Source organism: Panulirus ornatus, chromosome 30, assembly GCF_036320965.1.
Source record: "Panulirus ornatus isolate Po-2019 chromosome 30, ASM3632096v1, whole genome shotgun sequence".
Taxonomy (NCBI): Eukaryota; Metazoa; Arthropoda; class Malacostraca; order Decapoda; family Palinuridae; genus Panulirus; species Panulirus ornatus.
The window spans coordinates 22266260-22332856 of record NC_092253.1 but is presented as its reverse complement, the minus strand read 5'-3'; the positions used below and the strand labels follow the sequence as shown (position 1 = coordinate 22332856).

At 40.8% G+C, this 66597-nt stretch overlaps 2 protein-coding genes across 4 annotated transcripts in view; both read left to right on the top strand.

Annotated features, from left to right (window-relative positions):
• The first annotated feature begins 10974 nt into the window (after positions 1-10974).
• Positions 10975-45958, top strand: LOC139758477 (CD63 antigen-like). The gene is made up of 5 exons (XM_071679950.1): positions 10975-11133; positions 34331-34519; positions 35426-35593; positions 39229-39477; positions 43703-45958. The coding sequence occupies exons 1-5, from the start codon at positions 11059-11061 to the stop codon at positions 43766-43768; spliced, it is 747 nt and encodes a 248-aa protein (XP_071536051.1). The 5' UTR covers positions 10975-11058; the 3' UTR covers positions 43769-45958.
• Positions 45959-56346: 10388 nt separating this feature from the next.
• The window catches only part of LOC139758474 (uncharacterized), a 38515-nt gene continuing 28264 nt past the window's right edge, over positions 56347-66597 (top strand). The window contains exon 1 of one of the 3 annotated variants that reach the window (XM_071679936.1): positions 56347-56466. The gene's annotated coding sequence lies outside the window, so the exon portion shown is untranslated. Of the gene's footprint in view, positions 56467-65943 lie in introns of those variants that run through there. The other 2 variants (XM_071679937.1, XM_071679935.1) reach the window with 2 other exon arrangements.

Sequence of the window (66597 nt, the reverse complement as noted above, 5' to 3'; positions counted from 1 at the left end):
ATAGGCTCCCAAGAATATAAAACTTTTCCATACACCACAAACAGGTAATCAAAACTTGATAATTGCACACACACACACATCCTCAACCCCAGCTTAGTCTGGTAATGTGAAACATGGAATCCCCCACTAATAAACAAGTTTCTTATTTTTTTTCATGTTGCCTACAAAGCGGATTCGTCAAGCGAGCCTAGTCACACCACCTACATACACAACATGCCTCCATTGCATCCCATCCCCAATTATTCTTGTAACTTATTCTGAAATATCCCTAGCCTCAACCACTTTCTGACGACATTCATCTCTTCCGGCAACGACCTCTTACCCTTGTGCCTTCTACTTTACCGATATATAACATCTTGATCAGCTGGTCATCTCGCAGACCTTCAACATGACCATATCATCCTAAATGACTTATCCTTGTTATTCTGTTAATGAAACCTTTACACCACATTTTCTCATCCTCATTCTTTGTAGTTTATGCTCCGAATTCCAAATATATTATACAAATTTACCCATTTCTACTTATTTTGTACCTGACTTACCTTAAAATGGAAGGGGGATAGGGCGAAAGGTCGCATCTAAATATCAGCTACTCCCTCATGCAAGCTTCTTTCGCAGTTTTCTTTTTTTTTTTTTAATCACAGATATCAACTTATCTTGTTTCTCTCCCCTACGGGATTCCACTTTCACCATCTTTCCCTTACTAAACTTTGGTTCTAAACATCTAAACATATTCACAGCTTCCCGTTCTTAACTATGCAGGATCATATAATACTCAACTTCACTTTCTTTAAAAAAAATATGAAGTATACATTCAGTCCCTCCATCATCCTACATACAACATACAACAACCGTATCAACTTCCAGCCTATTACTCCTAGATTAGCAAGCCAGTCATCCCACTTTAACCTCATCTCAGTGATTTCGTGTAATAGCCCATCCATAACACAAAATAACCACGATGACATCATCACACAGCTTTGACCCACTCTCGCATTTATTACAACCTGCTTCACTTATAACACCTATTCCCCTCAAACATGCAATACTATCCACTAAGAAAGCTCTTACCAGCATTCGGCATCCTTCCATGTACATCATAGACAACTTACCACACAATTTTTAATTCATCTCTATACTGCATGTACTGTCATATTTTCCAGAAATCTTCCCATACCATATATACCTAAAATGTGCAAAATATTGTATAGTAAGATACTGATGAAATAAATTTGGCACTCACCGTGGACGGAAGGACTGTCAGAAACGATTTAGTTTGTGATAGGCTTGTATAACCATACTGAAAGTCAGGCACGTTGGAAATTATCAATGACTGTCTAGATCCATCTTTCACCTTAATTTCACCCTTCTTCACATGACCATACAGAGTGATTGTTCCAAATGACTCTGAGATACTTATTTGTTTCGTAAGCAGACAAAACGTGAGTCGCTGTGGCAAAAATATAGTAATAATAGTTTAGGGATACTCTCCCTTCAACCCGGCGCAGACATGTCAAGATGGTAATACATAACCCAAACCAGTCCAAACATACCAACATAAATATACTAACCTAACTTGACGACCATACTGCAATGTTCCGTTGTCCGGTTTGGTTTCTTATCACGTTATATCAAATTTTTTTTCCAAGTAACATTCATCACCGAAGTTGTCAACTTAAATGCAGTCGTTGCTGGGGGGGGGAGGGGAGAATTTACCTGTATTTCGGTTCTTTTATGTAATGATCTCTTTTAACAAACTTAAGAAATAAAATATAACATTAATGCAGAAGAACAATTTCTTTGGAAAATAAGTAGAAAAATAGATTTCTGGAGATATACGGACCATGATCACGTTATATTAGGTAGATTAAGGGTATTGTCAGGGTAATCCACTCATTATGGCGGTTGTTTTCATTGTGTTGTGAGGTGGCAATTGCAAAGGTCTTGACGGTATGAGTTAGCTGCCGTTATGGTCACGGAAATGTGAGTTGGCTAATCTATGATCATGGTGTGAGGTGGCTGATGATATAATGCTAGTATAAAGTGGTTGCTGTAAAGGTCGTGTAATGTTAAGTGGTTCTTGATAAGGTCATCGTGTGGTATGTGGCTAATGTTATGATCATGGTTGTGTAAGATAGCTAATGCTATGATCAAGGTGGCGTGAAGTGGCTAATGGTATGGTCCTGGCTGTGTGAGGTAGTTAATGGTATGGTGGTAATGACGGGACAGTGTTGCAATATGATCATGGTAACTGCGTGGATATTATATCTAATCTTCCTGCTTCTTCAGAGACATCAGTTTCTGGCCGGATATCAGCCATGATTAGATATCTTATATAATGTCTATGATGATTAGTCAGGCTTGGCTTCTTAATCTTATTGTTGTTTTTTAGTTTATTTCAGTGATTTTAGTGATTTTGGGCGTGAACTTGTGATTTAGAGCCTCTTTGCTCTTAAATGTGAGTCTAGTATGCCATGATCTTATTTGAGCGGTAAAGAAAGGTTATAAATTCTCTAGGTGAAAATTACGTGTCACCATAGACTGCACTTCTCGTAGTAGGCTACTAGTTTCATTGTAAACCTATATAATTATTCCCCAATCATTCGTCACTTTATGACATTATTCTACCCTTGACAGTCCACCCTCCATGGGCCACATGCATAGTGAGACACACGTATGTGGTCTTAGAAGTATCTTTAACACCCAAAGGAGTTAAAGGTTTTTCGGTGGTGGATGTAACTTACGTTGATGGCCTTAATGACCGTGACATATTACGCATTACCAGATTGTCTCTCTCAAAATCCTCACAGAAATAAGCTGCAACTGTAAAATACTTCAAAACAAAGATTATTCTAAAAAAAAAGTATGAAAACTAAATAAAAATTATTGTCATATACAAAAGTTCCTGAACAGCTTTCCAGATACTATATATATAACCTACTATGGACGATATTGTCATTCGAATTCATTATCCAAATCTTATCCCATATTTGCTGTCAGATCTTCTGTTGTGTTCATGTTATGAACTACATCATCATCAGGAAAGGGGATAACTGGTAATGCAGTTCTAATGAGGTTCTTACAACCTTTTTACTTTTTTTCGTGTTCAGTAATTTTTTTCCCCAGATTATCTCGATAATGTGTCAAGATATGTTCTGTTACTCTTATCTGTTATAGATATGGTAATTAGTGAGTGAACATAGTCCCAGCTCACTCAAGTATAATAAATGCCAAAGTCTGGGTGAAATATTTAAGTCACCACATTGTGCTCCGTGTTCTACAGTGGTTGCACAGTACCTTCTTTGTCTGAAAACCAAAGGTGCGACTTAGTCATGGAAGAAACAAGTCACCTATATTTAGACTGCCACTCGAAGAAGCCTTGCGACTACTGTACTTAACCCACTGGATTCTGTGAGCTGCCGAGCATTTATGCCGCGGGTCGAACTTCTGAGGGATGTTCTCCCTTTAACATGGGAGGGCTCATAAGAACATGGTCCAGGATAGGCTGGCCAGAGCCTGGGACAAAAGGCAAGGTTCACAGAGAAGTTCCTGGTTGCCTCGTCTGCGCGATAGATGCCAAGTATTACCGAACAGGAAAACATTTTCTGAAAATCATTAGACGCGTCAGGAAGGTATTAGAAGTACAAAAATAAAAACCGTATTGTAAAGATTGTGTGTTGAGAATGCTTCTCATATGAAATCATGTTCCATAACATCAGACCAGTCACGACTATTGTCACACTGAATAAGAAATCTTGAGACGGAATAATTGTCAGCGTGTTTTAAAACATTCACATTAGGATACGCTTTGCTGAAAACATCAAGATGTAGCAACACCAAAAGTTGGAGATAAAGATAATATCGTATTACATTTGTTGGGCATGAGACACTTAGTACGGTAACGGGTGAGACGAGAACTGTTTTCACCTCAGCTTAATAAATACAAAACTGATAAGCTGAGGAATATCCGCCCAAACACCAGTGGGTAAAAAAGCCTTGAAAACACCGATGGTAATGTCCCAAAATCAGGAATCGAGGAACTCCATGACAAACTGTGATGCCTGTTAAGATAAAAACAACGTATTATAAACCAGTCAGATTGCATCGTGTTTCGATAGTTCTTCTAATAGATTTAGGCCATCATGTGATTAGTCCCGTGAACGCACGTAAGATATTCTCAAGAAATATTGCAACAGTGAGTTGTTGGTTGACTCAGTATCAGGAAAACAGCATTCTTAAGAAATAGCAGACTTGGGGAAAAAATAGTATTTTTACAAGAATATGTTGAGTCATCCGCTACAGCATGCGAATCGAGTTGACCACATCCATGACTGAAAACCTGAATGTGATTGCAAGTGATGGTGATTCAGGAATTATCATCATCAATATTCATGAGTGTTGCTGAAATTCGTTACTGGGGAGGAAAACATTGTGTCCAGCTCGTCCTTGCCATTATGATGGCGATGCATATATATTTTTTTCACTTTGTTAAAGTGTCACATTAGAATCGTATTTCTGTTTTATGTACTTGAAATATGTTCTCACATAGTGAGACTTTTCTAAAGAAAAAAAAATAAATAGCTGAATAGATAGAGAAATTAATCTACCCTCACCTGGGAAATGGCAGACAGTCGCGACAGAGGCGGACGGGTTCTTTAAACTGTCACTTCTGGTAGCGTCAGCCTTCCGAGAATCATTTGACCCTCCACGAACCACCTGCATTTGCGTCATCTTTCCACAGTGACGTGTGCTGACTTTCCCTGAGTGTGAATCAATGATGTGGATCTCTCACCTCCCTGGTTTGTAGTACACATTCCCCACAGGATATCTTATCGCTCTGCCGCTCCTCATACCGGATACTATTTACTCCACAGGATATCTTGCCTCTCTTCACACCTGCTTCTACTTATTCGACAGGATATCCCCGTCACCTTTCCGCAGTATTACAACAGAATATCCGGACCCATCTCCTGCTAACACAGACCGTTTCTTTCTTTCTTTCTTTTAAGAAATGAGCAAATTCCTTCGTGACGTCTTCCCTCCAGACACGGGCAGTTTTTTTTCTTATCCAAGTTCACGCTGAGGTCAGTCCTGCCCGGTGGCGGATGTTCTCCCAGTCACAGCTCTCTCTCTCTCTCTCTCTCTCTCTCTCTCTCTCTCTCTCTCTCTCTCTCTCTCTCCACTGGCAAACTGACCAAGTGGGAATAGTCTCTGACGAACCCCAGTTTTGGTCTATGCCGTACATCTCGCTGGGCAGTAAACATCTATCGTCCAGTGAACCTTCAGTTTGTCACGGTCAAAGGGTTAATCCCCCCCCCCCCATACCGATGGGAGCAGGAGCTACAGCCCCTCGCAGGCTGCTTCACCTACTCCTTCAGTGGGTCCTATGTGACATACCTTTATTTTATGCAGACGTGTATAATACCTTTGTATTCAAATATGTTACATCATCACCTCCGATTTAATCATCTCTTGTGGAAGCCTTTCCAAACTTCTTATATCTAGGATTATAATTTCGTTAAGTATTCCACAGACATCTTCAATTATGGTTAACTCCAGCCAAGAACGCAGGCGCGTTCGGAAGCACATGGAAGGGTGGGGGTCGGTGGGCTGTCCTTGGGTGACCATCTGACGTTTCTGGCGACATTTGGCAACGACCTCATGGCAGCGGGGCTGCTCAAAAGGGCAATCGTCGATGACTTTAAATTATCTTTTACCCGTCGCGAAACGCTGTGGCTAAAAGCTGTTTCCCTAACACGAGATTCTGAAAGTAATCCACAAAACTGGTGACAGGTTTTTCAGATCACCCGCAGTAATTTGAACGTGGTCATGGGAGCCTTCTGGAAGGAACATAGAAGAGCATGTTATATTGTTTAAATCTTTAGTTCGTCTAGAACCCTCCGTTTCATTGAATTGCATTGACATTATTCTGAAATAGAATGATAACTGCCATTAGTGTTGCTATACTTAATCATAACTAATTATATCAAGCCAGATCCTAAACATTTCCTTAAACCGGTGCTCAGCAATAGTGACAAAAATGTAAATCAGACAATAAAACTTACTCTGGAATTTGATTTTTTCGTCATGGTCTGTTTTCCAACCCATGTTTTCCTAGAGAACGCGGGGTCAGGTCGGAAAAAACCCTGAGGACGTCTAGTCCAAGTAGGTAACGTGATGCAACCGCAGAGGACCTGACATATGGCAATGGTGCATGCAGTCCAGCAATGTGGCACCACCGCATGAAGCCGCAGCGCTGAAAAAAAAAATGTGTGGCATTGCTCCCACCCCCCTGATTCTGGGTCCTCCTGGCGCTGACTATCCACGTGATTATATGTCCTTATCTTCCCCGGTATTGATATTAAACAAATACTGGCGACTGATAAAAAAAATAGCAATTTTTTCATTTACTTGCGTTAGATTATCCCGTATTACCGTGATGCATCTCTCTGCTACATTGATGCATATCACATGATCAAAAGTGATGTCATATACAGTATAAACAAGCCATCACTCAAAACCACAGGCACGCTACTGATACCAGTCCAATGATACCAGAGATCATTTCTACAGGGAAAATAAAAGTAATTGTCTCGATTAAGTCGTTGAGAAAGCATCCCAAGAATGTAATTAGAATAGTGAGATCCAGGATTGGCATGGGCACTTGCAATTTGACGGCTCGTTCTCTAATCACCGGGAATGAAGTTCTTTCATTGTGGAGCTTGTAGATAACCCTATACATTGGCCCAGGCCCGTCACGTGCGGCAAAACAAGGCGTTTACACAAGCATATTGATCAGCAAATGAGAAATTATATCTAAATCATGAGTCGTGACACTTGCGTATGGAAGGGAAGTGATATACCTAAAAAGTTTTTTTATAGTTTAAGTGTATAAGAAAATCTCGTGAGAATTGTCAGGAATTGTACCCTAAGAGAACACATCGCGCGGTGTTCTCGTTTTTTTTTTTTTTTCTTTTAAACCATTCGCCATTTCCCGCATTAGCGAGGTAGCGTTAAGAACAGAGGACTGGGCCTTTTTTGGAATATCCTCACCTGGCCCCCTCTGTTCCTTCTTTTGGAAAATTAAAAAAAAAAAAAAACGAGAGGGGAGGATTTCCAGCCCCCCACTCCCTCCCCTTTTAGTCGCCTTCTACAACACGCAGGGAATACGTGGGAAGTATTCTTAATCCCCTATCCCCAGGGTGTTCTCGTTACGTACAAATATACTGGGAAACGAAACTGTGGTATATAATAAGAGTATGGTCAAGGTTTACAGGGTCTGGATCCAAGGATATGCTGGAGACCTCACGCTTGCTTTTTATGCCTAACATGTATTAGCAATGCCTTGATGCTGTTATCTGTGCCTTTGCTTTTGTGGTGCAGCGATTGAGTACTTAGTTCACTTAAAGATTTGTCTTTCACCCCCCCCCCCCCATGCTTTTCTAAGACTACGGGCACTAAACCTGCTTCTCTGGCCTAGGATAGAAAACACATGGGTCGGACGAGGGGGGTATTTTCAGGTGATCCGAACACTCTAACCGAATAACATTGATAAGAATAATGACAATTATGTTTATTTTATCCCTGATGATAGTAGAGAAAGGGTTTGCGTATCTCCTACATGTCGTAAAGATTACTAAGGGATGGGGAGCAGGGGAGGGGGGGGCGGGAAATCCCTCCTGTTTTATACCTTCCCAACATAAGATTGTGGACTCGGGGAAATTTTCATCAAAGCTCATACCGTTTGCTCCTGGCGCTGCCTCGCTAAGGAGGGACATGGAGAGCATGAATGTACGATCCTGTAATATACGTACTGTGCAGTATTTGCATAATTTCACATTTCTATTTGTACGTTTCGTTACCATGATTTCACCTAGGAATCTGGCACTGGCCGACAAGAACAAGACGCCTTGAATAAGGAAATAAGAAAACCAACTGACGAACAGGATTGTTGAAAACGAAAAGAAAATAGATTGTTTTTCATCGTTTAACAAAAAGTTCGTTAAAGAAAACGTCCGTCTCGTAAAGGCCTTTATAACTACTTACTAACCAAACACTACCATCAGTGTCATCGTCTTACTGTTAGTATTCATTAAAAATACATAGCAGTGACTTAAATCAAGACATCCATATTGATTCTAGGTCATTTTATGTATACTGGCATTTATAATCAATGTAAATGATACAAAGAAAAATAATCATAGCCTAATCTAAAATGTTAAATGTTAGCATAGAGCAGTAAAATACAATCATTACTATCTTAGGGTTTCTCAATGTATGTAGTTATCATGTACCTCAGTTTTGTTTGTAGGAAATACAGTCTTGATATAATGAGATACTAACTGTCAAACTTTTCAAAAGATTTACAGTGATATCCTGATGGTGCAAGCTAGTCACCACCTTGAGTATTTAGCTAGAGTGGAACTCAAATAAACGTAGTCGCTTGGCGCTGACTTGCTGTACCAAATACTCTTATTCTGGCAGTGCCCCATAATCCAAGGACGAATTTAGATCGGAGATATACATGTCTAAACATTTTCCTTTGAAGTAAAGCTATTTTGTATTACATGCCCTGTGTTTCTGTGTATCGTAAAAGTATGAACATCATCATAAAGAGCTGATGGATCTGTAAGTTACTCTGAGTTCAGTGACTTCCCATATTATGGGAACTGCCACAAATATTTCCGTTGTCTTTTTTTGTATGTACTTTCATCTCTATGGTATTCCAGCATATATTCAAAGAAAATGGATGGTATACTTCCCCCTGTTCTTGCACACCCTACTTAAGTTTGGAATGTATGATGTTACTTGATAGGAGAGCACCCGTATGTCATGTATGTGAATGGTACTGGTCTGGTTCGAGGCCACCTGATCAGTGAAGATGATATCACTCCCAGTTTCCATTTCGATAATGATACCCGTCTCCAATCTCAACAAAGTACTCGTCTATAACTTGAATCTAACTCCACTAACCTCAAGATGCTTTATCAGCTAGTTCGTTGACGGCTTTCAGGAGGCCCAGTTGTTTACGTGCTTTGCTGCCTTACCATTAGAGAAAGTTTTCGTTTCTAGTGAGCAGTTAAAAATTAGCACGGTATTATTCCCAAGAAAAATTGTACGAAATTGAGAATGGTGTTATATACAACGTACAGATGAATTATTAAGTCCAGCACGAATGTGCTTCATGCACTCCATCCATAAATCTAAATCATGTAGACCACTTGTGGATGTACCCATCCATGGGTATGCTTTAAGCAGGTCAGGGTTTGCTTCATGCAGCCCCGTCCATAGACGAGTTCCACCTGTCTATCTCTGGCTTTGCTTCCTGAAGCCCATCCATGTGTAAGTTCCTTGTATAGGCACCCGACTATAGCGGTGTGGAAAGCGGCCATATTTTAAATAGGAGACATTCAGAGTCCAGGAGTATCAACACTAAAGAAAAATCACTTTATTTGTAATGAGGCGATGGAGTGACCACCTTTCGTCAGGTGTGACAGCTTCTATTCTTAGCGTCAAGCGATTCCAGTCAAACGGAGACAACCCTAAATGTTTCTTAACAAAAAAAAAAAACATCAAAAGATGGTTTATGATGATGTGGGTTTATGTTGGTGCGGGTTTATTATTCAGTGGGGTGATGATGCAGAGGGTTTTATGTGTTTAGGATAGTGGTTGTTGATGTGAGGTTGTGATGGTATGGGGTTATGTTGTGAGATTATGAAGGTATGGGGTGATGATTAGCATAATGATCACTAGTGTTTCCTTGCATATGAATAGTTTTAATTGCAATAACCATTTTTGCTAAATAACACATCAGGTTTGCACGAAATAATTTCAGTAGATATAGAATTGAATATGCTGACATTTTCTCTGATCAGTTTGATAATAGTTTCAATAATCGCATGTGTAGATGTGCAAATCAATATGTTCAGTGAATATTATATATATATATATATATATATATATATATATATATATATATATATATATATATATTATATATATATATATATATATATATATGCTATGCAAACACTGCGCTAGACTTGCCTTCTGTTAATGACCTGTCCAGGGTGATGCACTAAGGCTTAGAAGTTCTAAGGAGTTCTTTAGTTATGTAGTTATGCAGACTCTGTTGCCGTGGCTACCCTTTTGAGGGAGTTCCAATTGGAACAGGCGTTAGAGATATAGATTATTAGATAGAAAGATAGGCCTATCAACTGCCAGGGTCATTAAGTCAACGTAAGGTGCATCCACCGACCGAAAAATCTTTTACACCTTCAGCTGTTAAGAATATTTCTAAGACCATATACACTCAATATGTATGCGGCCCCTGAAGGATATGAATCATTGTCACAGTAACTATTAAGGACTGAAAACAAAGATACTTAAACAAATACTCGATGATATCCTTTTTTTATATGTTCGCAGAGATTGTTGATAATATTGCATATTCAAACGGCACGATAGAGAAGTCACTTAAAACATATATTGAAAGCCTAACATATTGAATTGTTCATGCAAATCAGCAGGAAATGCCAACATCAACACAGTGTACTTCACTAACGTAATGTTTACATTGTGTTTAGGCACCAGCCAGACATGAAGCTAGATTTTATAAACATTTTCATACCTGATTATGAAAATTCATACCAACCAAAATCGTTTATTCATATTCTTTAGCTAAAGTTGAAACTATGGTCCTAAGCCATGCAAAGTGTCATACAGAGAATTATCATGCTTTGGCAAGTTCTAGAATCATGTGACCATGATGCTGTCAAGAACCAACTTTGTCGGACGTACGATACCATAGTTTGAACTGACATAAGAGGTAGATTTTGTGAATTTATGCATTCCCTAATCTATAAATAATTAATTGTCTCAAATGATTAGAAGCTCTTCGTTTATGTATGGTTTAGGGATCTGTGGGGTGGTGTATGATAGTTTGAGTTTGGTGACGTCATACTCTACAGAAAGACGAAGACGGCGTAGTTACACTGTGACTGTTGGACTAGTAAGTGTAAGCGTCAAACAAGATACAATATCCGTAAATTTAGCAAGATGGCGGAGAATAACCTGGGCTGTGGCCCTCTCACCGTCAAGTACTTGGTGTTTCTCTTCAACCTTGTATTTTTCGTAAGTAATCACAGTGTTTTTCAGTTACGAGTTGGTATTTGAAGTCACTTGGCCTGGTTGTCTTGTCATGTTGCTTCTCTAGTTTGGGGCAGATCTCACCATTATTATGAACATGTATATGATAAACAAGGGTTTTGACTGCTTTGGATATCATAATGTACATGACTGTGATGGGGTTGGCAAATATAGGTACGACTGGGTTGCGTCACGTGAGCTGGTTAATAAGGGTTATGGCGGAGCTGGCTGCTATGACATTAGTTTCTCTGTCTTCCGGACATGGGCCTATTAAAGAACTGTAGAGTTGAAATTGTTACGTATTAATGATGGCAATAAAGTAAAAGAGAATTTACGATCGTAGAAATGGTTTGTTGTCTTATCCCGTGGGCCTACCTGGCCCCTTTCAAGGGTGGTGTAGTGGGTATACATTGAAGACTTTTGTCACCTCTGGACGGGCATGGCTTCTGCCTCCCGTACCAAGTTATGAAGTCTTCAGTGTGGGCGGAATTGCGGGTAGAAAGGTTGCAAAGATAATTTTCGGACTCGTTAAAAATTTTTGAAACTATACCACCTCTACTTGATACGCAATTGAATATAGGTTAGTTTCGGACACTTATCTATTTGCAAGTTGAAATTGTTAATCCTGTGTTTTTTGTTTGCTTAGCTCAACCTTTTTTGAGACATCCCTCCCTCTAACGATAAACGGGGATCCTCAATGGGAAAAGGGTTTAGGGTAGGGAAAACTCAAGAGTAGCTATTTGCATTACAAATTAAGGTCAGACACGTTCAAAAGACAGCCAGAAACCACCAGGAAAACAATTGTCACCCAAACCAAACCTAACACCTTTATTAAATTCGCTGGATGTCCGAAACTTCAGTAATACAATATTCAGTTCTTCAATTGAATTGAAAGTGTGGGATTTTTCAGTATTTTTACTCATAAATCTGTCTTTTGATCCTGAATGTACTTGGACTGCTAGGAAGGGTAGGTGAATTTTCTTACAGCACTTTATTCTTTACAAACTTGTGACCCAACCAACTGTACCTTAACCTCATTTTCTTTTATGCGCATTACACTGCTGTTATGTAAGCTACAAATCATTTTTGAAAGACAACACCAGCTTTGGAGAATATTTTTGGAGAATAAAATCATGCATCCAAGACTGATTATTACCCTCTGCTTTTGGGCTCTGCCCGCTTGGTAGAAGTGGGAATACTTTGTGTTTGTTATTCCTTGTAGATTATTTTAGTCTCTTGATACTGCACCATTTTTGTGTAATTATGGCCGGAAACGATGATGCAAGGCTAAAGTGATATAGTACAACATACATTTTGCATATTGATACTGTCTTCTGTAAATCATCTGTTGATTTCTCATTTGCCTCTGTACTCCCTATATTCTGTCCATCTTTCTTCAAATTGGGTAACCAAAGCAAAACGCAAAATTTTAGATAGAGATGCAGCAACTTCTTGTAAAAGGTGAGGATAGTTTTGAGAGACTTAACTTTGAATGCCTTATCAGCAAATCCAAGAATGTTGTTAGCCCTTTCCACTGTTTCTGTGCACTGCATATTTTTCTTTAGGTCACCAGAGATTATTGCATTCAATTATTCTTCCTGATATACCTATTATAGCCCAACAGAATTTATCTAGCAGCCTGATTTTTCATATTTACCACCGATGTATAAAACTTGACTTCATCAGTATTAAATTTCGTATACTACCTGTGAACCCAGTATACCAATTTATGTGAGTTTAAAGCTGCAGATGTTGAGTTTCTACAATAGATTTATTTTTCAAATTAGTTATCCACGACTTTCCATAGCTTACAATACAGCCCATTATCAGTATCATTTATATGTATGAGAAAGAAAATGTCACAAGACATTAATCACTACTCACCAATGACTGCCCACCAAGTACCCCATGTATACCATGTGACAACTGTTGCTGGTAACCTTTGATGTGGAGCTTTATTGAATTCCTTTTGTGAGTCTACATAAACATCACATGCTTTACTTTCATCATACATCTTGGTCATGTCATATGAGGAATTGGAAACATTTAGGAATGGTTTCATTGAAATCCATGCTGAGTCATTTTTTAATTGGATGACCTCTTGAATTGAAAACCATGTTGAGTCATTTTTTTAATTGGTTGACCTCTAAAATGATTTAGTTTTATCTCAAGTGGTGGCTTCAGTAAGTTCCCCATCTACATAAGCCTCTTTCTATCAATGGGTTTGTGTATACATGCATAGAATGTATGCCATTTTATCAACCATGGCATCAAATTTTGAGTATCCACTGTATTCCATAGTGCTATCAGCAATTTGTCCAAGCACTTCACAATAACATGTGGTCATGGGCTGGTTGTAGCCCAGCATGGTGTAGCAAGCACTTACATTGAGTGTCATAACCAAGTGGTGTTGATAGACCAAGTATTGAGGTACTTTTTCTGTAGCAAAACAGGCTGGCTGTGTTGTGGGAGCACTTAGGTGTGGCATCTGGGATAGCGGTCATCTTTTAAAGAAAATTTACATTATTTCTCTGTACTTCTATTGAAAAAGCATGTTCAAGATGTACCACATGCATTTTTCTTTAACCATGAAATGTTTATATGACTTTTCTCTCAACAGGTACTTCCCCTTTTCCAATAAGTCTTGCCGGTCAGGGGGTCATCCAGGAATGTAACCCCAGTTGTTGGAAGGGACTTCTTTATTTGTTTATGCTCACTTTGAGCTGTATAATTTGCTTATAACTGGCTGCTTTCTCATCTTCTGTATCGGTTCCATAGCAGATCCTAGGCAATACCTCCATTTACGATATATTGCAGAAGTGTCCTTGTTGACTGAGTAAATCCAGTCCTCGCTTATCAAGCCAGGGTGTTAGCTGAGGTGGCAATGCATGATAGTTTCTCCCTATGTTGTCATCCTCCACCTTTGCCATTGCAAGCACATTTTCACATTTTTTTTCTTTCTTTCATTAAGGAAAACTGAGTAGCTCTTATTTAGATTGAAAAACTAGGCTGAAGATTGTCCTGAATTACTTTACAATGTCATATGCATCATGTGGTTAGTGAATTTATTGACACGTACAGCATTGAAAATGGCTTAAGATCAATAGAGATCAGGCTGAAGAAGGTTTTCTAGCAAAAGTGTTTTTCTAAATATTTATCACTTGCATTCTTCAAAGCAAACACCTGATCCACACATCCTCTACCACTTCTGAAACCACACTGCTCTTCCCCAATCTGATGCTCTGTACATGCCTTCACCCCCTCAATCTTTACCCTCCCAAATAATTTCCCAGGAGTACTCAACAAATTTATACCTCTGTAATTTGAACACTTCACCTTTATCCCCTTTGCCTTTGTACAGTGACACTATGCATACATTCCACCAATCCTTAGGCACTTCACCATGAACCATACATACATTGAATATCCTTACCAACCGATCAACAACACGGTCACCCCCCTTTTTTTGAAAAATTCCACTGCAATACCATCTAAACTCGCCGCCTTGCTGGCTTTCATCTGCAAAGGTTTCATACTTCTTCTCTGTTTACGAAACCATTCTCTCTCTCTCTCTCTCTCTCTCTCTCTCTCTCTCTCTCTCTCTCTCCTGGGGTTGTGAGAGAAAGAATACTTCCCCTGCGTGTCATAAAATGGGAGGGAGCAGGGCTAGAAATCCTTCCCTCCAGTTTTTACTTTTCCAAAAGAAGGGACAGAGGAGGGGGCCAAGTGAGGATTTTCCCTCGAAGACTCAGTCCTCTGTTTTTAATGCTACCTTTCTAATGCGAGATATGGCGAATATGTATGATATATATATATATGGGAGGGTATTGATTGAGAGGGTGAAGGCTTGTACAGAGCATCAGATTGGGGAAGAGCAGTGTGGTTTCAGAAGTGGTAGAGGATGTGTGGATCAGGTGTTTGCTTTGAAGACTGTATGTGAGAAATACTTAGAAAAACAGATGGATTTGTTTGTAGCATTTATGGATCTGGAGAAGGCATATGATAAGAGTTAATAAAGGTGCTCTGTGGAAGGTATTAAGAGTATATGGTGTGGGAGGTAAGTTGCTAGAAGCAGTGAAAAGTTTTTATCAAGGATGTAAGGCTAATGTACAAGTAGGAAGAGAGGAAAGTGATTGGTTTCCAGTGAATGTTGGTTTGCGGCAAGGATGCGTGATGTCTCCATTGTTGTTTAATTTGTTTATGGATGGGATTGTTAGGGAGGTGAATGTGAGACTTTTAGAGAGAAGGGCAAGTATGCAGTCTGTCATAGATGAGAGGGCTTGGGAAGTGAGTCAGTTGTTCGCTGATGATACAGTGCTGGTGGCTGCTGATTCAGGTGAGAAATTGCAGAAGTTGGTGACTGGGTTTGATAAAGTGTGAAAGAAGAAAGCTGAGAGTAAATGTGAATAAGAGCAAGGTTATTAGGTTTAGTAGGTTTGAGGGACAAGTAAATTGGGAGGTGAGTTTAAATGGAGAAAAACTGGAGAAGTGGAGTGTTTTAGATGTTTGGGAGTGGATTTGGCAGCGGATGGAACCATGGAAGCAGAAGTGAGTCACAGGGTGGGGGAGGGGGCGAAGGTTCTAGGAGCATTGAAGAATGTGTGGAAGGCGAGAACGTTATCCCGGAGAGCAAAAATGGTATGTTTCAAAGAATAGTGGTTCCAAAAATGTCATATGGTTGTGAGGTATGAGCTATAGATAGGATTGTGTGGAGGAGTGTGGATATGTTGGAAATGAGATGTTTGAGGACAATATGTGGTGTAAAGTGGTTTAATCGAGTAAGTAATGAAAGAGAGGTGTGGTAATAAAAGAGTGTGGTCGAGAGAGCAGAAGAGGGTGTATTGAAATGGTTTGGTCACATGGAGAGAATGAGTGAGGAAAGATTGACAAAGAGGATATATGTGTCAGAGGTGGAGGGGACAAGGAGAAGTGGGAGACCAAATTGGAGGTAGAAGGATAAAGTGGAAAAGATTTTGAGCGATCGGGTCCTGAGCATACAGGAGGGTGAAAGGTGTGCAAGGAATAGATATATATATATATATATATATATATATATATATATATATATATATATATATATATATATATATATATTTTTTTTTTTTTTTTTTTTTTTTTTTCCCCCCCGCTGTCTCCCGCGTTTGCGAGGTAGCGCAAGGAAACAGACGAAAGAAATGGCCCAACCCACCCCCATACACATGTATATACATACGTCCACACACGCAAATATACATACCTACACAGCTTTCCATGGTTTACCCCAGACGCTTCACATGCCCTGATTCAATCCACTGACAGCACGTCAACCCCGGTATACCACATCGCTCCAATTCACTCTATTCCTTGCCCTCCTTTCACCCTCCTGCATGTTCAGGCCCCGATCACACAAAATCTTTTTCACTCCATCTTTCCACCTCCAATTTGGTCTCCCTCTTCTCCTCGTTCCCTCCACCTCCGACACATATATCCTCTTGGTCAATCTTTCCTCACTCATTCTCTCCATGTGCCCAAACCACTTCAAAACACCCTCTTCTGCTCTCTCAACCACGCTCTTTTTATTTCCACACATCTCTCTTACCCTTACGTTACTCACTCGATCAAACCACCTCACACCACACATTGTCCTCAAACATCTCATTTCCAGCACATCCATCCTCCTGCGCACAACTCTATCCATAGCCCACGCCTCGCAACCATACAACATTGTTGGAACCACTATTCCTTCAAACATACCCATTTTTGCTTTCCGAGATAATGTTCTCGACTTCCACACATTCTTCAAGGCCCCCAGAATTTTCGCCCCCTCCCCCACCCTATGATCCACTTCCGCTTCCATGGTTCCATCCGCTGCCAGATCCACTCCCAGATATCTAAAACACTTCACTTCCTCCAGTTTTTCTCCATTCAAACTTACCTCCCAATTGACTTGACCCTCAACCCTACTGTACCTAATAACCTTGCTCTTATTCACATTTACTCTTAACTTTCTTCTTCCACACACTTTACCAAACTCAGTCACCAGCTTCTGCAGTTTCTCACATGAATCAGCCACTAGCGCTGTATCATCAGCGAACAACAACTGACTCACTTCCCAAGCTCTCTCATCCCCAACAGACTTCATACTTGCCCCTCTTTCCAAAACTCTTGCATTTACCTCCCTAACAACCCCATCCATAAACAAATTAAACAACCATGGAGACATCACACACCCCTGCCGCAAACCTACATTCACTGAGAACCAATCACTTTCCTCTCTTCCTACACATACACATGCCTTACATCCTTATATATATATATATGCCTTATATATATATGCTTGTGGCATGAGAAGAGTGGGAGGTGGGTTGATTAGAAAGGGTAGTGAGTGGTGGGATGAAGAAGTAAGATTATTAGTGAAAGAGAAGAGAGAGGCATTTGGACGATTTTTTGCAGGGAAAAAATGCAATTGAGTGGGAGATGTATAAAAGAAAGAGAGAGGAGGTCAAGAGAAAGGTGCAAGAGGTGAAAAAGAGGGCAAATGAGAGTTGGGGTGAGAGAGTATCATTAAATTTTAGGGAGAATAAAAAGATGTTCTGGAAGGAGGTAAATAAAGTGCGTAAGACAAGGGAGCAAATGGGAACTTCAGTGAAGGGCGCAAATGGGGAGGTGATAACAAGTAGTGGTGATGTGAGGAGATGGAGTGAGTATTTTGAAGGTTTGTTGAATGTGTTTGATGATAGAGTGGCAGATATAGGGTGTTTTGGTCGAGGTGGTGTGCAAAGTGAGAGGGTTAGGGAAAATGATTTGGTAAACAGAGAAGAGGTAGTAAAAGCTTTGCGGAAGATGAAAGCCGGCAAGGCAGCAGGTTTGGATGGTATTGCAGTGGAATTTATTAAAAAAGGGGGTGACTGTATTATTACTTGTTGGTAAGGTTATTTAATGCATGTATGACTCATGGTGAGGTGCCTGAGGATTGGCGGAATGCGTGCATAGTGCCATTGTACAAAGGCAAAGGGGATAAGAATGAGTGCTCAAATTACAGAGGTATAAATTTGTTGAGTATTCCTGGTAAATTATATGGGAGGGTATTGATTGAGAGGGTGAAGGCATCAGATTGGGGAAGAGCAGTGTGGTTTCAGAAGTGGTAGAGGATGTGTGGATCAGGTGTTTGCTTTGAAGAATGTATGTGAGAAATACTTAGAAAAGCAAATGGATTTGTATGTAGCATTTATGGATCTGGAGAAGGCATATGATAGAGTTGATAGAGATGCTCTGTGGAAGGTATTAAGAATATATGGTGTGGGAGGCAAGTTGTTAGAAGCAGTGAAAAGTTTTTATCGAGGATGTAAGGCATGTGTACGTGTAGGAAGAGATGAAAGTGATTGGTTCTCAGTGAATGTAGGTTTGCGGCAGGGGTGTGTGATGTCTCCATGGTTGTTTAATTTGTTTATGGATGGGGTTGTCAGGGAGGTAAATGCAAGAGTTTTGGAAAGAGGGATAAGTATGAAGTCTGTTGGGGATGAGAGAGCATGGGAAGTGAGTCAGTTGTTGTTCGCTGATGATACAGCACTGGTGGCTGATTCATGTGAGAAACTGCAGAAGCTGGTGACTGAGTTTGGTAAAGTGTGTGGAAGAAGAAAGTTAAGAGTAAATGTGAATAAGATCAAGGTTATTAGGTACAGTAGGGTTGAGGGTCAAGTCAATTGGGAGGTGAGTTTGAATGGAGAAAAACTGGAGGAAGTGAAGTGTTTTAGATATCTGGGAGTGGATCTGTCAGCGGATGGAACCATGGAAGCGGAAGTGGATCATAGGGTGGGGGAGGGGGCGAAAATTTTGGGAGCCTTGAAAAATGTGTGGAAGTCGAGAACATTATCTCGGAAAGCAAAAATGGGTATGTTTGAAGGAATAGTGGTTCCAACAATGTTGTATGGTTGCGAGGCGTGGGCTATGGATAGAGTTGTGCGCAGGAGGATGGATGTGCTGGAAATGAGATGTTTGAGGACAATGTGTGGTGTGAGGTGGTTTGATCGAGTAAGTAACGTAAGGGTAAGAGAGATGTGTGGAAACAAAAAGAGCGTGGTTGAGAGAGCAGAAGAGGGTGTTTTGAAATGGTTTGGGCACATGGAGAGAATGAGTGAGGAAAGATTGACCAAGAGGATATATGTGTCGGAGGTGGAGGGAACGAGGAGAAGAGGGAGACCAAATTGGAGGTGGAAAGATGGAGTGAAAAAGATTTTGTGTGATCGGGGCCTGAACATGCAGGAGGGTGAAAGGAGGGCAAGGAATAGAGTGAATTGGAGCGATGTGGTATACAGGGGTTGACGTGCTGTCAGTGGAGTGAATCAAGGCATGTGAAGCGTCTGGGGTAAACCATGGAAAGCTGTGTAGGTATGTATATTTGCGTGTGTGGACGTGTGTATGTACATGTGTATGGGGGGGGGGGTTGGGCCATTTCTTTCGTCTGTTTCCTTGCGCTACCTCGCAAACGCGGGAGACAGCGACAAAGTATAAAAGAAAAAAATATATATATATATATATATATATATATATATATATATATATATATATATATATATATATATATATATATATATATATGTTTCACATTTGTTTGTGATTGGCTAGCATTGTTTGCAGACTAAGGGATGGCATTTTATATAAAACCTCCAGAGGGTAATATCTCACTCTCAAGATTGTATGAAGATGCAGAAACAAGACTTCTCTTCCTGTGTGAGATTAGTGTGCCAGGAAAATGAGCATTTTCGAAAGTATTTTACTGAAGCAGAAACACACTTATTTGATTATAGATTAAAATCAGGGGGAGAATCAACAATGGTACATTCTGTGTCAGATCTGAAGAGGCACTCAGGGTATGCTTTGAAGCACATGAAGCTAACATCTTCCCATCGAGAAGTTATGCTGCAAGTACAGAAAATGTCAAGTGAGATTCTATCATCAGGCATGGTGGAGTGTTCTATGAGAATCAGTTATCATATTATTAAAGGATTGCCCACCTTACACAAGCCTCGCTAAAGTGACGGCTCCACCACTTCACTTGCTGGAACCCTCATCGCATGACCGTCACTCACCACCACAACCCAGCAAAAAAATGGATGTGTGTGGATGTAACCAAGATGTGAAGACCCTTACTGAAAAAACAATCACTCTTGAAGTAGAACCTTCAGACACAATTGAAAATGTGAAGGAAAATAGTGAAATTGGAAAAAAATGTAGCTTAGACATTGAAGCTTATTGATACAGTGGTTAAATTGATGAGAACTGCTATTGACGTTTGTGTAAATAAATTAAACATTTCCTTTTTTCCATAGCCAGAGGTTGAACCATTATGTGACATTCATTTTTTTCCATTCATTTCAAGCTAGAAGTTTCAGTTTTCTAAATTGTTTCTTACATTTTTCATATGTATATATATGTATGTGTGTGTGTCTGTATATGTGCGTATGTATGTGTATGTGTATATGTATATATATATGTATATTATCCCTGGGGATAGGGGTGAAAGAATACTTCCCACGTATTCCTCGCGTGTCGTAGAAAGCGACTAGAGGGGACGGGAGCGGGGGGCCAGAAATCCTCCCCTCCTTGTATTAACTTTCTAAAATGGGAAACAGAAGGAGTCACGCGGGGAGTGCTCAGCCTCCACGAAGGCTCAGAGTGGGGTGCCTAAATGTGTGTGGATTTAACCAAGATGTGAAAAAAGGAGAGATAGGTAGTATGTTTGAGGAAAGGAACCTGGATGTTTTGGCTCTGAGTGAAACGAAGCTCAAGGGTAAAGGGGAAGAGTGGTTTGGGAATGTCTGGGGAGTAAAGTCAGGGGTTAGTGAGAGGACAAGAGCAAGGGAAGGAGTAGCAATACTCCTGAAACAGGAGTTGTGGGAGTATGTGATAGAGTGTAAGAAAGTAAATTCTCGATTAATATGGGTAAAACTGAAAGTTGATGGAGAGAGGTGGGTGATTATTGGTGCATATGCACCTAGGCATGAGAAGAAAGATCAAGAGAGGCAAGTGTTTTGGGAGCAGCTGAATGAGTGTGTTAGTGGTTTTGATGCACGAGACCGGGTTATAGTGATGGGTGATTTGAATGCAAAGGTGAGTAATGTGGCAGTTGAGGGAATAATTGGTATACATGGGGTGTTCAGTGTTGTAAATGGAAATGGTGAAGAGCTTGTAGATTTATGTGCTGAAAAAGGACTGATGATTGGGAATACCTGGTTTAAAAAGCGAGATATACATAAGTATACTTATGTAAGTAGGAGAGATGGCCAGAGAGCGTTATTGGATTACGTGTTAATTGACAGGCGTGCGAAAGAGAGACTTTTGGATGTTAATGTGCTGAGAGGTGCAACTGGAGGGATGTCTGATCATTATCTTGTGGAGGCTAAGGTGAAGATCTGTATGGGTTTTCAGAAAAGAAGAGTGAATGTTGGGGTGAAGAGGGTGGTGAGAGTAAGTGAGCTTGAGAAGGAGACCTGTGTGAGGAAGTACCAGGAGAGACTGAGTACAGAATGGAAAAAGGTGAGAACAATGGAAGCAAGGGGAGTGGGGGAGGAATGGGATGTATTTAGGGAATCAGTGATGGATTGCGCAAAAGATGCTTGTGGCATGAGAAGAGTGGGAGGTGGGTTGATTAGAAAGGGTAGTGAGTGGTGGGATGAAGAAGTAAGAGTATTAGTGAAAGAGAAGAGAGAGGCATTTGGACGATTTTTGCAGGGAAAAAATGCAATTGAGTGGGAGATGTATAAAAGAAAGAGACAGGAGGTCAAGAGAAAGGTGCAAGAGGTGAAAAAAAGGGCAAATGAGAGTTGGGGTGAGAGAGTATCATTAAATTTTAGGGAGAATAAAAAGATGTTCTGGAAGGAGGTAAATAAAGTGCGTAAGACAAGGGAGCAAATGGGAACTTCAGTGAAGGGCGCAAATGGGGAGGTGATAACAAGTAGTGGTGATGTGAGAAGGAGATGGAGTGAGTATTTTGAAGGTTTGTTGAATGTGTTTGATGATAGAGTGGCAGATATAGGGTGTTTTGGTCGAGGTGGTGTGCAAAGTGAGAGGGTTAGGGAAAATGATTTGGTAAACAGAGAAGAGGTAGTGAAAGCTTTGCGGAAGATGAAAGCCGGCAAGGCAGCAGGTTTGGATGGTATTGCAGTGGAATTTATTAAAAAAGGGGGTGACTGTATTGTTGACTGGTTGGTAAGGTTATTTAATGTATGTATGACTCATGGTGAGGTGCCTGAGGATTGGCGGAATGCATGCATAGTGCCATTGTACAAAGGCAAAGGGGATAAGAGTGAGTGCTCAAATTACAGAGGTATAAGTTTGTTGAGTATTCCTGGTAAATTATATGGGAGGGTATTGATTGAGAGAGTGAAGGCATGTACAGAGCATCAGATTGGGGAAGAGCAGTGTGGTTTCAGAAGTGGTAGAGGATGTGTGGATCAGGTGTTTGCTTTGAAGAATGTATGTGAGAAATACTTAGAAAAGCAAATGGATTTGTATGTAGCATTTATGGATCTGGAGAAGGCATATGATAGAGTTGATAGAGATGCTCTGTGGAAGGTATTAAGAATATATGGTGTGGGAGGAAAGTTGTTAGAAGCAGTGAAAAGTTTTTATCGAGGATGTAAGGCATGTGTACGTGTAGGAAGAGAGGAAAGTGATTGGTTCTCAGTGAATGTAGGTTTGCGGCAGGGGTGTGTGATGTCTCCATGGTTGTTTAATTTGTTTATGGATGGGGTTGTTAGGGAGGTAAATGCAAGAGTTTTGGAAAGAGGGGCAAGTATGAAGTCTGTTGGGGATGAGAGAGCTTGGGAAGTGAGTCAGTTGTTGTTCGCTGATGATACAGCGCTGGTGGCTGATTCATGTGAGAAACTGCAGAAACTGGTGACTGAGTTTGGTAAAGTGTGTGGAAGAAGAAAGTTAAGAGTAAATGTGAATAAGAGCAAGGTTATTAGGTACAGTAGGGTTGAGGGTCAAGTCAATTGGGAGGTGAGTTTGAATGGAGAAAAACTGGAGGAAGTGAAGTGTTTTAGATATCTGGGAGTGGATCTGGCAGCGGATGGAACCATGGAAGCGGAAGTGGATCATAGGGTGGGGGAGGGGGCGAAAATTTTGGGGGCCTTGAAGAATGTGTGGAAGTCGAGAACATTATCTCGGAAAGCAAAAATGGGTATGTTTGAAGGAATAGTGGTTCCAACAATGTTGTATGGTTGCGAGGCGTGGGCTATGGATAGAGTTGTGCGCAGGAGGATGGATGTGCTGGAAATGAGATGTTTGAGGACAATGTGTGGTGTGAGGTGGTTTGATCGAGTGAGTAACGTAAGGGTAAGAGAGATGTGTGGAAATAAAAAGACCGTGGTTGAGAGAGCAGAAGAGGGTGTTTTGAAGTGGTTTGGGCACATGGAGAGAATGAGTGAGGAAAGATTGACCAAGAGGATATATGTGTCGGAGGTGGAGGGAACGAGGAGAAGAGGGAGACCAAATTGGAGGTGGAAAGATGGAGTGAAAAAGATTTTGTGTGATCGGGGCCTGAACATGCAGGAGGGTGAAAGGAGGGCAAGGAATAGAGGGAATTGGAGCGTTGTGGTATACCGGGGTTGACGTGCTGTCAGTGGATTGAATCAAGGCATGTGAAGCGTCTGGGGTAAACCATGGAAAGCTGTGTAGGTATGTATATTTGCGTGTGTGGACGTATGTATATACATGTGTATGGGGGTGGGTTGGGCCATTTCTTTCGTCTGTTTCCTTGCGCTACCTCGCAAACGCGGGAGACAGCGACAGAGTATAATAAGAATAAAAAATATATATATATATATTGTTGTATGGTTGCGAGGCGTGGACTATGGATAGAGTTGTGCGCAGGAGGATGGATGTGCTGGAAATGAGATGTTTGAGGACAATGTGTGGTGTGAGGTGGTTTGATCGAGTAAGTAACGTAAGGGTAAGAGAGATGTGTGGAAATAAAAAGAGCGTGGTTGAGAGAGCAGAAGAGGGTGTTTTGAAATGGTTTGGTCACATGGAGAGAATGAGTGAGGAAAGATTGACCAAGAGGATATATGTGTCGGAGGTGGAGGGAACGGGTAGAAGAGGGAGACCAAATTGGAGGTGGAAAGATGGAGTGAAAAAGATTTTGTGTGATCGGGGCCTGAACATGCAGGAGGGTGAAAGGAGGGCAAAGAATAGAGTGAATTGGAGCGATGTGGTATACCGGGGTTGACGTGCTGTCAGTGGATTGAATCAAGGCATGTGAAGCGTCTGGGGTAAACCATGGAAAGCTGTGTAGGTATGTATATTTGCGTGTGTGGACGTATGTATATACATGTGTATGGGGGTGTGTTGGGCCATTTCTTTTGTCTGTTCCTTGCGCTACCTCGCAAACGCGGGAGACAGCAAAAAAAAATATATATATATATATATATATATATATATATTATATGGGAGGGTACTGATTGAGAGGGTGAAGGCATGTACAGAGCATCAGATTGGGGAAGAGCAGTGTGGTTTCAGAAGTGGTAGAGGATGTGTGGATCAGGTGTTTGCTTTGAAGAATGTATGTGAGAAATACTTAGAAAAGCAAATGGATTTGTATGTAGCATTTATGGATCTGGAGAAGGCATATGATAGAGTTGATAGAGATGCTCTGTGGAAGGTATTAAGAATATATGGTGTGGGAGGAAAGTTGTTAGAAGCAGTGAAAAGTTTTTATCGAGGATGTAAGGCATGTGTACGTGTAGGAAGAGAGGAAAGTGATTGGTTCTCAGTGAATGTAGGTTTGCGGCAGGGGTGTGTGATGTCTCCATGGTTGTTTAATTTGTTTATGGATGGGGTTGTTAGGGAGGTAAATGCAAGGGTTTTGGAAAGAGGGGCAAGTATGAAGTCTGTTGGGGATGAGAGAGCTTGGGAAGTGAGTCAGTTGTTGTTCGCTGATGATACAGCGCTGGTGGCTGATTCATGTGAGAAACTGCAGAAGCTGGTGACTGAGTTTGAAAAGTGTGTGGAAGAAGAAAGTTAAGAGTAAATGTGAATAAGAGCAAGGTTATTAGGTACAGTAGGGTTGAGGGTCAAGTCAATTGGGAGGTGAGTTTGAATGGAGAAAAACTGGAGGAAGTGAAGTGTTTTAGATATCTGGGAGTGGATCTGGCAGCGGATGGAACCATGGAAGCGGAAGTGGATCATAGGGTGGGGGAGGGGGCGAAAATCCTGGGGGCCTTGAAGAATGTGTGGAAGTCGAGAACATTATCCTGGAAAGCAAAAATGGGTATGTTTGAAGGAATAGTGGTTCCAACAGTGTTGTATGGTTGCGAGGCATGGGCTATGGATAGAGTTGTGCGCAGGAGGATGGATGTGCTGGAAATGAGATGTTTGAGGACAATGTGTGGTGTGAGGTGGGTTTTTATCGAGTAAATAACGTAAGGGTAAGAGAGATGTGTGGAAAAAAAAGAGCTGGTTGAGAGAGCAAAGAGGGTGTTTTTAAATGGTTTTTGGGGCCTGGAGAGAATGAGTGAGGAAAGATTGACCCCAAAAGGATTAAGTGTCGGGGGGGGTGGAGGGAACGAGGAAAGAGGGAGACCAAATTGGAGGTGGAAAAAAATGGAGTGAAAAAAATTTTGTGTGATCGGGGCCTTTAAAAATGCAGGAGGGTGAAAGGAGGGCAAGGAATAGAGTGAATTGGAGCGATGTGGGATACCCGGGGGTTTACGTCTTCAGTGGATTAATCAAAGGGATGTTAAGCGTCTGGGGGAAACCATGGAAAGCGGTAGGTATGTATATTTTTTTTGTGGACGGTGTTTTTAAAAATGGTATGGGGGGGGGGGTTTGGGGCCCTTTCTTTCGTCTGTTTTCCCTTTCGCTACCTCGCAAACGCGGGAGACACAAAAAAGAAAAAAAAAAAAATATATATATAATTTTATATAATATAATTTTATATATATTAAAAAATATTATATATATTATATATATATATATATATATTTTTTATTTAAATTATATAATTTAAATTTTTTTTTTTTTTGGGGTTTGTGGTGTTGGTTTGCGAGGTAACGAAGGGAAAAAAGAAAAAATGGGGAAACCCCCCAAAAACTGGGTTAAAAAAATTTTTAAAAAATTTTAATAAAATATAAAAATTAAAAAATATATTTATAAAAAAAAAACCAAAAATAAAATATAAAAAATTTTTTATCCCTAAAAAGGGGGGTGGGGGAAGGGAAAGAATACTTCCCACGTATTCCTCGCGTGTCGTAGAAAGCGACTAAGGGGACGGGAGCGGGGGGCCAGAAATCCTCCCCTCCTTGTATTAACTTTCTAAAATGGGAAACAGAAGGAGTCACGCGGGAGTGCTCAGCCTCCACGAAGGCTCAGAGTGGGGTGCCTAAATGTGTGTGGATTTAACCAAGATGTGAAAAAAGGAGAGATAGGTAGTATGTTTGAGGAAAGGAACCTGGATGTTTTGGCTCTGAGTGAAACGAAGCTCAAGGGTAAAGGGGAAGAGTGGTTTGGGAATGTCTGGGGAGTAAAGTCAGGGGTTAGTGAGAGGACAAGAGCAAGGGAAGGAGTAGCAATACTCCTGAAACAGGAGTTGTGGGAGTATGTGATAGAGTGTAAGAAAGTAAATTCTCGATTAATATGGGTAAAACTGAAAGTTGATGGAGAGAGGTGGGTGATTATTGGTGCATATGCACCTAGGCATGAGAAGAAAGATCAAGAGAGGCAAGTGTTTTGGGAGCAGCTGAATGAGTGTGTTAGTGGTTTTGATGCACGAGACCGGGTTATAGTGATGGGTGATTTGAATGCAAAGGTGAGTAATGTGGCAGTTGAGGGAATAATTGGTATACATGGGGTGTTCAGTGTTGTAAATGGAAATGGTGAAGAGCTTGTAGATTTATGTGCTGAAAAAGGACTGATGATTGGGAATACCTGGTTTAAAAAGCGAGATATACATAAGTATACTTATGTAAGTAGGAGAGATGGCCAGAGAGCGTTATTGGATTACGTGTTAATTGACAGGCGTGCGAAAGAGAGACTTTTGGATGTTAATGTGCTGAGAGGTGCAACTGGAGGGATGTCTGATCATTATCTTGTGGAGGCTAAGGTGAAGATCTGTATGGGTTTTCAGAAAAGAAGAGTGAATGTTGGGGTGAAGAGGGTGGTGAGAGTAAGTGAGCTTGAGAAGGAGACCTGTGTGAGGAAGTACCAGGAGAGACTGAGTACAGAATGGAAAAAGGTGAGAACAATGGAAGCAAGGGGAGTGGGGGAGGAATGGGATGTATTTAGGGAATCAGTGATGGATTGCGCAAAAGATGCTTGTGGCATGAGAAGAGTGGGAGGTGGGTTGATTAGAAAGGGTAGTGAGTGGTGGGATGAAGAAGTAAGAGTATTAGTGAAAGAGAAGAGAGAGGCATTTGGACGATTTTTGCAGGGAAAAAATGCAATTGAGTGGGAGATGTATAAAAGAAAGAGACAGGAGGTCAAGAGAAAGGTGCAAGAGGTGAAAAAAAGGGCAAATGAGAGTTGGGGTGAGAGAGTATCATTAAATTTTAGGGAGAATAAAAAGATGTTCTGGAAGGAGGTAAATAAAGTGCGTAAGACAAGGGAGCAAATGGGAACTTCAGTGAAGGGCGCAAATGGGGAGGTGATAACAAGTAGTGGTGATGTGAGAAGGAGATGGAGTGAGTATTTTGAAGGTTTGTTGAATGTGTTTGATGATAGAGTGGCAGATATAGGGTGTTTTGGTCGAGGTGGTGTGCAAAGTGAGAGGGTTAGGGAAAATGATTTGGTAAACAGAGAAGAGGTAGTGAAAGCTTTGCGGAAGATGAAAGCCGGCAAGGCAGCAGGTTTGGATGGTATTGCAGTGGAATTTATTAAAAAAGGGGGTGACTGTATTGTTGACTGGTTGGTAAGGTTATTTAATGTATGTATGACTCATGGTGAGGTGCCTGAGGATTGGCGGAATGCATGCATAGTGCCATTGTACAAAGGCAAAGGGGATAAGAGTGAGTGCTCAAATTACAGAGGTATAAGTTTGTTGAGTATTCCTGGTAAATTATATGGGAGGGTATTGATTGAGAGAGTGAAGGCATGTACAGAGCATCAGATTGGGGAAGAGCAGTGTGGTTTCAGAAGTGGTAGAGGATGTGTGGATCAGGTGTTTGCTTTGAAGAATGTATGTGAGAAATACTTAGAAAAGCAAATGGATTTGTATGTAGCATTTATGGATCTGGAGAAGGCATATGATAGAGTTGATAGAGATGCTCTGTGGAAGGTATTAAGAATATATGGTGTGGGAGGAAAGTTGTTAGAAGCAGTGAAAAGTTTTTATCGAGGATGTAAGGCATGTGTACGTGTAGGAAGAGAGGAAAGTGATTGGTTCTCAGTGAATGTAGGTTTGCGGCAGGGGTGTGTGATGTCTCCATGGTTGTTTAATTTGTTTATGGATGGGGTTGTTAGGGAGGTAAATGCAAGAGTTTTGGAAAGAGGGGCAAGTATGAAGTCTGTTGGGGATGAGAGAGCTTGGGAAGTGAGTCAGTTGTTGTTCGCTGATGATACAGCGCTGGTGGCTGATTCATGTGAGAAACTGCAGAAACTGGTGACTGAGTTTGGTAAAGTGTGTGGAAGAAGAAAGTTAAGAGTAAATGTGAATAAGAGCAAGGTTATTAGGTACAGTAGGGTTGAGGGTCAAGTCAATTGGGAGGTGAGTTTGAATGGAGAAAAACTGGAGGAAGTGAAGTGTTTTAGATATCTGGGAGTGGATCTGGCAGCGGATGGAACCATGGAAGCGGAAGTGGATCATAGGGTGGGGGAGGGGGCGAAAATTTTGGGGGCCTTGAAGAATGTGTGGAAGTCGAGAACATTATCTCGGAAAGCAAAAATGGGTATGTTTGAAGGAATAGTGGTTCCAACAATGTTGTATGGTTGCGAGGCGTGGGCTATGGATAGAGTTGTGCGCAGGAGGATGGATGTGCTGGAAATGAGATGTTTGAGGACAATGTGTGGTGTGAGGTGGTTTGATCGAGTGAGTAACGTAAGGGTAAGAGAGATGTGTGGAAATAAAAAGACCGTGGTTGAGAGAGCAGAAGAGGGTGTTTTGAAGTGGTTTGGGCACATGGAGAGAATGAGTGAGGAAAGATTGACCAAGAGGATATATGTGTCGGAGGTGGAGGGAACGAGGAGAAGAGGGAGACCAAATTGGAGGTGGAAAGATGGAGTGAAAAAGATTTTGTGTGATCGGGGCCTGAACATGCAGGAGGGTGAAAGGAGGGCAAGGAATAGAGGGAATTGGAGCGTTGTGGTATACCGGGGTTGACGTGCTGTCAGTGGATTGAATCAAGGCATGTGAAGCGTCTGGGGTAAACCATGGAAAGCTGTGTAGGTATGTATATTTGCGTGTGTGGACGTATGTATATACATGTGTATGGGGGTGGGTTGGGCCATTTCTTTCGTCTGTTTCCTTGCGCTACCTCGCAAACGCGGGAGACAGCGACAGAGTATAATAAGAATAAAAAATATATATATATATATTGTTGTATGGTTGCGAGGCGTGGACTATGGATAGAGTTGTGCGCAGGAGGATGGATGTGCTGGAAATGAGATGTTTGAGGACAATGTGTGGTGTGAGGTGGTTTGATCGAGTAAGTAACGTAAGGGTAAGAGAGATGTGTGGAAATAAAAAGAGCGTGGTTGAGAGAGCAGAAGAGGGTGTTTTGAAATGGTTTGGTCACATGGAGAGAATGAGTGAGGAAAGATTGACCAAGAGGATATATGTGTCGGAGGTGGAGGGAACGGGTAGAAGAGGGAGACCAAATTGGAGGTGGAAAGATGGAGTGAAAAAGATTTTGTGTGATCGGGGCCTGAACATGCAGGAGGGTGAAAGGAGGGCAAAGAATAGAGTGAATTGGAGCGATGTGGTATACCGGGGTTGACGTGCTGTCAGTGGATTGAATCAAGGCATGTGAAGCGTCTGGGGTAAACCATGGAAAGCTGTGTAGGTATGTATATTTGCGTGTGTGGACGTATGTATATACATGTGTATGGGGGTGTGTTGGGCCATTTCTTTTGTCTGTTCCTTGCGCTACCTCGCAAACGCGGGAGACAGCAAAAAAAAAAATATATATATATATATATATATATATATATATATATATATTATATGGGAGGGTACTGATTGAGAGGGTGAAGGCATGTACAGAGCATCAGATTGGGGAAGAGCAGTGTGGTTTCAGAAGTGGTAGAGGATGTGTGGATCAGGTGTTTGCTTTGAAGAATGTATGTGAGAAATACTTAGAAAAGCAAATGGATTTGTATGTAGCATTTATGGATCTGGAGAAGGCATATGATAGAGTTGATAGAGATGCTCTGTGGAAGGTATTAAGAATATATGGTGTGGGAGGAAAGTTGTTAGAAGCAGTGAAAAGTTTTTATCGAGGATGTAAGGCATGTGTACGTGTAGGAAGAGAGGAAAGTGATTGGTTCTCAGTGAATGTAGGTTTGCGGCAGGGGTGTGTGATGTCTCCATGGTTGTTTAATTTGTTTATGGATGGGGTTGTTAGGGAGGTAAATGCAAGGGTTTTGGAAAGAGGGGCAAGTATGAAGTCTCTTGGGGATGAGAGGGCTTGGGAAGTGAGTCAGTTGTTGTTCGCTGATGATACAGCGCTGGTGGCTGATTCATGTGAGAAACTGCAGAAGCTGGTGACTGAGTTTAGAAAAGTGTGTGGAAGAAGAAAGTTAAGAGTAAATGTGAATAAGAGCAAGGTTATTAGGTACAGTAGGGTTGAGGGTCAAGTCAATTGGGAGGTGAGTTTGAATGGAGAAAAACTGGAGGAAGTGAAGTGTTTTAGATATCTGGGAGTGGATCTGGCAGCGGATGGAACCATGGAAGCGGAAGTGGATCATAGGGTGGGGGAGGGGGCGAAAATCCTGGGGGCCTTGAAGAATGTGTGGAAGTCGAGAACATTATCCTGGAAAGCAAAAATGGGTATGTTTGAAGGAATAGTGGTTCCAACAGTGTTGTATGGTTGCGAGGCATGGGCTATGGATAGAGTTGTGCGCAGGAGGATGGATGTGCTGGAAATGAGATGTTTGAGGACAATGTGTGGTGTGAGGTGGTTTGATCGAGTGAGTAACGTAAGGGTAAGAGAGATGTGTGGAAATAAAAAGAGCGTGGTTGAGAGAGCAGAAGAGGGTGTTTTGAAGTGGTTTGGGCACATGGAGAGGATGAGTGAGGAAAGATTGACCAAGAGGATATATGTGTCGGAGGTGGAGGGAACAAGGAGAAGAGGGAGACCAAATTGGAGGTGGAAAGATGGAGTGAAAAAGATTTTGTGTGATCGGGGCCTGAACATGCAGGAGGGTGAAAGGAGGGCAAGGAATAGAGTGAATTGGAGCGATGTGGTATACCGGGGTTGACGTGCTGTCAGTGGATTGAAGCAGGGCATGTGAAGCGTCTGGGGTAAACCATGGAAAGCTGTGTAGGTATGTATATTTGCGTGTGTGGACGTATGTATATACATGTGTAGGGGGGGGGGTTGGGCCATTTCTTTCGTCTGTTTCCTTGCGCTACCTCGCAAACGCGGGAGACAGCGACAAAGTATAATAAAAAGATATAATATATATATATATATATATATATATATATATATATATATATATATATATATATATATATATATATTATCCCTGGGGATAGGGGAGAAAGAATACTTCCCACGTATTCCCTGCGTGTCGTAGAAGGCGACTAAAAGGGGAGGGAGCGGGGGGCTGGAAATCCTCCCCTCTCATTTTTTTTTTTTTAATTTTCCAAAAGAAGGAACAGAGAATTCGGCCAGGTGAGGGTATTCCCTCAAAGGCCCAGTCCTCTGTTCTTAACGCTACCTCGCTAATGCGGGAAATGGCGAATAGTTTGAAAGAAAAGAAAGAAAAATATATATATATATATATATATATATATATATATATATATATATATATATATATATATATATATATATATATATAGCATTAATGGGGTGGCCATGATTAGGACCTCAGTTGCCCTTGCCATCTCAGGTAACATAAAAGTAATCAGATTTTTTGGTAAAGATATAATGAATAATAGGATATGCAGAATGACAGCTGACTTTAGGCTTGGGACTTACTCGTACTGTGTAGTTTTGTACTTAAACGACCATGAAACTTCAAACTTATGAGAACATGAGTAATAGGTGAAATATATTTATGAAGTGGTTGTTATTGTTAGATGAATATCTTTGAAACTGTAAGGTTATTTTTTTTTTTTTTTTTTTTTTTTTTTTTTTTTAATACTTTGTCGCTGTCTCCCGCGTTTGCGAGGTAGCGCAAGGAAACAGATGAAAGAAATGGCCCAACCCCTCCCATACACATGTACATACACACGTCCACACACGCAAATATACATACCTACACAGCTTTCCATGGTTTACCCCGGACGCTTCACATGCCTTGATTCAATCCACTGACAGCACGTCAACCCCTGTATACCACATCGCTCCAATTCACTCTATTCCTTGCCCTCCTTTCACCCTCCTGCATGTTCAGGCCCCGATCACACAAAATCCTTTTCACTCCATCTTTCCACCTCCAATTTGGTCTCCCTCTTCTCCTCGTTCCCTCCACCTCCGACACATATATCCTCTTGGTCAATCTTTCCTCACTCATTCTCTCCATGTGCCCAAACCACTTCAAAACACCCTCTTCTGCTCTCTCAACCACGCTCTTTTTATTTCCACACATCTCTCTTACCCTTACGTTACTTACTCGATCAAACCACCTCACACCACACATTGTCCTCAAACATCTCATTTCCAGCACATCCATCCTCCTGCGCACAACTCTATCCATAGCCCACGCCTCGCAACCATACAACATTGTTGGAACCACTATTCCTTCAAACATACCCATTTTTGCTTTCCGGGATAATGTTCTCGACTTCCACACATTTTTCAAGGCTCCCAAAATTTTCGCCCCCTCCCCCACCCTATGATCCACTTCCGCTTCCATGGTTCCATCCGCTGACAGATCCACTCCCAGATATCTAAAACACTTCACTTCCTCCAGTTTTTCTCCATTCAAACTCACCTCCCAATTGACTTGACCCTCAACCCTACTGTACCTAATAACCTTGCTCTTATTCACATTTACTCTTAACTTTCTTCTTCCACACACTTTACCAAACTCCGTCACCAGCTTCTGCAGTTTCTCACATGAATCCGCCACCAGCGCTGTATCATCAGCGAACAACAACTGACTCACTTCCCAAGCTCTCTCATCCCCAACAGACTTCATACTTGCCCCTCTTTCCAAGACTCTTGCATTTACCTCCCTAACAACCCCATCCATAAACAAATTAAACAACCATGGAGACATCACACACCCCTGCCGCAAACCTACATTCACTGAGAACCAATCACTTTCCTCTCTTCCTACACGTACACATGCCTTACATCCTCGATAAAAACTTTTCACTGCTTCTAACAACTTGCCTCCCACACCATATATTCTTAATACCTTCCACAGAGCATCTCTATCAACTCTATCATATGCCTTCTCCAGATCCATAAATGCTACATACAAATCCATTTGCTTTTCTAAGTATTTCTCACATACATTCTTCAAAGCAAACACCTGATCCACACATCCTCTACCACTTCTGAAGTTGTATTTTGAGGGTTAGAACTGAAAACCTGGTATAACGATTTTTTTGGTTGTATTGATTGGCTTTGAAAGATTGTTGCATCTACATTCGCTTCGATTTTGACTCGGAAAACATGTTATTGCTCACAGTATTATATGTGTAAGTGTGTTAATGTCATGAAAATACTCATCATTGGTGTTGTCACTCAGTTTTGTTTGCTGTTGGTAAATTTGCTTAACATAATTATTTGTGTTTCACTGTTCACTTGTGTTATGATGGTGTTTTTATGGTTGTTCTGTAAGTTTTCAATGCCATAGTAATCTACCATACTATAAGTTTTTACTTTGATTAGTGCACCCAACCTTGACACTTCCATATTTTAGAAATTATCCTGTAGACCATGTAGAAAGTTGTAATTAGATCTTGCACATCTTGTACAAGATGCTCTTACTTCTGTGCACAATTGCTCTCAATGACCTTGTATTGATAGCTCTTTGATATTTATTTTATGTATGATGTGCCATGCCTCACTATGAATTTTTTTTGCAGTTGTCTGGGCTGATCCTGATTGTGGTGGGGGCTATAGCTCAAGTTTTCTTCAGCTCATATATGGACTTCTTTGGTGAAAAATATGAAACCCCAGCAATTGGTGTCATCATCTTGGGATTTGTCATTCTAGTCATCTCCTTCTTTGGCTGCTGTGGAGCCAAGAAAGAAAATGTTGCCATGCTTAGGATAGTAAGTATAATCATTCTAGTCATCTCCTCTGGATGCTGTGGAGCCAAGAATGAAAATGTTGTCATTCTTAGGATAGTCGATTACAATCATTCTAGTCATCTCCTTTTGCTGCTGTGGAGCCAAGAATGAAAATGTTGTCATGCTTAGGGTGGTAAGTACATGTGCACATACCATATAAAATAGCTATAATTTAGTTGTGATTTGTAAAAAGATTTGTACATGTTAATGTAAGAATTTAATGAGGTGATTCTACACACTCTTTATGAGATTAAAACCTGTAGGATGTTAAGAGTTAATGCAAGATTGAAGATGTGTATATTACAAGCTATTTTGATCTTAAGTTCTATTGTGTTGCAGTGCAAATTTAGATCTGTTCCAATAAGTGGAATTGAATGGGTAAGAATAGTGAAATGCCATAAAAAAAGGCCCAAAGTAGTAGATAGTAGTTGCAAGTTGAAGAATTATTTAGACACATTAGGTAGTAGTACTCAGTAGGAATATTAGGTATTAGCCTAAAGTTGCCCTCTTCCTTTGGCTTGTTAAGAATGTGTCACTAAACGCTAAGAAGCAACACTGGAGTTTCTCCAGTTATGGATTCTCTCTTGCTATGGCCATTCCCCCAAAAGGAACAGGCATCAGAAATATAGATAGATGTATAGTGATACTTGGTTCAAGAGGTATTTGGAATGCATTGCAGTGTTTCTTTTCTGTAAATATTTGAATGACTGTTTCAGAGTTCATTAATAAGGAGTTTTTCATGGTAATATGTTGTTTTTGTGACTTGATTTGTAGTGAACTTTATTTTTGCTGGTATCATTGCCCTACTTTATGCTTGAATTGCATTGTAAAGTGTTATTGATAATGTTTTCCATACCTTGTTAACATTATATATTCCTTCCTTTACAGTTTGCTTGTTTGATGATTGCTGTCCTTCTTCTTGAATTTGCTGCTGCCATTACAGTTGCAGTTCTGCGACCAAATATTGAAGAATTAGTCACAAAGAATATGAATGAAACAATGTACCACTATAATACGACCCTTGTAGAAAAATCTTGGGATGATATGCAGAAGAATGTGAGTATATGTTTGTGATATTTTCTGTATTGTCATTTATGCTTTTTTTTTTTCTTTTTTTTTTTAACTTGTGTTACAAAAATGCTTAATTTTGTTGCATCATGTTTACATGAAAGTCTGTGATCTTTTTATCCTGCTGTAATGTATGCTTTTTTGTTTTTGTGTTTACTGATTTGTTTATACTTTTTCACTGGCTTCAGTACAGCCAAATACTGTTGCTTTTAGCCATGTCTCATCCTGTCTTGCATGCTTTCTACTTTGTTTTGCACTGCCTCTTGTGGTGTATGCAGTGCCCTTGCTCTTGTGCTTCACTTTTGCTTCATGTGTTCATCACCCCTTTTGCACTCTTTGCATATGACGTTTACCCTCTCAGCTTATCGTATTTCCTCACTTGATGCTTATCGCTTTTGCTCACTCTCATCGTGTATGCCAACTCTCAGCATATCACACATAACACTCTAATCATCATACTTATGCACTCTCTGCTCTTTGCTTTAGTTCCCTCTCTGTGCTCACTTTTGTTCACACTTTGCTACTCTGTTTTGTTCATTCTGCTTTTCATTTTTATGCTTGCTGCCTGCTTTTCACTTGCATGCCCACTCTTTACTTGTCATTTACATGTTCACACACTGCCTTTCATTTTCATGTTCTCTTTGCATATCTTTTGTTTGCTCACACAGTTTTATACTTTCATGTTTACTGTTTTTTCACTTTTGTGTTCGCCTTGGTTTTTGCCATTATGTTCATTGGCTTCTCTGCCATAGTTTTAGCACCTCCTGCTTTTTGCTTTGCTCACTCATTGCTCTTTCCTTTTCTTATCCTCTGTGCTTCCTTTTCTGATATTTACTTTCAAGCTAATTTATGATTCTTTATGCTCTCCTGCTTGCATATTGTTTATTTTCACTTTAATCCTCACCTTGTGCTAGTCTTTTCCCTTCAGCTCACTTTTAGTTTTGCCATCTTGTAAACACGATTTTTTTTAGGGCAATCTATTCTGCCTTTCTCACACTGCCTCGAATTTAGTTATCTTATTTCATTCATTCATGCTTTTGTCCATGAAGGCATGTTGAATAGATTGTCACTGTTGATGGATGGGGCTATGGAAACAGTGCTATATTTCTCAGCGCTGGCTTGCTGCTATTGGCTTTGTTTTTATTTTTTTGTTTTTTTTTTGTTTTTTGTTTTTTTGAGATAGCCATCTCTGTTTAGATATCTTTGTGTATAGCAAGTGTCTTCTGTTGATGCTCTTAATACCCCACAAAGAAAGGGGTGATCTAAGGAAAAAACAAGTTTAAGGGATGCATGTGCTTGCCAGTTGAGCTGATGCCATTCATCTGTCTATTTCTCATCAAAAATATGGTAAATCATATACACAGTGTCATATAGAGTAGCATTGTATACAGTACACATTCACAAATCATACCACGATATACTATCCTTGTCTTACCTGATTTATAGTAGAAATGCAGACAAAAAATTTATGTTTACATCTAGTAGTTTACATCTAGAAATCATAGCATGGTAGAAACTGACACCAAGATTTGTTTGATTCTGTCTCCTGCTAGCTCTGGCAAATTGCAGCATGTATTAGATTCATAGAAAGTTGTAGTTCATGATAGATGAGAGTAGACACTCAAGTTTAATGAAGCTCAGAGTGTGAGATTTAGACCATTAGACATAAATGGTTAGAAATAAGCACATATGTTATTTTCCATGTCTTGGGAACTTACTTTAGTGTCCTCTTGAGCAGTATTGTGATAGGCATAGCAAATGCCTTGGTGGAGAGACTTCATATGGCCATGTGCCTTATATGGCCTGATTTTTTATTTTTTCCAAGACTTGTACCCTCTTCCTTCTTTCTACCACTGTTGAAGTTTCATCCTCCACTTTGGAAATACTTTAAATTCATCATTTAGTTTCCCACATTTCATAGTCTTCAACAGTTCATCCTTTAAAGGCCCTTACTGTGATTAGTTGTTTTATAACAGATAGTTTGCTTCTGTGACTGTGGAAAGGCTATGGGTAGTTTTTTACCTTGTCCACAGAGCTCTTTACAATACATCTCTGCTCCTCCCTTCTCACCGTGCAGTATTCACTTCTTGCTTTCAAGTACCTTTGCAATGCTGGCTGGCTTCAGTGTTGCTTATGTAATTATTACCTATTTTTGTAGGGAATGGACTTGTACATTTACTCTAATTTGAATTTTTGTATGTAGTCAGCATATACCTCATCTTCATTCCTAAGTTTCTTTCATAATTGCTTGTCTGCTAGTTGTTTTATCCCCACGTCTCTCTCTGAACTTTCAATTTCTAGGTTACGATTATTTTGAAAACATGAAGGCTGTGATCAGGTAACCCTTCTCTCATCTGTCTTCCAAGGTAGGCATATTTAAGGCCTTTGATCCTTTTTTTTGTAACAGTTGTCTTAATTCTTCTACCATATGGTTCTCATAGTGAGCTGCTGTTTAAGCTCTTTGTGCTTCTTTAGTTATGACCGAACTTGAAAATAATTTTATTTTTGTTTCAATGGAAGACATGAAATAATGAATATTTCTTAGTCCACTATCTTCAATGATGTAATTCCAAAATTTGTTAGGCAGTGTCTCTCTTTAACTAGTATCTGAAGGTGGGACTCTGGTGACAGGGCAGGAACAGTGTTGTCTCCCAAATCTCTTTGGCAAATAGGTTCCTGCTCCTTATTTCTTGCGAGATGATGATCATATTGAGGCCTTCTTTGTTTTCACCCATCCTAATTACTTCACATTTACTTGGGTTGAACTTCATCAGCAAAGTATCAGACCAACTTTGAAGTCTGTCAAGGTCCCATTTTGAGTTGTTGCATTGCTCCATGATATTTCTTTAATGAACTATTCATCCTCTGGAAATATATTTAGTTTGAAGTCTGGTTCCTCTGGCAGATCATTCCCTTAGATCAAGAAAAGTTATTGTCTTTGGACAGCACCCAACGTAGACATTCATGTTTATGCACAAGTCCACACCTTGGTTGTTTTCCATGAAAGTTCATTTCTCAGCCACTCTTTGATGTTTATATAACTCAGCAGATACTTAATTTTGAGTATATCTGCATCCCACCAAAATTCAGTCAACCTGCATGTCATTCATTGAGAGGCACTTTCCTCCCCTGGGAATCCCTTTCATGGAACTCCCACAGTGTACAGGAAACTGGCTTCATCTTCAAGGTGGGACTGCAGGTTGAGAAGTGAGGTGATGTGTTTGTCTTTGTAAGAACACGTTTATATAAATGCTCTTTTACATTGTTAGAGCCCAATAGGAATATTGAAAGCCATTAATTGATAGCTTATGCTCCAAATTTTGTAAAGACATATAGAATCTTGAACTTTTGAAAGTATACTTACTTTAAGAATGCACAAGTTACAGAAAAGAAATTGAAGTGTTCCTCCTTATTTGTTAGAATCATTCCTATTTCTTGCTTTTGCTTATTTTTCACCTAGTATAGCCAAAGTATATGTTCAGCATATTGCATGGTTGTTGATAATATTTACTGTAAAAGTCAATGAGCAATTTTCCCATCTGAGCTATATAGCTCAGAATTAGATATTGTGCAATGATAACCTTATAACCTTGTTGCTACACAAATTTATTTACTTTTCTCAGTACAAGTGCTGTGGAACTGAAGATTACACTGACTGGAAGGACACTCCTTATGGTAGTGATGAAAGTGTCAATGGTGTACCTGACTCTTGTTGCAAGAAAATTGAAGAAGGTTGTGGTCATAATATCTGGAACGCCTCAGTAAGCACAAACAAAATCTACACTGAAGGCTGCTTCAAGGCTATATGTGACTCTGCTCGTGCCAACTTAGGGGCAATCATTGGAGGCATCATTGGGCTTGGTTTACTTCAGGTAAATTCATTTTATTGAATTTGATTTTATTATTGAAATTTTCCCATTTTGTTTGTGAAAGTTAACAAATTGGAATTTGAAGTGTTGTGGGACTCCACCTGCTTGAGGTTACACCTTCAGTGAAAAGTCATTAGTGGGAGTACAATTTTGGCAGAGAACTCTTTACTCCATCCTTGGGGTGCAGGAGCCTTATGAAAGAGCCTAGGTAATACCAGGACTTGGGTCATAGAAATTTGACCCAGGATGATTATAAGAAACATAATTTAAATTGAGTGCATTAGACAACAGGTAGTTATTGCTTGGTTTTAATTTTCCAAAAGAAGGAACAGAGAAGAGGGCCAGGTGAGGATATTTCCTCAAAGGCCCAGTCCTCTGTTCTTAACGCTACCTCGCTGTTGCGGGAAATGGCGAATAGTATGAAAAAAAAAAATGTGGTTTGATCGAGTAAGTAATGTAAGGGTAAGAGAGATGTGTGGAAATAAAAAGAGCGTGGTTGAGAGAGCAGAAGAGGGTGTTTTGAAATGGTTTGGGCACATGGAGAGAATGAGTGAGGAAAGATTGACCAAGAGGATATATGTGTCGGAGGTGGAGGGAACGAGGTGAAGTTGGAGACCAAATTGGAGGTGGAAAGATGGAGTGAAAAAGATTTTGAGTGATCGGGGCCTGAACATGCAGGAGGGTGAAAGGAGGGCAAGGAATAGAGTGAATTGGATCGATGTGGTATACCAGGGTTGACGTGCTGTCAGTGGATTGAATCAGGGCATGTGAAGCGTCTGGGGTAAACCATGGAAAGTTGTGTGGGGCCTGGATGTGGAAAGGGAGCTGTGGTTTCAGGCATTATTGCATGACAGCTAGAGACTGAGTGTAAACAAATGGGGCCTTTGTTGTCTTTTCCTAGTGCTACCTCGCACACATGAGGGGGGAGGGGGATGGTATTCCATGTGTGGCGAGGTGGCGATGGGAATGAATAAAGGCAGACAGTGTGAATTGTGTGCATGGGTATATATGTATGTGTCTGTGTGTGTATATATATGTGTACATTGAGATGTATAGGTATGTATATTTGCGTGTGTGGACGTGTGTGTATATACATGTGTATGGGGGTGGGTTGGGCCATTTCTTTCGTCTGTTTCCTTGCACTACCTCGCAAACGCGGGAGACAGCGACAAAGCAAAATAAAATATAAAAAAATAAATGTAGGGAGGGTTTTTTCAAGGGGAAACCCAATGGGAGAGGAAGGTTAGTGGAAAAGGGTTTATTTTTGGGGGTTTTTAAAGGTAAAAACGGGCAAAGGGCATGAAATAAAAATGGAAAATTTTTTTAAATGGGGTTAAGGTGTGTAGGGGAAAAAGGGGAAAAAAGGAAAGGTTCTGGGTAAAAAAACGGGGGGGTTGTGAGGCCCTTTTTTAATTTTGTTTAGGGATTTGGGGTTTTGGGGGTAATTTTTAAAAGGGGCAAGAGAATTTTTGGGGAGGGGTTAAGTGGCTTTTTTTTCCTTTCCCTGGGGGTATTCATGGGGGAAACTGCAAAGGGGGAGGGTTTTAAAGGGGGAAAAAGGGTTTTTAAAATTTAAAAAGGCTTTTGGCAGGGGTTAAGGGAAAATTTTGGGAAAGGGATTTTAAATGGAAAAAATTGGGGGAAGTAAAGGGTTTTTTTTAGATATTTTGGGAGGGGAAATTGGAGCACATGGAACCTTTAAAAGTGGAAAGTGGTCAGAGTGGGTAAGGGCATAAAAGATTTTGTGGAGAAATTTGTGGAAAGAGAGAACATGATCCGGGAGGGCAGAAAATGGGTGTTCATAGAAGTTCATAGGCAGCCACTGACGAGGGAGGTATATTACCTGTTTGGGAAATCTACAAGGCCCAATGATAGGGGTTTAGCGAGCCGGTACTTTAGTGGTTGTCGTTTTTGGAAATTTTTTTACTGGAACTTTGGGGAAAATATTAATTGGTGGGGAACATTAAAATAGGAGCCTCAAAAAAAAACTCCCACTGGGGGTTCCCCCTTTGCCAGTGGCCTGTTAAGGGTGAGGCACTAAACACTAAGAAGCGGCACTGGAGTTTAACAGTTCTGGAGACTCACTGTGGCCACCCAATCAAAGGAGTTCCCTAAGGGAACAAATGTCAGTTGTAGATAGATAGCAGAAGATGGGTATGTTTGAAGGTGTAGTAGTTTCACTGATATGATACAGATGCTAGGCATGGACTATAGATAAGGCTGTGCAGAGGTGATGGGTGTTGAAAATGAAATGTATGAGGACATTGTGTTGTGAGGTGGTTTAATCAAGTAAGTAAATAAAGGTTGAGAGGTGTGGTAATGAAAAGAGTGTAGTTGAGAGAACTGAAGAGGGTATGATGAATAGGTTTGGACATAAGGAGAGAATGAATAAGAAGAGGTTGACAAATAAGATATATGTGTCTGTGTCAGAAGTGGAGGAACAGAGAACAAATATGGAGACAGAAGGATAGGGTGAAGAAGATTTTGAGTGATCTAGGCCTGAACATGCAGGAGGGTGAAATGCGTGCATGGAATAGAGTGAATTTGAGTGATGTAGTATACTGTGGTTGACATGCTGTCATTGGACTGAACCAAGGTATTTGAAGCTGGGTAAACTATGGAAAGGTCTGTGGGGCCTGGTTGTGGATAGGGAGCTGTTGTTTGAGTGTATTCTGTCAGTGGACTGAAGTAAGGTATTTGAAGCTTCTGAGATAAACCATGGAAAGGCCTATGAGGCCAGGTTGTGGATAGGGAGCTGTTGTTTCAGTGTATTATACATGATAGCTAGAGAATGGATGTGAGTGGATGTGGGCTTTATCTGTTCCTGGTGGTATCTCTCTAATGTGAGAAACTGTGATCAAGTATGAAAAATACATGTTTATAAAGAATAGTGAAAAGTTTTTATCGAGGATGTAAGGCATGTGTACGTGTAGGAAGAGAGGAAAGTGATTGGTTCTCAGTGAATGTAGGTTTGCGGCAGGGGTGTGTGATGTCTCCATGGTTGTTTAATTTGTTTATGGATGGGGTTGTTAGGGAGGTGAATGCAAGAGTTTTGGAAAGAGGGGCAAGTATGAAGTCTGTTGGGGATGAGAGAGCTTGGGAAGTGAGTCAGTTGTTGTTCGCTGATGATACAGCGCTGGTGGCTGATTCATGTGAGAAACTGCAGAAGCTGGTGACTGAGTTTGGTAAAGTGTGTGAAAGAAGAAAGTTAAGAGTAAATGTGAATAAGAGCAAGGTTATTAGGTACAGTAGGGTTGAGGGTCAATTCAATTGGGAGGTGAGTTTGAATGGAGAAAAAGTGGAGGAAGTGAAGTGTTTTAGATATCTGGGAGTGGATCTGGCAGCGGATGGAACCATGGAAGCGGAAGTGGATCATAGGGTGGGGGAGGGGGGCGAAAATTCTGGGAGCCTTGAAGAATGTGTGGAAGTCAAGAACATTATCTCGGAAAGCAAAAATGGGTATGTTTGAAGGAATAGTGGTTCCAACAAGGTTGTATGGTTGCGAGGCGTGGACTATGGATAGAGTTGTGTGCAGGAGGATGGATGTGCTGGAAATGAGATGTTTGAGGACAATGTGTGGTGTGAGGTGGTTTGATCGAGTAAGTAATGTAAGGGTAAGAGAGATGTGTGGAAATAAAAAGAGCGTGGTTGAGAGAGCAGAAGAGGGTGTTTTGAAATGGTTTGGTCACATGGAGAGAATGAGTGAGGAAAGATTGACCAAGAGGATATATGTGTCGGAGGTGGAGGGAACGAGGAGAAGAGGGAGACCAAATTGGAGGTGGAAAGATGGAGTGAAAAAGATTTTGTGTGATCGGGGCCTGAACATGCAGGAGGGTGAAAGGAGGGCAAAGAATAGAGTGAATTGGAGCGATGTGGTATACGGGGGTTGACGTGCTGTCAGTGGGTTGAATCAAGGCATGTCTATGGGGGTGGGTTGGGCCATTTCTTTCGTCTGTTTCCTTGCGCTACCTCGCAAACGCGGGAGACAGCGGCAAAAAAAAGAAAAAAAAAAAAGAAAAAGAATAGTGATGTGAATGGAGATTTTAGCCTTGCTTAATCCATTAAATTTGTATTAAAAGTTGCAAGTTCAGAAGCCATTATGGTAGTGTGGAAGCTGGTTGTCTTAGTATAATATTTTACTTTAGGAATGTTTAAAAGTGAACTAATGAGCATTGTACCCTCTTCCATCAGATATAGATATGACATAAACTGTGTCCTTTTCTTGCAGATTATTGGGATCTGGATGTCTTGTTGCCTCATCAGAGCAGTGAAGGAGCGTTACGAGATCCTGTAAACTGTCGCGAAGATTACTGTCATGTTGGACCTGGTTCTGAGGCTTTGCAGTACATTGTAAATGCCATAGAAAAGCTGGTCACAATTTCCTTTTACATACTTATTTTGAAAATAGACTGTAGTCATGAAAATCCAACATGACAAAAGAAGTTGAAAAGTGTGAAATTACTGTTTCAGTTGTCGTTATCCCTATCCATGTCAGCTACATGTAGAGTGGAACCATTGCCAGCAACTAAGTATACATTGTGGTTATTTTTCCTCCATCTTTCATTTTTTCTGAGTATGTTGATTTATCAGTTATGTGCTATTTATGGGAGATGACTTTTTACATTGTTAGGATTGTGCTTGGGTGAAGGATTTGTGATTTATGTATGTTACATACATAAATCCCTTCAGATTTTTTTTAGCATATCATCATGAGGCATATCATCATCATGCAATTGAGTGGGAGAAGTATAAAAGAAAGAGACAGGAGGTCAAGAGAAAGGTGCAAGAGGTGAAAAAAAGGGCAAATGAGAGTTGGGGTGAGAGACTATCAGTAAATTTTAGGGAGAATAAAAAGATGTTCTGGAAGGAGGTAAATAGGGTGCGTAAGACAAGGGAGCAAATGGGAACTTCAGTTAAGGGCGTAAATGGGGAGGTGATAACAAGTAGTGGTGATGTGAGAAGGAGATGGAATGAGTATTTTGAAGGTTTGTTGAATGTGTCTGATGACAGAGTGGCAGATATAGGGTGTTTTGGTCGAGGTGGTGTGCAAAGTGAGAGGGTTAGGGAGAATGATTTGGTAAACAGAGAAGAGGTAGTAAAAGCTTTGCGGAAGATGAAAGCCGGCAAGGCAGCAGGTTTGGATGGTATTGCAGTGGAATTTATTAAAAAAGGGGGTGACTGTATTGTTGACTGGTTGGTAAGGTTGTTTAATGTATGTATGACTCATGGTGAGGTGCCTGAGGATTGGCGGAATGCGTGCATAGTGCCATTGTACAAAGGCAAAGGGGATAAGAGTGAGTGCTCAAATTACAGAGGTATAAGTTTGTTGAGTATTCCTGGTAAATTATATGGGAGGGTATTGATTGAGAGGGTGAAGGCATGTACAGAGCATCAGATTGGGGAAGAGCAGTGCGGTTTCAGAAGTGGTAGAGGATGTGTGGATCAGGTGTTTGCTTTGAAGAATGTATGTGAGAAATACTTAGAAAAGCAAATGGATTTGTATGTAGCATTTATGGATCTGGAGAAGGCATATGATAGAGTTGATAGAGATGCTCTGTGGAAGGTATTAAGAATATATGCTGTGGGAGGCAAGTTGTTAGAAGCAGTGAAAAGTTTTTATCGAGGATGTAAGGCATGTGTACGTGTAGGAAGAGAAGAAAGTGATTGGTTCTCAGTGAATGTAGGTTTGCGGCAGGGGTGTGTGATGTCTCCATGGTTGTTTAATTTGTTTATGGATGGGGTTGTTAGGGAGGTAAATGCAAGAGTCCTGGAAAGAGGGGCAAGTATGAAGTCTGTTGGGGATGAGAGAGCTTGGGAAGTGAGTCAGTTGTTGTTCGCTGATGATACAGCGCTGGTGGCTGATTCATGTGAGAAACTGCAGAAGCTGGTGACTGAGTTTGGTAAAGTGTGTGGAAGAAGAATTGGAGTGAATTGGAGCGATGTGGTATACAGGGGTTGACGTGCTGTCAGTGGAGTGAATCAAGGTATGTGAAGCGTCTGGGGTAAACCATGGAAAGCTGTGTAGGTATGTATATTTGCGTGTGTGGACGTGTGTATGTACATGTGTATGGGGGGGGGGGGTTGGGCCATTTCTTTCATCTGTTTCCTTGCGCTACCTCGCAAACGCGGGAGACAGCGACAAAGTATAAAAAAAAAAAAAAAAAAAATCATGAGGCATTAAATAAAGATATTTAAACATGTTCGCGTAAGATACATATAGGAGTTTAATGGATATTACCTGTAGATAATCTCTTTGAATACGAAGCAAATAAAGATGAATATATGTTTGACACCTTAATCTCTTGTAAGAATGCATCCTGCATTTATTGCACACAGCGATCAGATAAATGTAAGTGATACAGAAAAGTATAGGCCTTGAAATGATTTTTGTCAGACAAATGTATGTTCAGACTTTTTAGGTTTTGAAATTGCCATGGTTTTTGCATGGCTTGTGTATTGTGACATGAATAAAATAAGATATTTATACATTGTTGTGGATCATGGTTAAGCATTCCTTTTGTTATTATACTTTGTCGCTGTTAGCGAGGTAGCGCAAGGAAACAGATGAAGGAGAGGCCCAACCCACTCATACACATGTATACACATACACGTCCACACGTGCATATAAATACATACCTATACATTTCAACATCTTTTTCTTTCATACTATTCGCCATTTCCCGCATTAGCAAGGTTGCGTTAAGAACAAAGGACTGGACCTTTGAGGGACATATACATATATATTATACACATGTACATAATTCATACTTGCTGCCTTTATTCATTCCCGTCGCCACCCCACCACACATGAAATGACAACCCCCTCACCCCGCATGCGCGCAAGGTAGCATTAGGAAAAGACAACAAAGGCCACATTCGTTCACACTCAGTCTCTAGCTGTCGTGTATAATGCACTGGAACCACAGCTCCCTTACCACATCCAGGCCCCACAAAACTTTCCATGGTTTACCCCAGATGCCTCACATGCCTTGGTTCAATCCATTGACTGCATGTCGACCCCAGTATACCATATCGTTCCAGTTCACTCTATTCCTTGCACGCCTTTCACCCTCCTGCACGTTCAGGCCCTGATCGCTCAAAATCTTTTTCACTCCATCCTTCTACCTCCAATTTGGTCTCCCACTTCTCCTCGTTCCCTCCACCTCTGACTCGCATATCCTCTGTCAATCTTTCCTCACTCATTCTCTCCATGTGACCAAACCATTTCAAAACACACTCTTCTGCTATCTCAACCACACACTTTTTATTACCACACATCTCACTTACCCTTTCATTACTTACTTGATCAAACCACCTCACACCACATATTGTCCTCAAACATCTCATTTCCATCACATTCACCCTCCTCCGCACAACTCTAATAGCCCACGCCTTGCAACCATATAACATTGTTGGAACCACTATTCCTTCAAACATACCCATTTTTGCTTTCCGAGATGATGTTCTTGCCTTCCACACATTTTTCAACGCTCCCAGAACTTTGTCCCCTCCCCCACCCTATGTTCTTGCCTTCAACACATTTTTCAACACTCCCAGAACTTTGTCCCCTCCCCCACCCTGTGACTCACACTTCCATGGTTCCATCCGCTGCCATATCCACTCCTAGATATCTAAAACACATCACTTCCTCCAGTTTTTCTCCATTCAGAATTACCTCCCAGTTTACTTGTCCCTCAACCCTATTGTACCTAATAACCTTGCTCTTTTTCACATTTACTCTCGGCTTTCTTCTTTCACACACTTTACCAGACTCAGTCACCAGCTTCTGCAGTTTCTCACTTGAATCAGCCACCATCGCTGTATCATCAGCGAACAACAAATGACTCACTTCCCAAGCCCTCTCATCTACAACAGACTGCATACTTCCCCCTCTCTCCAAAACTCTTGCAATCACCTCCCTAAGAACCCATCCATAAACAAATTAAACAACCATGGAGACATCACACACCCCTGCCACAAACCTACATTTACTGAGAACCAATCACTTTCCTCTCTTCCTACTCGTACACATGCCTTACATCCTTGATAAAAAACTTCTCACTGTTTCTAGTAACTTGCCTCCCACACCATGTAATCTTAATACCTTCCACAGAGCATCTCCATCATATTCCATCTCCAGAGCCATAAATGCTACATACAAATCCATTTGCTTTTCTAAGTATTTCTCATATTCATTCTTCAAAGCAAACACCTGATCCACACATCCTCTACCACTTCTGAAACCACACTGCTCTTCCCCAATCTGATGCTCTGTACATGCTTTCACCCTCTCAATCAATACCCTCCCATATAATTTCCCAGGAATACTCAACAAACTTGTACCTCTGTAATTTAAGCACTCACCTTTATCCCCTTGGCCTCTGTACAATGGCACTATGCATGCATTCCACCAATCCTTGCGCACCTCACCATGAGTCATACAAACATTAATTATCCTTATCAACCTGTCAACAACACAGTCACCTTTTTTTAATGAATTCCACCACAATACCATCCAAACACACTGCCTTACTGGATTTCATCTTCCGCAAAGCTTTTACTACCTCTTGTCTGTTTACCAAATCATTCTCCCTAACCCTCTCACTATGCACACCACCTCGACCAAAACACCCTATATCTGCCAATCTATCATCTGACACATTCATCAAACCTTCAAAATACTCGCTCCATCTCCTCACATTACCACTTCTTGTTATTACCTCCCCATTAGCCCCCCTCACCGATGTTCCTATTTGTTCTCTTTTCTTACGTACTTTATTTACCTCCCTCCAAAACATCTTTTTATTTTCCCTAAAATTGAATGATACTCTCACCCCAACTCTCATTTGCCCTCTTTTTCACCTCTTGCACCTTTCTCTTTTAATAGGTATTCTTACAATAAAGCAAGACTGGGTTATCCTAGTTTCAATCTTGATAATCATAAACTTGTGTGATTTAGATGTTGATTAGCAAGTTATTGATATCTGAAGTAGGTACTCTAATAATTCGAAACTGGTTTTGTAGTAACTTTTAAACAAATCTTCACTTTGCAAAGTTGTTAGTACCATTGTTCTCCGTTCATTGTGGATAGTACTGATAAAACTTCATGCTGAGAATTAGCTGCCTTGCAAGAGAAAAAATTACGAAAATGCAAAAGAATGTGATGCATAGGAAAATGTGTAGCATATAAGAGGCTTGCATGAAATAATACTTATCCCAACTTGAACGAAGAAATATGAAACACATTTTATAGGTTAAGGTATGTATACTGAGATAACAGTAAAGAATAAGTTGCATATCAACGTTATTAGAGATATAGATAATGAAGATTAATATTAAGAATGATTGAGTTTGTAGTAGTAGTATTATTTAGTTGGGTTATTAGCCTCTACAAACACCACTAGACTTGCACTCAGCCAGTGGACTGTTAAGGTTGAGGCACTAAAAGGTGGAGTGTCAATGGAGTTCACTAGTTATGGAGACACTATTGCTGTAGCCACCCCCTTGAGGGAGTTCCAGAAGGTAACAGGCATTATTGTTGTAGATAGAATTTGGAGTGCAGATAGAAAATGAAGATTAGGGTATGTGGTGGTGAACAATGAAAGACATGGATGGAAGTTTTTAGAATGGTGTGGTCATGTAGAGTGTATTGTAGATTACTCAAGAAGATGGGTCTGGGTACACTTAAAAATTACTGGGAGAGGTAAAAAACTAATCAAGACTAGGAATACTTATGACGCTTGGGAAATGATTTAGCATCAGATGTGTTTTCTGTGTTGAGGATTAGTCGAGCATCTTGAAATATCTATGACCTTGATCAGTTTTCTCTCCTTTCCAGTCTGCCTCATCTTTTACTTATTGCTTAACTCTGTGGTTGATTATTAGGGCTTGTGACTACTCAACATTTTTTGCAAAGGAAAAAAAGTTGTGTATTGAATTTCATGATTAAATGAACACACTGGGGTTAGAGTTAGCATATGTTGTTAGGAAATTGTATGTACTTGTACCATTCCATGAATTAGGAATGGAGTTATTTCCTCCTGTAACAGTATCCAGAAGACGAAATTATGGTTGCATATCTAGAGTACAGCTGAAGATGGGGATTATGTGGCATTTTCTTGAAATGTGTCTTTGAAGGAATGATAATTTCCTAATTTCTGTCAGAATTTTGAAGTTTTTAAGGTTGGTAATACAGGATAAGGGCAGATTGTGACCAGTGCTCGAGAAAATGTAGCAAGATGTGTATCTAGTTTTAGAGGGTAAAAATTTAGGATAATGAAATGGTGAAAATAGGAAGTGGTTGGTGTAAGATTTGACAAATTAAAAGAAAAGTCAATTTTGGGGGCATTGTAAAACATGGTTGGAGAGAAAGTTTTAATCTCGTGTCTATTTGTATCCCTGATGCCCCTTCCCTTGGGGAACTCCCTCAAGGAAGTGGCCACAGCAAAAGTTTTCATTATTTGTTAACTCCAGTGCTGCAGCTTAGCTTTTTATTACCTCACCTTCAACATGGCACTAACAGAAGGCAACTGTACTGCAGATTCTATAGGCTCTAACCTGATGTCCCAACCTGTCTCTTATATGTGTTGCTCCTACCATTTTGCCAAAAGGCAGCGCTAGCACATAGCACTCTGCAGGAAAATCTAGAGTTACGAAGAATCAAAGAATGAATTCTGTGAGTTGACTTGTAAAGTGTTATGAGTAACAAGGAGAAATCGTATGTTTGTGGACAGAATGTGGTAGTCTTATGTGTTGAGCAGGAATGGCCAACTGGTCAGATGAGTACAACTTGACAGCTACTGAGGTCCTGGTTCACAATGCACTAAATCTTTCAAGTCGTATGCAGAGAATATTAAAAGGAACAATAATATAAGCAACTCCTCCATGGCATTTCTTCCAAACTGACAGTGGTACACAAGCTGTCCAGGTGGTATGTAGTATTAGTCATGGAAGTTTATCTATATATTAAGTATTTGATTATTTTATCCTTGTTGCTCTTAAATGCCATAAACATTTATGATTAATGATAGTAATTGATAACTTATTTACTTTAGGCAGCCATTCGACAAAGTACATAACTGAGATATTACAGTGCTGGGAGGTCATAACTGTAAATAGTTTAATAAATAGAAACAATTTTTTTTTTTTTTTTTTTTTTTTTCCAAAAGAAGGAACAGAGGGGGGCCAGGTGAGGATATTCCACAAAGGCCCAGTCCTCTGTTCTTAACGCTACCTCGCTAATGCGGGAAATGGCGGATAGTTTAAGAGAAAAGAAAGAAGACTTAAAAGTAAGGTGAGGCTGGCTATTAAGTCGCTGATTCCTGTGTCAGCTAGGTAGTGCCAGGAAGGGAGCTAAAATCCCATTAGCTAACTCCATGTGTAAATATAACGAAGCATAAGTGTAACAAATTTTTATTTTACTATGCTGAATTAATCTTTGGTATGGTGGTAAATGAAATGGAGAAAACATGTTTCTATTATGTTACTAATGAAGGTTTGGAAGCAAGGCTCCTTAATGCTTTAGGGTTTTGCTGAGAGTTATGCTGATATTAGAGTTAGCAAAATAGGCATGCTGATATTAGAGTCAGCAAAATAGGCAGCTTATTTAAAGCGAGACAAGCTATTTTCCCGGCTTTGAAGAAATGCCAGGAGAGAGTGAGTGAAGAACAGTAAAAGATGCGAGTAAATGAAGCAAGGGATGTGGGTGAGGAGTTATTTCAGGAAACAGTACTGGATTGTGCAAGAGATGCATGTGGCATACGAGAGATGAAAGTTGGTCTGATTAGAAAGGGTATTGATTGGTGGGTTGAAGTAAACTTGCTGGTGGAAGGTAAAAGAAGGCGTTTGTGTGTTACAAGGAGGGAGTTCATATAATTGTGAGATGTATAAGAGAAAGCGGTAGAAGATCAAGAGGAAGGTGCAGGTGCTGAGGAAGAGTGCAAATAAAAGTTGGGATGATCAAGTATTTGTAAACTTTAGGGGGAATAAGATGATGATTTGGAAGGTTATTATGTGCAAAAAAAAATATAAATAGTATCCGGTGAAATGGCAGATTGGGAGGTGGTAACAAGTAATGACTAATTAGGGAGGAGCTGGAGTATTTTTCAAGCACTTGAGTGAGGTCGATCGTAGGGTGGCACATGTATGGTGTTTAGGTCGGGTTGGTATGCAAAGTGATATATGGAGAATGGATTGGTGAAGAGAGAAAGAGGTGGTGAAAACCTTGTGTAAGATGAAATGTGGGAAGGCGGCTTGAGTCTGTTGCCGTTGAATTTGCTGAGAAAGGTGGTGACGATTGTTGATTGGTTAATTAGTATTTTCAGGTATGTATGGATCTTGTGCCTGAGGATTGGCAGAGTGCATGTTTAGTGCCATTGTTTAAAGCAAGTGGTGATAAAAGTGAGTATTCAAATTACAGAGGTGTAAGTTCGTAGAGTATCTTTTATATGTGAGAATAGTGATTGAAAGTGTGAAGGCATGTACAGAGCATCAGATTGGAGAGGAGCAGTGTGGTTTCAGAAGTGCTAGAGGATGTGTGGATCAGTTTGCTTAAGGAATGATTGAGGAATATTCAGGGAAGTGGATAAATTTGTATGTGGCCTTTACGGATTTGGAGAAAGCATATGATAGGGTGGATGTAGATATATTGTGGAAGGTCTTAAGAATTTACTGTATGGAAGGAAAGCTGCTAGAAGCAGTGAAAAGTTTTGTTAAGGGTGTTAGGCATGTGTACACATTGGAAGAGAGGAGAGTAAATGGTTTCAAGTGAAGGTTGGTATGCGGCAGGTGTTTTCAATGTCACTATGGTTGTTTAATTTATTTATGGATGGGATGATAAGGGAGGTAAATCCAAGTGTCTTGGAGATGGGGGCAAGTGTGTAGTCTGTATGGGACGAGAGGACCTAAGAAGTCAGAAGTTGTTTGCTGTTTGTTGATGATACAGCACTGGTGGTATATTCGAGTGAAACTGCTGAAGTTGATGACTGAGTGGAAGTATGAGTGACAGGTAGAAGTTGAGTCAAAGTAAATAAAAACAAGGTTATTAGGTGTAGCAGGGTTGAAGGATAGGTTAGCTGGGATGCCAGTTTTGAGTCGAGAAACAATGGAAGTGCATGTGGTAGCGAATGGAAGCTGAAGTGAGCCATAGGGTTGGTGGTGGGCAAAGTTTCCATGACCGCTGAAGAATGTGGAGAGATCATTCTCGGGGGGGGGGGGGGGGGGGGGGAGGTTATGTTGAAGGTTTAGTAGTCCCAACCATATGATAAGGATGCGTGACATGGATTGTAGATAAAGCTGTATGGAGAAGGGTGGATGTGTGAGGTGGATTAATCAAGCAAGTAATGAAACGGTAATAGAGAAATGTGGTAAGACGAGTATAGTTGAGAGAGCATAAGGGGATATGCTGAAATGGTTTGGACATAGGGAGTAAATTAATGGGAAAGGTTGACAAAGAGGATTTGTGTCAAGTGGAGGGAACAAGGAGGGTGAGACCAAAATGGATATGAAACGATTAAGCGAATAAGATTGTGATAGGGGCATGAACATGCGGTAGGGTGAAATGCGTGCACGGAATAAAGTGAATTGGAATAATGTGTTATCCTGAAGTGGATGTGGTGTCAGTGGATTGAACTATAACATTTGATGCGTCTAGGGTAAACCATGGAAAGGTCTTTGGAGCTTGGATGTGGATCGGGAGCTGTGGTTTGTGTTCATTACACATGACGTTTAGAGGGTGGATGTGGCCTTTCTTAGTCGCTAACGTGGGAAACGGCGATCAAAATACCCATTTTTGCTCTCCAGAATAAAGTTCTCGCCTTCTACTCATTCTTCAACGCTCCCAGAACCTTCGCCCCCTCACCCACCCTGTGACTCACTTCCGCTTCCATGGTTCCATTCGCTGCCAAATACGCTCCCAGATATCTAAAACGCCCATATATGCATATCAACACACACACACACACACACACATATTACGAATATATGATGTGGGAGGCAAGTTGTTAGAAGCAGTGAAAAGTTTGTATCGAGGATGTAAGGCATTTGTACGTATAGTAAGAGAGGAAAGTGATTTGTTCTCAGTGAATGTAGGTTTGCGGCAGGGGTGTGTGATGTCTCCATGGTTGTTTAATTTGTTTATGGTTGGGGTTGTTAGGGAGGTGAATGCAAGAGTTTTGGAAAGAGTGGCAAGTATGCAGTCTGTTGGGGATGATGCTACATTGCTGGTGGCTGATTCGTGTGAGAAAGTGCAGAAGCTGGTGCCTGAGTTTGGTAAAGTGTGTGAAAGAAGAAAGCTGAGAGTAAATGTGAATAAGAGCAAGGTTATTAGGTACAGTAGGGTTGAGGGACAAGTCAACTGGGAGGTAAGTTTGAATGGAGAAAAACTGAAGGAAGTCAAATGTATTAGATATGTTGGAGTGGATTTGGCAGCGGATGGAACCATGGAAGCGGAAGTGAATCATAGGGTGGGGGAGGGAGCGAAAGTTCTGGGAGCGGTGAAAAATGTGTGGAAGTCGAGAACATTATCTCTGAAAGCAAAAATGGGTATGTTTGAAGGAATAGTGGTTCCAACAATGTTATATGGTTGCGAGGCGTGGGCTATGGATAGAGTTATGCGGAGGAGAGTGGATGTGCTGGAAATGAGATGTTTGAGGACAATATGTGGTGTGAGGTGGTTTGATCGACTAAGTAATAATAGGGTAAGAGAGATGTGTGGTAATAAAAAGAGCGTGGTTGAGAGAGCAGAAGTAGGTGTGTTGAAATGGTTTGGTCACATGGAGAGAATGAGTGAGGAAAGATTGACCAAGAGTATATATGTGTCAGAGGTGGAGGGAACGAGATGTGGGAGACCAAATTGGAGGTGGAAAGATGGAGTGAAAAAGATTTTGAGTGATCGGGGCCTGAACATGCAGGAGGGTGAAAGGCGTGCAAGGAATAGAGTGAATTGGAACGATGTGGTATACGGGGTCTACGTGCTGTCAATGGATTGAACCAGGACATGTGAAGCGTCTGGGGTAAACCATGGAGAGTTCTGTGGGGCCTGGAGTGGAAAGGGAGCTGTGGTTTCGGTGCATTATTGCGTGACAGCTAGAGACTTGAGTGTGAACGATTGTGCCTTTGTTGTCTTTTTTAGCGCTACCTCGCACACATGAGGGGGGAGGGGGTTGTTATTTCATATGTGGCGGGGTGGCGATTGGAATGAATAAAGGTAGACAGCATGAATTATGTACATGTGTATATATGTATATGTCTGTGTGTGTATACATATATGTATACGTTAAGATGTATAAGTATGTATATTTGCGTGTGTGGACGTGTATGTATATACATGTGTTATGTGGGTTGGTTGAGGCCCGTTTCCTTTCGTTCCTGGTTTCCCTTTGCGCTACTTCGCTATAACCCCGCGGGGGATTTAGTCTAGCGACAAATTAAATTATTAAATATAAAATATATAATATATATATATATATATATAAAAATATATATATATATATATATATATATATATATATATATATATATATATATATATATTATCCCTGGTGATAGGGGAGAAACAATACTTCCCACGTATTCCCTGCGTGTCGTAGAAGGCGACTAAAAGGGGAGGAGCGGGGGGCTGGAAATCCTCCCCTCTTTTTTTTTTTTTCCAAAAGAAGGAACAGAGAAGGGGGCCAGGTGAGGATATTCCCTCAAAGGCCCAGTCCTCTGTTCTTAACGCTACCTCGCTAATGCGGGAAATGGCGAATAGTATGAAAGAAAGAAAGAATCTAGAGTACAGCTGAAGATGGGGATTATGTGGCATTTTCTTGAAATGTGTCTTTGAAGGAATGATAATTTCCTAATTTCTGTCAGAATTTTGAAGTTTTTAAGGTTGGTAATACAGGATAAGGGCAGATTGTGACCAGTGCTCGAGAAAATGTAGCAAGATGTGTATCTAGTTTTAGAGGGTAAAAATTTAGGATAATGAAATGGTGAAAATAGGAAGTGGTTGGTGTAAGATTTGACAAATTAAAAGAAAAGTCAATTTTGGGGGCATTGTAAAACATGGTTGGAGAGAAAGTTTTAATCTCGTGTCTATTTGTATCCCTGATGCCCCTTCCCTTGGGGAACTCCCTCAAGGAAGTGGCCACAGCAAAAGTTTTCATTATTTGTTAACTCCAGTGCTGCAGCTTAGCTTTTTATTACCTCACCTTCAACATGGCACTAACAGAAGGCAACTGTACTGCAGATTCTATAGGCTCTAACCTGATGTCCCAACCTGTCTCTTATATGTGTTGCTCCTACCATTTTGCCAAAAGGCAGCGCTAGCACATAGCACTCTGCAGGAAAATCTAGAGTTACGAAGAATCAAAGAATGAATTCTGTGAGTTGACTTGTAAAGTGTTATGAGTAACAAGGAGAAATCGTATGTTTGTGGACAGAATGTGGTAGTCTTATGTGTTGAGCAGGAATGGCCAACTGGTCAGATGAGTACAACTTGACAGCTACTGAGGTCCTGGTTCACAATGCACTAAATCTTTCAAGTCGTATGCAGAGAATATTAAAAGGAACAATAATATAAGCAACTCCTCCATGGCATTTCTTCCAAACTGACAGTGGTACACAAGCTGTCCAGGTGGTATGTAGTATTAGTCATGGAAGTTTATCTATATATTAAGTATTTGATTATTTTATCCTTGTTGCTCTTAAATGCCATAAACATTTATGATTAATGATAGTAATTGATAACTTATTTACTTTAGGCAGCCATTCGACAAAGTACATAACTGAGATATTACAGTGCTGGGAGGTCATAACTGTAAATAGTTTAATAAATAGAAACAATTTTTTTTTTTTTTTTTTTTTTTTTTTTTTTTTTTTCCAAAAGAAGGAACAGAGGGGGGCCAGGTGAGGATATTCCACAAAGGCCCAGTCCTCTGTTCTTAACGCTACCTCGCTAATGCGGGAAATGGCGGATAGTTTAAGAGAAAAGAAAGAAGACTTAAAAGTAAGGTGAGGCTGGCTATTAAGTCGCTGATTCCTGTGTCAGCTAGGTAGTGCCAGGAAGGGAGCTAAAATCCCATTAGCTAACTCCATGTGTAAATATAACGAAGCATAAGTGTAACAAATTTTTATTTTACTATGCTGAATTAATCTTTGGTATGGTGGTAAATGAAATGGAGAAAACATGTTTCTATTATGTTACTAATGAAGGTTTGGAAGCAAGGCTCCTTAATGCTTTAGGGTTTTGCTGAGAGTTATGCTGATATTAGAGTTAGCAAAATAGGCATGCTGATATTAGAGTCAGCAAAATAGGCAGCTTATTTAAAGCGAGACAAGCTATTTTCCCGGCTTTGAAGAAATGCCAGGAGAGAGTGAGTGAAGAACAGTAAAAGATGCGAGTAAATGAAGCAAGGGATGTGGGTGAGGAGTTATTTCAGGAAACAGTACTGGATTGTGCAAGAGATGCATGTGGCATACGAGAGATGAAAGTTGGTCTGATTAGAAAGGGTATTGATTGGTGGGTTGAAGTAAACTTGCTGGTGGAAGGTAAAAGAAGGCGTTTGTGTGTTACAAGGAGGGAGTTCATATAATTGTGAGATGTATAAGAGAAAGCGGTAGAAGATCAAGAGGAAGGTGCAGGTGCTGAGGAAGAGTGCAAATAAAAGTTGGGATGATCAAGTATTTGTAAACTTTAGGGGGAATAAGATGATGATTTGGAAGGTTATTATGTGCAAAAAAAAATATAAATAGTATCCGGTGAAATGGCAGATTGGGAGGTGGTAACAAGTAATGACTAATTAGGGAGGAGCTGGAGTATTTTTCAAGCACTTGAGTGAGGTCGATCGTAGGGTGGCACATGTATGGTGTTTAGGTCGGGTTGGTATGCAAAGTGATATATGGAGAATGGATTGGTGAAGAGAGAAAGAGGTGGTGAAAACCTTGTGTAAGATGAAATGTGGGAAGGCGGCTTGAGTCTGTTGCCGTTGAATTTGCTGAGAAAGGTGGTGACGATTGTTGATTGGTTAATTAGTATTTTCAGGTATGTATGGATCTTGTGCCTGAGGATTGGCAGAGTGCATGTTTAGTGCCATTGTTTAAAGCAAGTGGTGATAAAAGTGAGTATTCAAATTACAGAGGTGTAAGTTCGTAGAGTATCTTTTATATGTGAGAATAGTGATTGAAAGTGTGAAGGCATGTACAGAGCATCAGATTGGAGAGGAGCAGTGTGGTTTCAGAAGTGCTAGAGGATGTGTGGATCAGTTTGCTTAAGGAATGATTGAGGAATATTCAGGGAAGTGGATAAATTTGTATGTGGCCTTTACGGATTTGGAGAAAGCATATGATAGGGTGGATGTAGATATATTGTGGAAGGTCTTAAGAATTTACTGTATGGAAGGAAAGCTGCTAGAAGCAGTGAAAAGTTTTGTTAAAGGTGTTAGGCATGTGTACACATTGGAAGAGAGGAGAGTAAATGGTTTCAAGTGAAGGTTGGTATGCGGCAGGTGTTTTCAATGTCACTATGGTTGTTTAATTTATTTATGGATGGGATGATAAGGGAGGTAAATCCAAGTGTCTTGGAGATGGGGGCAAGTGTGTAGTCTGTATGGGACGAGAGGACCTAAGAAGTCAGAAGTTGTTTGCTGTTTGTTGATGATACAGCACTGGTGGTATATTCGAGTGAAACTGCTGAAGTTGATGACTGAGTGGAAGTATGAGTGACAGGTAGAAGTTGAGTCAAAGTAAATAAAAACAAGGTTATTAGGTGTAGCAGGGTTGAAGGATAGGTTAGCTGGGATGCCAGTTTTGAGTCGAGAAACAATGGAAGTGCATGTGGTAGCGAATGGAAGCTGAAGTGAGCCATAGGGTTGGTGGTGGGCAAAGTTTCCATGACCGCTGAAGAATGTGGAGAGATCATTCTCGGGGGGGGGGGAGGTTATGTTGAAGGTTTAGTAGTCCCAACCATATGATAAGGATGCGTGACATGGATTGTAGATAAAGCTGTATGGAGAAGGGTGGATGTGTGAGGTGGATTAATCAAGCAAGTAATGAAACGGTAATAGAGAAATGTGGTAAGACGAGTATAGTTGAGAGAGCATAAGGGGATATGCTGAAATGGTTTGGACATAGGGAGTAAATTAATGGGAAAGGTTGACAAAGAGGATTTGTGTCAAGTGGAGGGAACAAGGAGGGTGAGACCAAAATGGATATGAAACGATTAAGCGAATAAGATTGTGATAGGGGCATGAACATGCGGTAGGGTGAAATGCGTGCACGGAATAAAGTGAATTGGAATAATGTGTTATCCTGAAGTGGATGTGGTGTCAGTGGATTGAACTATAACATTTGATGCGTCTAGGGTAAACCATGGAAAGGTCTTTGGAGCTTGGATGTGGATCGGGAGCTGTGGTTTGTGTTCATTACACATGACGTTTAGAGGGTGGATGTGGCCTTTCTTAGTCGCTAACGTGGGAAACGGCGATCAAAATACCCATTTTTGCTCTCCAGAATAAAGTTCTCGCCTTCTACTCATTCTTCAACGCTCCCAGAACCTTCGCCCCCTCACCCACCCTGTGACTCACTTCCGCTTCCATGGTTCCATTCGCTGCCAAATACGCTCCCAGATATCTAAAACGCCCATATATGCATATCAACACACACACACACACACACACATATTACGAATATATGATGTGGGAGGCAAGTTGTTAGAAGCAGTGAAAAGTTTGTATCGAGGATGTAAGGCATTTGTACGTATAGTAAGAGAGGAAAGTGATTTGTTCTCAGTGAATGTAGGTTTGCGGCAGGGGTGTGTGATGTCTCCATGGTTGTTTAATTTGTTTATGGTTGGGGTTGTTAGGGAGGTGAATGCAAGAGTTTTGGAAAGAGTGGCAAGTATGCAGTCTGTTGGGGATGATGCTACATTGCTGGTGGCTGATTCGTGTGAGAAAGTGCAGAAGCTGGTGCCTGAGTTTGGTAAAGTGTGTGAAAGAAGAAAGCTGAGAGTAAATGTGAATAAGAGCAAGGTTATTAGGTACAGTAGGGTTGAGGGACAAGTCAACTGGGAGGTAAGTTTGAATGGAGAAAAACTGAAGGAAGTCAAATGTATTAGATATGTTGGAGTGGATTTGGCAGCGGATGGAACCATGGAAGCGGAAGTGAATCATAGGGTGGGGGAGGGAGCGAAAGTTCTGGGAGCGGTGAAAAATGTGTGGAAGTCGAGAACATTATCTCTGAAAGCAAAAATGGGTATGTTTGAAGGAATAGTGGTTCCAACAATGTTATATGGTTGCGAGGCGTGGGCTATGGATAGAGTTATGCGGAGGAGAGTGGATGTGCTGGAAATGAGATGTTTGAGGACAATATGTGGTGTGAGGTGGTTTGATCGACTAAGTAATAATAGGGTAAGAGAGATGTGTGGTAATAAAAAGAGCGTGGTTGAGAGAGCAGAAGTAGGTGTGTTGAAATGGTTTGGTCACATGGAGAGAATGAGTGAGGAAAGATTGACCAAGAGTATATATGTGTCAGAGGTGGAGGGAACGAGATGTGGGAGACCAAATTGGAGGTGGAAAGATGGAGTGAAAAAGATTTTGAGTGATCGGGGCCTGAACATGCAGGAGGGTGAAAGGCGTGCAAGGAATAGAGTGAATTGGAACGATGTGGTATACCGGGGTCTACGTGCTGTCAATGGATTGAACCAGGACATGTGAAGCGTCTGGGGTAAACCATGGAAAGTTCTGTGGGGCCTGGATGTGGAAAGGGAGCTGTGGTTTCGGTGCATTATTGCGTGACAGCTAGAGACTTGAGTGTGAACGATTGTGGCCTTTGTTGTCTTTTTTAGCGCTACCTCGCACACATGAGGGGGGAGGGGGTTGTTATTTCATATGTGGCGGGGTGGCGATTGGAATGAATAAAGGTAGACAGCATGAATTATGTACATGTGTATATATGTATATGTCTGTGTGTGTATACATATATGTATACGTTAAGATGTATAAGTATGTATATTTGCGTGTGTGGACGTGTATGTATATACATGTGTATGTGGGTTGGTTGAGCCGTTCTTTCGTCTGTTTCCTTGCGCTACTTCGCTAACGCGGGAGTCAGCGACAAATTAAAATTATATATATATAAATATATCTTTCTTTCAAACTATTCGCCATTTCCCGCATTAGCGAGGTAGCGTTAAGAACAGAGGACTGGGCCTTTGAGGGACTACCGTCACCTGGCCCAATTCTCTGTTCCTTCTTTTGGAAAAAAAAAAAAACGAGAGGGGAGGATTTCCAGCCCCCCGCTCCCTCCCCTTTTAGTCGCCTTCTACGACACGCAGGGAATACGTGGGAAGTATTCTTGCTCCCCTATCCCCAAGGATAATATATAAATATATATATATATATATATATATATATATATATATATATATATATATATATATAAATATATATATATATATATATATATATATATATATAAATATATATATATATATATATATATATATATATATATATATATATATATATATATATATATATTATCCCTGGTGATAGGGGAGAAACAATACTTCCCACGTATTCCCTGCGTGTCGTAGAAGGCGACTAAAAGGGGAGGGAGCGGGGGGCTGGAAATCCTCCCCTCTTTTTTTTTTATCCAAAAGAAGGAACAGAGAAGGGGGCCAGGTGAGGATATTCCCCCAAAGGCCCAGTCCTCTGTTCTTAACGCTACCTCGCTATCGCGGGAAATGGCGAATAGTTTGAAAAAAAAAAAATATATATATATATATATATATATATATTTATATCCCTGGGGATAGGGGAGAAAGAATACTTCCCACGTATTCCCTGCGTGTCGTAGAAGGCGACTAAAAGGGGAGGGAGCGGGTGGCTGGAAATCCTCCCCTCTCGTTTTTTTTTTTTTTTTTTTTCCAAAAGAAGGAACAGAGAAGGGGGCCAGGTGATGATATTCCCTCTTAAGGCCCAGTCTTCTGTTCTTAACGCTACCTCGCTAATGCGGGAAATGGCGGATAGTATGAGATATATTTTTTTTTTGCTTTGTCGCTGTCTCCCGCGTTTGCGAGGTAGCGCAAGGAAACAGACGAAAGAAATGGCAAACAGACGAAAGAAATGGCCAAACCCAACCCCATACACATGTATATACATACGTCCACACACGCAAATATACATACCTACACAGCTTTCCATGGTTTACCCCAAACGCTTCACATGCCCTGATTCAATCCACTGACAGCACGTCAACCCCGGTATACCACATCGATCCAATTCACTCTATTCCTTGCCCTCCTTTCACCCTCCTGCATGTTCAGGCCCCGATCACACAAAATCTTTTTCACTCCATCTTTCCACCTCCAATTTGGTCTCCCACTTCTCGTTCCCTCCACCTCCGACACATATATCCTCTTGGTCAATCTTTCCTCACTTATTCTCTCCATGTGCCCAAACCATTTCAAAACACCCTCTTCTGCTCTCTCAACCACGCTCTTTTTATTTCCACACATCTCTCTTACCCTTACGTTACTTACTCGATCAAACCACCTCACACCACACATTGTCCTCAAACATCTCATTTCCAGCACATCCATCCTCCTGCGCACAACTCTATCCATAGCCCACGCCTCGCAACCATACAACATTGTTGGAACCACTATTCCTTCAAACATACCCATTTTTGCTTTCCGAGATAATGTTCTCGACTTCAACACATTCTTCAAGGCTCCCAGAATTTTCGCCCCCTCCCCCAACCTATGATCCACTTCCGCTTCCATGGTTCCATCCGCTGCCAGATCCACTCCCAGATATCTAAAACACTTTACTTCCTCCAGTTTTTCTCCATTCAAACTTACCTCCCAATTGACTTGACCCTCAACCCTACTGTACCTAATAACCTTGCTCTTATTCACATTTACTCTTAACTTTCTTCTTTCACACACTTTACCAAACTCAGTCACCAGCTTCTGCAGTTTCTCACACGAATCAGCCACCAGCGCTGTATCATCAGCAAACAACAACTGACTCACTTCCCAAGCTCTCTCATCCCCAACAGACTTCGTACTTGCCCCTCTTTCCAAAACTCTTGCATTCACCTCCCTAACAACCCCATCCATAAACAAATTAAACAACCATGGAGACATCACACACCCCTGCCGCAAACCTGCATTCACTGAGAACCAATCACTTTCCTCTCTTCCTACACGTACACATGCCTTACATCCTCGATAAAAACTTTTCACTGCTTCTAACAACTTGCCTCCCACACCATATATTCTTAATACCTTCCACAGAGCATCTCTATCAACTCTATCATATGCCTTCTCCAGATCCATAAATACTACATACAAATCCATTTGCTTTTCTAAGTATTTCTCACATACATTTTTCAAAGCAAACACCTGATCCTCACATCCTCTACCACTTCTGAAACCACACTGCTCTTCCCCAATCTGATGCTCTGTACATGCCTTCACCCTCTCAATCAATACCCTCCCATATAATTTACCAGGAATACTCAACAAACTTATACCTCTGTAATTTGAGCACTCACTCTTATCCCCTTTGCCTTTGTACGATGGCACTATGCACGCATTCCGCCAATCCTCAGGCACCTCACCATGAGTCATACATACATTAAATAACCTTACCAACCAGTCAATAATACAGTCACCCCCTTTTTTAATAAATTCCACTGCAATACCATCCAAACCTGCTGCCTTGCCGGCTTTCATCTTCCGCAAAGCTTTTACTACCTCTTCTCTGTTTACCAAGTCATTTTCCCTAACCCTCTCACTTTGCACACCACCTCGACTTTGCTTTCATCTTCCGCAAAGTTTTCACTACCTCTTCTCTGTTTACCAAATCATTTTCCCTAACCTTCTCACTTTGCACACCACATCGACCAAAACACCCTATATCTGCCACTCTATCATCAAACACATTCAACAAACCTTCAAAATACTCACTCCATCTCCTTCTCACATCACCACTACTTGTTATCACCTCCCCATTTGCGCCCTTCACTGAAGTTCCCATTTGCTCCCTTGTCTTACGCACTTTATTTACCTCCTTCCAGAACATCTTTTTATTCTCCCTAAAATTTAATGATACTCTCTCACCCCAACTCTCATTTGCCCTCTTTTTCACCTCTTGTACCTTTCTCTTGACCTCCTGTCTCTTTCTTTTATACATCTCCCACTCAATTGCATTTTTCCCTGCAAAAATCGTCCAAATGCCTCTCTCTTCTCTTTCACTGATAATCTTACTTCTTCATCCCACCACTCACTACCCTTTCTAATCAACCCACCTCCCACTCTTCTCATGCCGCAAGCATCTTTTGCGCAATCCATCACTGATTCCCTAAATACATCCCATTCCTCCCTCACTCCCCTTACTTCCATTGTTCTCACCTTTTTCCATTCTGTACTCAGTCTCTCCTGGTACTTCCTCACACAAGTCTCCTTCCCAAGCTCACTTACTCTCACCACCCTCTTCACCCCAAATTTCACTCTTCTTTTCTGAAAACCCATACAAATCTTCACCTTAGCCTCCGCAAGATTATGATCAGACATCCCTCCAGTTGCACCTCTCAGCACATTAACGTCCAAAAGTCTCTCTTTCGCGCGCCTGTCAATTAACACGTAATCCAATAACGCTCTCTGGCCATCTCTCCTACTTACATACGTATACTTATGTATAACTCGCTTTTTAAACCAGGTATTCCCAATCACCAGTCCTTTTTCAGCGCATAAATCTACAAGCTCTTCACCATTTCCATTTACAACACTGAACACCCCATGTATACCAATTATTCCCTCAACTGCGACATTACTCACCTTTGCATTCAAATCACCCATCACTATAACCCGGTCTCGTGCATCAAAACCACTAACACACTCATTCAGCTGCTCCCAAAACACTTGCCTCTCATGATCTTCTCATGCCCAGGTGCATATGCACCAATAATCACCCATCTCTCTCCATCAACTTTCAGTTTTACCCATATTAATCGAGAATTTACTTTCTTACATTCTATCACATACTCCCACAACTCCTGTTTCAGGAGTACTGCTAGTCCTTCCCTTGCTCTTGTCCTCTCACTAACCCCTGACTTTACTCCCAAGACATTCCCAAACCACTCTTCCCCTTTACCCTTGAGCTTTGTTTCACTCAGAGCCAGAACATCGAGGTTCCTTTCCTCAAACATACTACCTATCTCTCCTTTTTTCACATCTTGGTTACATCCACACACATTTAGACACCCCAGTCTGAGCCTTCGAGGAGGATGAGCACTCCCCGCGTGACTCCTTCTTCTGTTTCCCATTTTAGAAAGTTAAAAAATACAAGGAGGGGAGGATTTCTTGCCCCCCGCTCCCGTCCCCTCTAGTCGCCTTATACGACACGCGAGGAATGCGTGGGAAGTATTCTTTCACCCCTATCCCCAGGGATAATATACATATATATATACACATATACATACATACACATACATACGCACACACACACACACACACACACACACATATACATATATATACATATGAAAAATGTAAGAAACAATTTAGAAAACTGAAACTTCTAGCTTGAAATGAAATGAAAAAATGAATGTCACATAATGGTTCAACCTCTGGCTATGGAAAAGGGAAATGTATAATTCATTTACACAAACGTCAATAGCAGTTCTCATCAATTTAACCACTGTATCAATAAGCTTCAATGTCTAAGCTACATTTTTTCCAATTTCACTATTTTCTTGTCAAAGCACCATGTATGAAAACTATCACTCCAGTAACACAACTATAAACATTTACTTCCCCTTTAAAAAAGTTCTGGGGAAGTCTGTCTCGATACACTGCGGGACACTCTACCACTTGGCGAGGTTTGTGTTGCAATGGTTCTTGATTCACAAACGTAGTAGCATCACTGGTGGGCGGAAGAACATTCTTGCAACCACAGCAAGGATCACAGTCCGTGCAACTCCATTATGATGGTTCTTCAGATATATATATATATATATATATATATATATATATATATATATATATATATATATATATATATATATATATATATATCTCATACTATCCGCCATTTCCCGCATTAGCGAGGTAGCGTTAAGAACAGAGGACTGGGCCTTAAGAGGGAATATCATCACCTGGCCCCCTTCTCTGTTCCTTCTTTTGGAAAAAAAAAAAAAAAAAAAAACGAGAGGGGAGGATTTCCAGCCACCCGCTCCCTCCCCTTTTAGTCGCCTTCTACGACACGCAGGGAATACGTGGGAAGTATTCTTTCTCCCCTATCCCCAGGGATAATATATATATATATATATATATATATATATATATATATATATATATATATATATATATATATATATATATATATATATACTCAACAAACTTATACCTCTATAATTTGAGCACTCACTCTTATCCCCTTCGCCTTTGTACAATGGCACTATGCACGCATTCCGCCAATCCTAAGGCACCTCACCATGAGTCATACATACATTAAATAACCTTACCAACCAGTCACTAATACAGTCACCCCCTTTTTTAATAACTTCCACTGCAGTACCATCCAAACCTGCTGCCTTGCCGGCTTTTATCTTCCGCAAAGCTTTTACTACCTCTTCTCTGTTTACCAAATCATTTTCCCTAACCCTCTCACTTTGCACACCACCTCGACCAAAACACCCTATATCTGCCACTCTATCATCAAATTATATGGGAGGGTATTGATTGAGAGGGTCAAGGCAATTACAGAGCATCAGATTGGGGAAGAGCAGTGTGGTTTCAGAAGTGGTAGAGGATGTGTGGATCAGGTGTTTGCTTTGAAGAATGTATGTGAGAAATACTTAGAAAAGCAAATGGATTTGTATGTAGCATTTATGGATCTGGAGAAGGCATATGATAGAGTTGATAGAGATGCTCTGTGGAAGGTATTAAGAATATATGGTGTGGGAGGCAAGTTGTTAGAAGCAGTGAAAAGTTTTTATCGAGGATGTAAGGCACGTGTACGTGTAGGAAGAGAGGAAAGTGATTGGTTCTCAGTGAATGTAGGTTTGCGGCAGGGGTGTGTGATGTCTCCATGGTTGTTTAATTTGTTTATGGATGGGGTTGTTAGGGAGGTGAAT

Excerpts from the sequence above, each read along its gene's own strand:
- LOC139758477 (XM_071679950.1), top strand. The coding sequence starts at position 11,059 with ATGGCGGAGAATAACCTGGGCTGTGGCCCTCTCACCGTCAAGTACTTG. Across the intron at positions 34,520-35,425 it reads ATGTTGCCATGCTTAGGATA|TTTGCTTGTTTGATGATTGC; the intron begins GTAAGTATAATC and ends CTTCCTTTACAG. Across the intron at positions 39,478-43,702 it reads TTGGGCTTGGTTTACTTCAG|ATTATTGGGATCTGGATGTC; the intron begins GTAAATTCATTT and ends CTTTTCTTGCAG.